General features: G+C 40.4%; 1 protein-coding gene across 1 annotated transcript; it reads right to left on the reverse strand.

The window, feature by feature from the left end:
* Positions 1–16,542: 16,542 nt before the first annotated feature.
* LOC149190055 (kinesin-like protein KIN-13A) lies at positions 16,543–35,921 on the reverse strand. The gene is made up of 4 exons (XM_089410422.1): positions 35,472–35,921; positions 34,732–34,935; positions 17,129–17,320; positions 16,543–16,548 (listed from the first exon to the last, which is right to left on the reverse strand). Exons 1-4 carry the CDS (start codon positions 35,652–35,654, stop codon positions 16,543–16,545), a joined length of 585 nt encoding a protein of 194 aa, XP_089266548.1. The 5' UTR covers positions 35,655–35,921.
* Between the last annotated feature and the right edge of the window lie 26,748 nt (positions 35,922–62,669).

The following is a 62,669-nucleotide window of genomic DNA, read 5'->3' on the forward strand; positions in this document are numbered from 1 at the left end:
AGGGATGAGGAAGAACCTCATATCCGTCTCAGCTTTGGAGAACAGAGGATATGAGGTACTGTTCAGGGAAGGACAGGTGTTGATGTATCCCAGGGGCACTCCAGCTGATTCAACTAGAGTGATAGGTGTACGCCATGCAAAGGTGTACAAGTTTGCATTCCAACCCCTTTTGGCATTGAGAAGTAGTACCGACAGCAGAGCTAGCAGTTCTGAGCTGTGTGAGATTTGGCACCGCAGGATGGGACATATGTATCATGGAGCCTTGAGGACATTGCGGGAGATCACTACAGGTGTGCCAGATTTCAGTACTGATCACTTTGATACTTGCAGAGGTTGTGCGATGGGCAAGTTTGCCAAATCCTCTTTTCCCACCAGTGACAGCAGAGCGACGGGGATACTTGATTTGATTCATTCCGATGTGAGCGGTCGGACGTCTCATGTTTCCTTGAGTGGATATGAGTACTATGGGTTATTCATTGATGATCACTCCAGGAGGACCTGGATTTATTTTTTGAAGACCAAGAGTGAGGTCTTCAAGCGGTTTCAGGAGTTCAGAGCTCTTGTGGAGACTCAGACAGGTCGAAAGATCAAGTCCTTGAGGTCGGACAATGGAGGAGAGTACACCCTTGGAGAGTTTGTTGACTATTGTGCGGAGGCAGGCATTAGGAGGGAGTTCACTGTTCCTTACAACCCCCAGCAGAACGGAGTTGCAGAGAGGAAGAACAGATCCATCATAGGGGCTGCCAAAGCCATGTTACATGATCAGGGGTTGCCATTGTTCTTGTGGGCAGAAGCCTGCAACACAGCTGTTTACTTGCAAAACAGGAGTCCGCATCGTGCCTTGGGGCACATGACTCCGGAGGAGGCTTTCTCTGAGAAGAATCCTGATATTGGTCATCTTCATATCTTTGGATGCATAACATACTCCTATATACCCAAGGAGAAGAGGACCAAACTAGAGCCCACCGCAGAGAAGGGTATCTTTGTGGGCTATAGTGAGACCTCAAAGGCCTTTCGGATTTACATTCCTGCTCAGAGGAGAGTTGTTGTCAGACGGGATGTGAAGTTCGAGGAGGACAGAGCCTTTAGGAGGTCACGGGAGTTAGAGTATCTGGATCAGCCAGACCCTCAGCAGCAGTTGAGTCAGTCGCAGGGATCCAATGGGCAGGGATCAGAAGGATCAGGAGGTACATCTATGAGGATGTCAGGTCCGTCAGTGAGCAGTGGCTCATCGAGCCAGAGGGGTGGTGCTCCGGGCAGCATGCAGAGTAGTTCACAGAGCAGTTCACTAGGGAGTCCACTGATGGACAGTTCACACGGTACCTCAGCTTCTACAGGTTCAGGTGCAGGCAGGAGGACGGCAGACAGACAGTCAAGAGTTCAGGCTACTGATGATGATGAGGAGGAGTTTCATTCTCCGGTGGGAGAAGTGCGCTCAGGGAAGAGGAAGCCCAAGTGGCTTCAGGACACCTTGAGAGATGCCACATCTGTTGCTGAGCCGAAGAGGCCGGTCAGAGAGAGTAGACCACCTGAGAGGTTTTGTAGCTATATGGCGATGGTTACCAGCATCCTTGACTCTGAGCCTTCTAGCTATGAGGAGGCAGCTAGCCAGCAGGTCTGGAGAGAGGCCATGCAGGAGGAGTATTCTTCTATCATGAAGAATGATGTTTGGGAGGTGGTGCCGAGGCCTGAGGGCAAATCCGTGGTTACTTCCAGATGGCTTTACAAGGTAAAGCATGTTGCAGATGGCAACATTGAGAAATTCAAAGCGAGGTTTGTGGCTAGAGGGTTCTTCCAGGTAGAGGGAGTTGATTATGAGGAGACCTTCGCTCCCGTGGCTCGATATACTTCGATCCGCTCCATTATATCGATAGCAGCAGAGATGGGTTGGAAGATCCACCAGATGGATGTGAAGACCGCATTTCTCAATGGCTTCATACAGGATGAGGTGTACATTGAGCAGCCACAGGGCTTTGAGGTGCATGGGAAGGAGTCCCATGTGTGCAGATTGAAGAAGGCCCTTTATGGCCTGAAGCAAGCTCCCAGAGCTTGGTACTCCAGGATAGATGCATACTTGCAGGGGATGGGTTTCACAAAGAGTGAGGCAGATCTGAACCTTTACTTTATTGTGATTGGTGAGGAGCCTCTCATTCTGATGCTGTATGTGGATGACTTGATCATTACAGGTGCAGAGAGACTCATAGAGCACTGCAAGAGAGATCTTGCGGCGGAGTTTGAGATGAAGGACATCGGCTTGATGCATTACTTTTTGGGTTTGGAGGTGTGGCAGGAGGAGGGGCATTTCTTCCTGGGGCAGGGGAAGTATATTGTGGACATCCTTAGCGGATTCCACATAGAGGATTGTAGACCCATGTCGACACCGATGATCACCAACTGGAAGAAGCTTCATGCTTCGAATTCCGAGTTGGTGGATCCCACATTGTACAGGCAGCTGATTGGTTCCTTGATGTATTTGGTCAACACTAAACCAGATATCTGTTTTGCAGTCAACACGATGAGTCAGTTTATGTGTGAGCCTAGGAAGGTTCACTGGGTGGCTGCAAAACACATTTTGCGGTACTTGCAGGGGACAGTGGATTATGGTTTGGACTACAGGCAGGGAGATGGAGTGAGATTGGCAGGATACACTGATTCTGATTGGGCAGGTTGTGCTTCTGATAGGAAGAGCACTTCAGGGTGCTGTTTTGGGTTGGGTTCAGCAGTAGTGTCATGGTTCAGCCGGAAGCAGCAGTCAGTAGCACTGAGTTCAACGGAAGCAGAGTATATGGCAGCCAGTCTAGCTAGTTGTGAGGCTATCTGGCTTCGCAAGATGTTGTTTGGCTTATTTGGTCAGCCGTTGAGACCTTCAGTGATTTACTGTGATAATCAGAGTTGCATTAAACTCACGGAGAACCCAGTATTTCATGACAGGTCAAAGCATATCGGGATCAGATATCATTTCATCAGAGACTATGTTCAGAAAGGAGTTGTGAAGCTTGAGTATATTTCCACTGATGAGCAGGTTGCAGATATTCTTACCAAAGCCTTACCACGGGGCAAGTATGTCTACTTCAGAGACAAGATGGGTGTGGTGAGGAACACCTTCCTCGGTAAGAGGGAGTGTTGAAATTTGGTACCGAAGGACAGGTGGTTCCCTTAGGCTTTGATCTTTGGCGTAGGGAAAAGTGTCCAAAAGAATTTAATTTTTCTCCTAAAGTGACTTTATAATTTTATAAAGTTAAATCTAATTTAAAAGTGACTTTAAGTGATAAAGTTACTAAGTCTAATTTTAAAGTAAATGAAAAATTAGAAAGGAAAAGTGACTTTGGAAATAAATGACTAAGTGAGTCTTTATTAAAGTGGGGTGAACTAAAAAATAGAAAGTGAGATTTAAATGAGCATTTAATCTCAACCATTGATCTAAATCTATTTCAGCCATTGGATTTAGAGATCACCCAAAAGTCACTTGGATCACCCAAAAGTCACTTGGAGTTATATTAAAAGAGGAAAAGGTCATTCATTCTTTCATTAGCAGATTGGGAGAAGGAGAGCAAGAGAGCAAGAGAGATTTCTGAGCAGGGAGGAGAAGGAGACAGCAGCTTGGCACACATTCCAAGGCAGCAGTTGAGCAGATTTGTACAGCTGATTCAGCACATAGTGAAAGGCAGATTTTTGCACAAAAATCGAGGAGCAGTTTGCTGATTTTTCTGCACACAAAACAAAGGCCGTACAGCATTTATTGCTGTCCTGTTTGCTGTAATTTCCAGATTGTTGTGAGGCACGGGAAAGGAGATAAGTTGTAAATTTGCTTGCTGATTTTTTGCTGAATAATTCTCACTGTAAAAAGGCAATTTTCAGAAATAAATAAGAGCTCTCAAACTGGTTTTCCCCAAGAGTTGTAGGGGGTTCTTCCAGGGTCAAGTTGACCAAAAATATCAGTGTTTTAATGTGTTTTAATGGCTGTTTTTTATTGCTGATTTTTAATTCTGCAATTTCCAGCATTCTGAAAAATTTCCAAAATTTGTGTTTTCAGCAATATTTATTTTTTTCAGTCTGTTAAATGTATGGTTATGGGAATGGGCATTTAACTACATGGGAGAAATAAGGAGAAACTGAAAACCGGGGTGGGAAAACAGAGATTTTTTACAGCTACAAGAGCAAGAGGAGCCATCGGAGGAGCTATCGGAGCCATACTTATAGACCATACATATATGCCAAAGAAGAGGAGCAATGGAGCAGACAGAGTTAGCGGAGCTACAGGAGCAAACAGAACATATATATATGCCATATCGAAGGAGTGTCAGAGCAGAGGAGCCATATCGAAGACAATACTTCATATATATATAGTTGTGTTTAAAGCCAAACTTTCATCAAAGCGGGAGAATACATAGGAGCCGTTTGATCTGCCAGATCAACGGTCCAGAAGAAATCGCAGAGGAGCAGAGAATCCTTATCGCATCGGCGAAAGTCCCTTGGAGTCATCGGAACTGTTCAAGGTGCAAGCTCCGAAATCCGGAGCCGAAACTCTTATCAAGCAAAATAGAAAGCATATCGGGTCTGTGCAGGACTTGTATCATTTCGGAGGTAGCAATCAGTGAAATCGCCGAAGGACCCGAAGCCGAAACTCTTATCAAGCAAAATAGAAAGCATATCGGGTCCGCGAAGGACTTGTATCATTTCGGAGGTAGCGATCAGCGAAATCGCCGAAGGACCCAGAGCCGAAACTCTTATCAAGCAAAATAGAAAGCATATCGGGTCCGCGGAGGACTTGTATCATTTCGGAGGAAGCGATATGTGACATCGCCGATAATTGGAGCCGAAATATTATAAAACAGAACCTAAAGGAGCGTCGGGTCCGCAGACCCTTTGTATTACAAAACTGCCGATGCGAACCTGCCGAAAAGCCGGACCCGAAATCATTAAGAAGCAGAGTATAGAGGGTCGTCGGGTCCGCAGAACTATCACATCGCAAGAGGCCGCGAAAACCCCGACATCCTGGACCCGAAGTCATTTTAGGAAGGGATGTAATCGGCATATCGGGTCCGCAAGGGCGTCGGAGGTCGGAGTTAAGGGATTAATTGGGATCGCCGAAATCCGGACCCGCCGATAATTATAAAGGTGGGCGGATAAGATTTGAAATCCGCGAATGTTCATATTGAGCAGAATTACATGGGTTCCCGTGTATTAAAATATATGTGACCGCGGGGTTTTATAGTGTTGGCCATATATTTGTATATGTGCATTTCCGTGGGGCTTTAAAGCTTAGCCCGATAATTAACACGCGGTTGGGCAGTGGCTTCCGATGGGTGATTAAAAGCGCCGATAAAAAGGTGGCTCTGATTCTAAGTAAGTCCAAGGTTTATAGAAGGCACATAGCCTAAGGAAAGCTTTCGATAGACATAAAAACGGTGATAAAAGGGTGGCTCCGATTCTTAAGTGTGGAGGCAAAAACACTGTGAGGAACAGTCCCGATAGTGCGGGAGACCAAATCATGGCGATTATGATTATGATAAGGACGTGGTTGTCCGTTAAAAAATGCCATCCCTATGTATGCCCACAATCATTGGCAAAGCAGCGCTGTTACAAGTTTTTGAACTTGTGTTCTCTACGGATGACTCGATCCTTGCTCATTGATTCAACGTGTCCTGTGAAAACGAATGGACAGAGGAAGCTACAGCGACAAACAAGCCAACAAGTGAGGAAGCTGAAGCAGGCGAGAAGGAAGCCGAAGAGCCAGCAAGAAAGAGGAAACGAATGGACAAAGACAGGTATGCATAAAACAGTAAACAGAGGACTACATGGTGTGATGGTTGTTGAAAACAAACCAGAATATGAGGTAGCAGAAGCAGCAGAGGTGGTGGAGCATTGTTTGAATTTGCTAGTGAACACTGTTGCGGCTGTTGAACACTGTTGGAGCTATTGTGGGGGTGAAGAACCAGAGTGTGAGGTAGTAAAAGCAGCGGAGGCTGTAGAGGCTGCAGAAGCAGCGGAGGTTATAGAGGCAGCAGCAGCAGAAAAGGCTATTGGAGACTATGCGTGGGCAGTGTGCAGAGCTGTGAAGACTCATCCATAAGAAGACATGGTTGTCATTGATACTATAGTTTGGAGACTACAGTGAAGCTGTAAATAGACAGAACTCAGCAGAGAAGAGTTCTGAGAGCAGAAGGATTGGAGTCCTTGGGGTTGGAGCCTTAAAAGTGAGAAGGATGGGAGTCCTTGAGGCTGGTGCCTCAGAAGTGAGATTGGATTGGAGTCCTTGGGGTTAGTGCCTCAAAAGCAGGAAGGATTGAAGTCCTTGGGAGTTGGTGCTCTTAAGTCCAAGATTGATGTCTTGGGAAAATAGAGTTGGTGCTCTGGAGGTTGGAGCCTCACCAAAGTCCAAGTTGGAGCTTGGCAACCGATTGTGACCATCTATATATTGTATTTATTTTACTGCACAGTTATATTAATAAAAGCATTTATTCTTGTTGTTCATATTGTGTTCTGAATATATATGTTTTAACTGGTAAAACAATAGTGGGAAAAAGAAATACTGATTCACCCCCCCTCTCAGTATTTCCAACAAGAACATAGTTAGAGGCATTATCTGTGATGACTTGAACAACATTAGCCACCCCCACCTCCTCAACAACCTAATCCAATAGCTGAACAACAATTGCCCATCTTTTAACTTATCAGATGCATCAACTGATTTTAAAAACATGGTTCCTCGTGGGTAGAAGATAAGAAAATTTATGATGGTACAGTTTCTTTGATCAGTTCATCCATCTGACATGATGGTATATCCTGTTCTTGCCCATGAGTCCTTGAAATCTTTCAAATACTCATTAATGGATGAAATCTCTTTCTGCAAACTATACCCCCTTAACTCATGCATGGTAGGGCCTTTGAAGCCTTTCCCAGCAGCATGTATGGCATCAAACATAGGTTCATAATATGGTGAACGAAAAGCATTGAAGGGGATATCAACATCATACCATCATCTAGCTATGTAATCACAAGCAGTCTCCCTCAATTCTTTCTTCCAATGGTCCTCTAAAGTGGGCTGCATTTGACTTTTACTAGCTTGAGGACCATGTGCACTTTTGGAGAGGAGGGAGTGAAATAACTTTTGATAGTCATATCACCCTTTTCATTCTACCCTTTCCATTTTCTTGAATAGAATCAAAAGAGGGAGGAACATATCGAAAAGGGCTGGAATCAGTACGAGGGATAGAGGAAGAACCCTCAAAATCATAATGGGGGTTGACAGCCATCATTTTTTGTATCTCCCTCTTCCTCCCAATTTCAGCCTCTAACTATTTTTGCCTAGCCTTATCTTCTTTAAACTTCTCAAAGTTGGCTAACAATTCCTTCCTAATCTCCCCAATTTTTGGTGAGGTACATGGAGTAATTTGGCCTCTAATCCCCGCCAAGTGTTGTTTCAGCCTATTAATGCCCCCATGACCTTCCTTAGTTTTCCTATGGCAAAATTTGTAATGCATTTGACTATCAACCATTTCAACATATGCCCAAGCAGCATCTTTCACTCTAGGTACCATTTTCTGACTTGGAAATGAAAGCAAACAATCTAAAAATGAAAAAAAAAAACATTGATTCAATGTTCATTTCTTTCACAAAAAACACTTTTTAAGATTTCTAGATATGCACCTAAAATTTAATAAGATAAAACAGATTTGTACAAGTGAAAAAAAATACCTCCAGGCACAAACTGTCTCCTCAAGCTTGCTCCAAGAAATCAACTCCTCAATGCTGCTCCAAATGGCTGCCCAAGAAGCTCCTCACTCCAGCTACAATGCTTGCCCAAGACTCCTCACTGCTGCTCCAAAAACAAACTCAACAACTCCTCACAAAATCTCACTGAAGTTCTCACTCAAATGCATGAGATGGCTGTGAGAGAATGAGAGGAGTTGAGTGGGTTAAATAGGGTTTGGGAGAGGGGAATGGACCCCAAAGACCAACTAACCAATTAATAAAACCATTTGGAGTCCCCCACACTCAGCAAAAACATAAAAAAATAAAAAAAAAGTGGTTTTATGGGTTTACTGGCCACTGTCCGTGACCCGGCCGGGTTGATACGGACTCGGCCGAGCCGGTCGAGTCATGTAATGACTCGGTCGGCTCAGTCTTAACCCGGCCAGCCGAACTGGTTCAGAGGTCGGGTTGCAAATTTTTTTTTCGGCTTGGACCAACTCAGACAAGTCGGTTTCGAGCCGTCCGGCTTTTAAAACAATGTTTGAGACACACTGATCTTGATGACCCTAGGCACTGATCTTATCAGCAATCCAAGGCTGTCTCTAGGGGGCTTTCTCTGTATTATGCTACATTTGTGCTACATATGCAAGTTTTAGCTACAACAGTGCGTATGCACTGTAATGGGTGAACCATAGACAAACCCATGGCTCGAGGGAGAGTGAGTAGCATTGAGGGAAAAATGACCTTCACCCACTTTGATGGCTCAGCTAGGAGTTCTGTCAGAAATTGGTTACAAGAACTGGACACATATTTCTAGCTAAACCCCATGAGGGAGGCAGATGTTATTAGACATGCCACCTTGCACTTGGATGGAGATGCTATGGAGTGGTGGTACCGAGGATTGATGCCTTTGGGCCATGCACATATCACATCTTACAAAAAGTTCACACAAAGGTTCGTGGAGAGTTTTGACCGAAAGGACGCTAGACCCCCTCAAAGTGAGTGGGCAGGACGAGAACCATTAGAGGGTGAGACCAGGGGGCGTTTCTACTAATGGAGACCAGAATTTGGATGTCAGGAGCTTGAGGAGGAAGTTGAGCAGGAGAACATGCAAGATGGTGAGGGGCACATCGATATACCTGATGTGGCACAGGAGTCACCATTGTTGGAGGCCTCTTTGGTAGCTCCAGCTGACACCTTGGTTGAGGGAGTAGAGCATACACTCAAAGGGCCATCTATTGATGAGATGCCAACAGTTGATGAATGTTAAGTTATGGTATGTTCTATGCTTATAACAGTTTACTTCTTTTACTTATTATATTCCACAGATTAGCAATCACATGTACATAAAGTAAAGTGCGGATAGAACATTAAACAATCGACAGAAAACAAGCCAAGACAAGAGACACAAGATGTGGCGGCTAGCCAGGGACAAACCCCACAATGTGTAGGGTTACCCTTCGATCAAATCTTCTTTTATCTTCAATAATTCAGCAGAGAGAAATAGTACAATAAATCTGATTTATATCAACAGTAGCAAACCCTAAATCAGCAACATCAGCATTAGCGGCTTCATCATCAAAACTAAGGCAGTTGATATCTCACAAACCGACCGTCGGATCGACTTGATTCCACCACCAAAAAATGCGGCCTTCAAAGGAGATCCAGATGGACCTATAGTGCAATTCTGAGGAGATCTGATGGTCAACGCCGGTCAAAATTTGGATCTGCAGTTGCAGCTTCAAGTTCAGCAACTTCCTTCCACATGTGTGAGAGAGAGACCCTTTTCTGCGCAGTAGAGAAGAGACTCTTTTCTGCGCAGTAGAGAGAGAGATGTGATGAGATGAGTGAGTGCAAATGAGGAAAAGTCCTCCTGTATTTATACACAACGTTGATGTTTGAATAGATGCGACTGTTGGGCTTCTGAGCCTACATGAGTTGTAGGTCAGCTTGATAATAATTCCATAATCAAAATAAATTCATATCTCCATAAATACTTATCGGAATCGGATGATCTTTAGATCAATCCTACACCTCTCGACGAGAGGAATCTAATAAAAATATTATTAGCCATGAATAAAATGACCCACATGAAGTTTGGCCCTAATTGCCAATTTAACACTCCCTCTCAACTAGGGAGAACTTCATCTGCAATCTGTCTGTCGATCGCTACTATTCATCCATCAAATGCACTACCCTGTACAGCCTAACCCTAGCCCTGCTCTGCTCTATTCTGCTTGTTCTGCTTGGACTTGTTCTGCCCTGTACTGATGTGTGTTGCTCTGCTCTGTTCTGCTCTTCTCTGTTCTGTTTTGTTTTGCTTTGCTTTTGTCTGAATTATGAAGAAGAAATGATCGAGGATGTGTCATACTGACTCAAAGTCAGTCTCAGAGTATGTACCATTGGTCCCAGACTAGTCTCAACCGACCCGAAGTCAGTGTCAGTATGTACAACTCCTACCACTAGTCCCAGACCAGTCTCAACCGACCCGAAGTTAGTGTCATAGTATGTACAACTCCTACCACTGGTCCCAGACCAGTAACATCCTCCACTAACTCAAAGTCAGCCTCAGAGTGTGTACCACTGGTCCCAGACCAATAAAAACTAACCTGAAGTCAATGTCATAGAATGTACCACTCCTACCACTAGTTCCAGACTAGTATCATTGATCTCAAAAATGGAGGTCATCCTAGCGTAGGGAGAACGGTAGATACAGCGATGCATCCATCGGCACTACTATGGTCCCTAACTTCATTTCCCTGCTCATTGATCAGATGAGAGGTACTTCCCATGAGTCCCAGACTGCATGGGTAGGATGCCTCGACAGGAGAACTAATCAATCTTGTCCTCACAAGAGAACACGTCAATCCTGCTACAATCGTAGAGAACACATCAATCCAGGCCTCACAAGAGCACACATCAATCCTGCTACATAGTCGCCACAGGGTGTACATATATACCACCAGGGGATAGTGAATCATCCTGTGGTCATATGTTGCTCCAAGAAGTACCCCGCACCCTCCCGGAGCTCCCAAAGCTCAATGCATCATACAGGACCCTCATCGGAGAGTCTTTGAACAACTCCAAGTTGTTCTCAGAAAGTCAGGAATTTTACTTTCCCAAGAGGCTTTGTCAGAATGTCGGCGACCTATTCATCTGTACCGATATGTTGGAGCCTTATAGCTCCCCGCTGCACCATATCTCGAATATAGTGGTACCTGATATCGATATGCTTGGAGTGATCATGAAATACGGGATTCTCTGACAAACGAATCCCTCTCTAGTTGTCACATAGGATCACGGTGGTATCCAATGTAAATCCAAACAGCTCACTGAAGAGCTTTCTCAACCAGACTGCTTCACAGGAGGTGATGTTAGCAGCAATATACTCTGCTTCGACGGTGCTCAAGGCCACCGATTTTTGCTTCCTGCTCATCCAGGATATCGAAGCAGATCCCAAGGAGAAACAACACCCGGACGTGTTGTTATGGTCCTCCACATTCCCTGCCCAATCAGCATCTGTGTATCCAAGTAGTCTCACAACTCCGGCAGTGTATCTTAACCCATAAGTGATTGTGCCTCAAAGATATCTTAATAGATTCTTGGCACCAATCCAATGTATGTGGTGGGGTTCAACCATATGTTGACTCAACGTGTTGATTGCGAAGCATATATCTGGACGGGAGTTCACTAAGAACATTAATGCTCCAACGAGTTGTCGATACTCGATAGCATTTCGTAAAACAGGTCCAGCAGCACTACCGCTTAACTTCTTGAAGTCAAGCTCCATCGGGGTAGTTACAGGCTTGCAGTCCACCATACCAAATCTTTCCAATATTTTCACCACATATTTCCCTTGAGATAGGAAAATTTCCCTTGGCTTCTGCCACACTTCAAGTCCTAGGAAATATTGCATCGGTCCTAGGTCCTTCATTTCAAATTCAGAAGCCATCTCCCTCTTACATTTGTGAATGAGAGGGTCTGCACCTGTTAGAAAGAGGTCATCCACATACAGCACCAGTATGAGAGGTTTGTCATTTTCAACCTTAAAATAAAGGTTAGGATTGGCTTCACTCCTAGTGAATCGTAGCTTCATCAAGTAGCTATCAATCCTCTCATACCATGCTCGGGGTGCTTGCTTCAGCCCATAGAGAGCCTTCTTCAACCTGCATACATGAGATTTTCGATCATAAATCTCAAATCCTTCAGGTTGCTCCACGTAGACCTCTTCTTTGATCGAACCATGCAAAAACGTGGTCTTGACATCCATCTGATGTAGGTTCCATCCTTGTGAAGCCGCAAGGGCTATGATCGAGCGGATGGTCGTATATCTAGCAACAGGTGCAAATATCTCATCATGGTCTATACCTTCCTTCTGGGAGAAACCACGAGCAACGAAACAAGCCTTATACTTTTCCGTACTTCCATCTGCTGCATGCTTTATCTTGTAAAGCCATTTTGACGTGACAATTGTCTTGTCCTAGGGTCTGGGAACTACTTCCCAGACATCATTCTTCATAATAGACTCATATTCTTCGGTCATAGCATCCTTCCATACTTGATGCTTGATGACATCTGAGAATGATGAAGGCTCATTTTGTATAATCGTGCTCACGATGGTCAGGTATCCCTGATACCTGTTAGGTTTCTTACTTTCACAGAAGGTTCCTCGGGGTGCAGCATGTCCTTCAGCATCATCAAGTATCCCCTAAGCCATGAAGACCTTTTCCTGAAATAGGAAGGCTCATGTGGAGGAGGATCAATCGGATCCACGGGTTCTTCCACATCAGGCATTGATTCATCATCCTTTTCTTTTGGTTCCCTGGTGTCAGCTTCTTGAGAGCTCCTCAAAGTCGGAAGATTGTCCACCTTGCTGAGAGCCATATCTTCATCAAAAGTGACATCATGACTAATCACGATTTCCCTTTGACCGGCTACATAGATTCTATATCCTTTAGTATTTTCACCATAGCCCACGAAAATTCCTTTCTTTCCAGATGCACCCAATTTATTTCTTTTCTCTTTCGGCACATGAAAATATGCAGGGCTTCCAAAAATTCTAAAATGAGAAACATCAAGTTTCTTACCGGTAAACATTTCTTCAGGAGTCTTGGAACCCAATGCTTGATGAGGGCATCGCTTTTGTACATATACGGCGGTATTTGCAGCTTCAGCCCATAGGAACTTCGAAAGTCTTTGATCATGTAGCATGGCCCGGACAACTTCCATAATCGTATGGTTTTTCCTTTCCGCCACACCATTCTGTTCAAGGGTATATGGTGTAGTAGTCTCCCTCTTGATGCCAGCCTCTTTATAAAAGTTATGAAACTCATTAAATTCATATTCAATCCCATTATCAGTTCTTAAGATCTTGATCTTCTTTTCGGTTTGATTCTCAATCAGGGCTTTGAAGTGTCGAAACCAAGAGAACACTTCATCCTTCTTTTTCAAGAAGTATATCCAGGTCTTTCAAGAATAGTCATCTGTAAAAGTAAGATAATATGAATATCCTCCCAAGGAGTTCACAAAAATCATACCAGATATGTCTGAGTGAACTAGTAATATATCGGACGTCTTGCTTTGACTTGAGGGGAATGGTCCCCTTTTGAGCTTTCCTTCGGCACATCCCGGACATACACCTTCTTTCTCTACTCGGAATTCGGGCATCCCTGTTACCATCTATCTTACATCGGGTAGAGCTTTGTAATGTAGGTGGGCAAAACTTCGATGCCAAAGTTCGGACTAAAGAGATGTGTCACAAGACATGACACCTAGCGGACTTCCACCGACCTGATATAAAGAATCAACTCGAATCCCAAGAGTGAAAGCATTTTTAGCATTATTTTTCCATATACGTACCTTGCCATCACTAAAGGTTACCTTGTAGCCTTTGTCTTCCGTTACCGAGATAGATACCAGGTTCCTTTTGAGATCAGGTACATATAATACATCTTGTAAGTGGATCGTATTACCTTGATTCAATTTGAGAGAAACATTGCCTACACCTTTCACAAGGTATTTCATGTCATCTCCAAGGACAATTTCCAAATAGTTTCTTTCTCTATCAGATTATGGAGAACTTCCTTGTAACCAGTGAAGTGCCTAGAATTTCTAGCCTTCTTGAATGGTTGTCCTCTTCCTTGATTTCCAGCACTCCTTTTACCTCTGCTATTAGATTTGCCATTTCTTTGATTGTCGTGGGAGGGATTTTGATAATCGTCTAGGTGAGAGTCCTTTCTATCAGGCATTCCCTTGCACAGTGACCTACTTTGTTGCAAATGTAGCATCATCCTTTTCTTCCACCCTTAGGTCCAGCCTTTCTTTTCGATTTAGACCCAGAATTATTTATTTTCTTAGCATGAGAAGAAAAGGCAGCAGGAGGACCTTTAGGCAAGGGCATTTCTTGCTCTTCTACCCTTGTTTCTTCTTGAATGCATCTAGCCATTAATTCCTCGAAACCAAGAATTACATTATTGTTCAGAAGAGTAGTCCTGAACACGTACTATTCGAATGGTAATCCTCCAAGAGTCGTGAGTGCCATTTCTCTGTTAGTAATAGTCTCCCCAATAGATAGGAGATCGTTCTTGATCTTGGTGATTCTTAAGAAGTATACTTGCATACTCTCATCTTTACTCTTCTTGATTTCCCTCAGCTTATTTCTAAGAAACAAAACTTGATTTGCATCATTAACTTTAAATAAACTCACCAATCTATCGTAGATTTCCTTGGAGGTGTCCAGTTCAGAGATGTAGGCCACCAAGTGCTTGTCGATAGAGTCCCGAATGATCTTCTTTGTTTTGACTTCTCCATTTTTCCATTTGTTCCAGGCAGCAGCGGATGCATTTGATGGAGGCTCAACAGTATTGCCTCTTACATGGTCCAGCACTCCTTGATCTTCTAGGGTCAGATCGATAGGGATCTTCCATCCATGATAGTCAGCTTTCTCACGGAGCTTGTCTTCGGCAAGAAAGAGTGTTGAGGACCCCATAGTTCTTTTAGGATGCCCTTGCCAATCTTCTCTTTGGTGATTGCTCTTGCTCTTGCTTGGGCTTTGTCTTCACCTCAGCTCTGATACCATGTTCAATTATGGTATGTTCTATGCTTATAACAGTTTACTTCTTTTACTTATTATATTCCACAGATTAACAATCACATGTAAAGTAAAGTGCAGATAGAACATTAAACGATCGACAGAAAACAAGCCAAGACAAGAGACATAAGATGTGGCGGCTAGCCAAGGACAAACCCCACAATGTGTGGGGAAACCCTTTGATCAAATCTTCTTTTATCTTCAATAATTCAGCAAAGAGAAATAGTACAATAAATCTGATTTATATCAACAATAGCAAACCCTAGATCAGCAGCATCAGCATTAGCAGCTTCATCATCAAAACTAGGGCAGTCAATATCTCACAAACCGACCGTCGGATCGGCTTGATTCCACCACCAAAAAATGTGGCCTTCAGAGGAGATCCAGATGGACCTACAGTGCAGTTCTGAGGAGGAGATCTGATGGTCAACGCTAGTCAAACTTTGGATCTGCAGTTGCAGCTTCAGGTTCAGCAGCTTCCTTCCACGTGTGCGAGAGAGACCCTTTTTTGCGCAGTAGAGAAGAGACTCTTTTCTGCGCAATAGAGAGAGAGATGTGATGAGATGAGTGAGTGCAAATGAGGAAAAGTCCTCCTGTATTTATACACAACGTTGATGTTTGAATAGATGCGACTGTTGGGCTTCTAAGCCTATATGAGATGTAGGTCGGCTTGATAATAATTCCATAATCAAAATAAATTCACATCTCCATAAATACTTATCGGAATCTGATGATCTTTAGATCAATCTATACCTCTCAACGAGAGGAATCTAATAAAAATATTAGTATCCATGAATAAGATGACCCACATGAAGTTTGGCCCTAGTTGCCAATTTAACAATGAGGTAACCAGTGCTATGACCCAGTTTCTAGGCGATGGCTGCCCACAACAGGTTGATGATGTGCCTGGAGGCATACTTGTCATTGAGGAGGTACCAGAAGAGACAGAGAAGTCCAAAGCGGTGACCGAGTTTACAGAGGGTAGCCACCCTCCACAGTTTCATCAATTCTGGGCTAGCCTTCTAGCATTGAGAAAGAAAGCCACGACATTGCGAGAGGCCATTCTGCAACAGAATGAGCAGTTGGAGGGCATGAGAGTGGTTTGTGCTGAGTCAGTGACAAAACTGACTCGCATTGGGGAACGGTTGGGTTCCCTAATTGTTTAGCTGGAGTGCACATTGGAGCGATGAGGCAACCCTCCTCAGAGATGCATAGATGAGGCCAGTAGCACTAGCAGGTTACCATTACACATTGGAGTGGGAGAGGCAGAGTCACCTCAACATATTTTATGTGTGGACCAAGATGGTGAGATGCGGCGACATGAGTTGCACAAGGTGCATCCTTGGCAAGATGGAGGGTTAGTTCCATGTACGAGAGTTTATGCTCTCGACCCTTCCATTGGGGTTGGATGACGAGAGATTCTGAATTGGTGCTCAATGGAGTGGGCTAACCATATGGGGTTGATCATAGGTCAGGGTGAGAGTCAGCAAGCACGTTTAGGCATCGGGGATACTGGAGGCCCAGGTTGGCATTGGGATCAAGGTGGGGTGTGTCTTATGCAAATCTCACAAGTAGATTGTACGCCATTCCTTGGTATTAAACCATACTACTAATTGATAAAAGATCAACTATGGAACACAACTTGTCCAGCACTTAATTTGAAACTAAAATATGTGAATTATTTGTAATATAGATTCTATTATCAGATCATTCAAGGAAAAGTCACTTATTTGTCCACTGTTTTGTAACTTGCATTATCACATCTGTACATCAACAATAACCGAATATACTTAACATTATCCAGACTACCCACCCCAACAAATCTCATATCCACACTAAATCACATTGCATGAAACATTAACCATAATCCCATGTAACTGAATAAGACGTTCACGTATACTCTAACTGAAAAAGGAGAAGCATACAAAGACTCAAGGATACAATATATATCCCCATGATAATCAAGAACAACCTTCCAACCAACTTAAGATATATGGATTAAATATGTAAAATGCATCACTTAGAAAAGTACATGACACCTATGAACACCAGATTACCCACCCCAACAAATCTCATATCCACACTAAATCACATTGCATGAAACATTAACCATAATCCCATGTAACAGAATAAGACGTTCACGTATACTCTAACTGAAAAAGGAAAAGCATACAAAGACTCAAGGATACAATATATATCCCCATAATAATCAAGGACAACCTTCCAACCAACTTAAGATATATGGATTTAATATGTAAAATGCATCACTTTGAAAAGGACATGACACCTATGAACACCAAGCTATTGCAACTCCGTATTTTCACGAAGATAAATGTGACATACCACAACTTTAATTTTTGCCAAGTTTCCTTCCCGTCCAGTGGTTTCTTTATCAGTTATAGATGACTTGAACAAGCTAATATCTGGTCCCATCTCCAGCTTGCCAGATCCAGCACCATGATCCAACTCATTTCCATATCCCCTTTCATTTACAGTCATGAATGGCGATGTTTCAAGAGCTTCTGCCACTGCATGCTGCCAGAAAAGGAAAGTAAACCCAAGTCAATTCTGGATTCTGCATAAATTGGTTAGGCATGTCAGGAACCATCAAAAATTAGTTGCACCACAAAAAGGAATTTTGTGAGAACAGGTAAACCAAATAAAGTCCAAACATTTTTCCCATTTTGTTTCTCTAATAAAACAATATCTCAATACCTGCAAAACGCAAAAGACAAGAAAAAAATCGCATCTAACATGATCTTTATCCGAACAAAAATTCAGTTAAGTCACATCTGTAACACCAACATTCGCTCTAGTGTTTATATATTAACAAACTCATTGACAAATTAAGTAATGAGAGTGGCCTACCTTTACACAATCTTGAGAAATTTTGAAATTCTGTTTTATATCATGATGAATCTTATTCTCCTCACGATGGGCCCAGCACAGGGCTTGAAAGTTGAAAGTTGAAACCTTGAGGTTACGAAGGATTTAATAATTTATAATGGCTAAACAAGTGGCTAAAAACCTAAGGCCAGCCGCCAGTGATCTTCCTCATAGCATTCCCCCTTTCAGAAAGTGCTCAAATTTTACCTAGTGACAATGTCACAATAGATGATGATATTCTTATTAAAACTTACCATCAATTCCCCATGTAACAAAGGATTTAGATTGAAAACAACTAAAAATTCTAAAAATGTAACCTAGTTTCCTAATGGAAAGGAGGAATCAAAAGGCTACCTACAAATATCTGTAACAGGCATCAGTATCAAACTCACTCCCATACTCACTCAGTTACGGAGATGAAAGATGTTTCAAAACCTTCCTTCACTGCATGCTGCCAGATGAGTAATAAAACTAAGTCAACTCTGGACACTCTATCAAAGTTTAGGAATGCCATTAACAATTCAACTTTAAGCTGTAAAACAGAAAGGTGCCATGTGTAAATGGCAAACCAAATAGATTCCAATTTCCAACTACTTTTATGATTTTGTTTCTTTCATACCCCAGTATCAAAATATATCTGAAAATAGGAAAGACAGTCAAATCTAGTGCCCCACAAATGCATGCACAAAATTAATATTTTATTGTCTGCCATTGAAGAGCAAGGGCTCAGACACATAAAACTACATGAGCAACATGTAGGGTTAAGAAATTGGATCACTTTTCTGAATTAACTTACTGATATAGATCCTTCAGAAAATCCGATAGTTTCCAGTGACTAATAAGAAATTTATTTACCAAAGACATCAGAGTCATCAAATAGGAACAAACCCCTTAAAGGTGACTGTTGATGCAATATAGGCTTGTGATTGTACCTCTGTAATCATGTTTATGGAATATAATATCACTGCCAATTATCTGATTGCTTGCATCAAAGATAACTGCCAGAAGCACAAGAGTATGAATCACATGTATCAGACCCATACTAGCAGGGAGATGTATCTCCTGGAGTCAGGAAAACATTTCAAAAACCAGAGATGTCTCATGTACTTGAAGACATCTCGAAAGATGCTAAAAATATCTCCCTGAAGGCTCCTGCTGTCTCCCGTGAGCATCCTGCTGTTTCCCTCAATTTCTCCATAAAAATAGTAAAATACGAAATTTAAAATAATTAACAATAAAATCCTACCTAAACGCTAGGACAGATGCCAGAACTTAGACAGACTTGGAGAAGGAAAACATAACTATTACTAACAAAGAACATTCTGTTGAATTTTGTAGCTATGGTCAGCCTTCATATTAATATATTTTTATCGTATATGTTAAATATTTATGTAATGCATGTCCATGCTCAAAAGAAAATCGTATTCTTCATGTATTTGTTAAAAGAAAAATACAAGCCATGTTCGAATGACCTTATCAAAAAGAAAAATTTAAATTTATGACTTTTAGTTTTTGGCTCCACAAGATGTCCAAGTCGGCCCTCAAGTCACCAAATCAGCCCAGCCCTCAATGGCACCCATTCGGCCTATTGGATCACTATATATGTGAGGCATTCAATCTCTTCTCAAGCACCATTTGATCTGATCATTAAAAATCTTGAAGAAAGTGTAACTAGGTTTGGTCTTCATAATGACATGATCTTTGTATTTGATGTAATAAAAGGAAATAATTTATTTTTGTAATCTTGCTACATGGGTTTCATGAGCAAGAAGTGTCTCTAGGTAAAAGACTTCTTCTTGATGTCTTTAGGATTTATTTAAATCAATGTTTTTACAACCGGAACCGGTGACCGGACCGGTCCACCTAATGAACCGGTTTACCGACCGGAACCGGTCTAACCGGGACTGGTTTGGTCTAAACGAACAGGTTTTAAAAAAATATATTAAATAATTAATTTTTAATGAAACAAAACTATTTTTAAGATGTAAAACCATGATTCCAAGCCAATAGAGACAAAATATGCAAAGTTTGCTCATTTATATACCATGTAAAGGCGAATATATCAAAATGGCACCGAGTGCAATACATATCATCGACAAAATAGCAAAATACATAAGAAATGAGGCTCTAAATGGCCTATAAAGTCCAAAAACAATGTTGCAAGCTATGAGGCCATTGGCCTACTACAAGTCTACAGTGTACACATGATCAATCATCAAGTTCATCACCACTACTAGACACAGGATCATCATCAAGAGCTACATAGACATCATCTGGTTCAGAGTCTGAGGATGCCTCAGCCTGATCTACAACCTCAGTATCAATGCCACCAATGACAATAGAAGTGGACCTAATGGAAGCACGAGTTTGTCGACCTGCATGACTAGTGCCTTCCATTGGTTCTTTGCCTTTCCTTGATGCCGCTACTGATCCTGGTTCTGATGCCACCACATAATCTGCTTCATCCCCCGCTAAAGCCATGTCGATATCAAAATCAACGTCAAACACAGGTTCTTCAGTCTCCTCCACCCATTCTGATGTTGGATCAATATCGTCCAACACAATGGGATCTAGATCGGGAGTTTTGCTCATCATTTGGAGCTCCGATTGCATTTATTGTTTACCCCCAAATCATGAAATCCTAAAAACCATTAAGTCTGTTGAATTTTGAGTGAAATCTAAAATTCTAGTTTCTCCATATGAAATCCAATGAGGTCGAAACCACTCTCAAACATCCTGAGTCATTTCATGGTAATGTTAAAAATTTAAGTAAAAGAATGAAAATTAAAATTAAAGGAAATGTCACTTTTACATTAAGAATTTAACATTACCATTTATTGCCAACATTGTTAGGGTTGAAACACCCTTAGTTTCCCCCCAAAACCCTAAAACACAGTCAGAAATATGCTTTTTTAACTTTATGGTGGGCGTGCCTAAAACCGACCGGTTTAAGACAAAACCGGCCGGTTTGATACAAAACCGGCCGGTTTGATACAAACCGGCCGGTTCCATCCTAAACCGGCCGGTTTTCACCGGTTAGGGCAAAAAAATGGAGAAATGGGCATTCAAACCGGGTTTTTTGGCCGGTTTAGACCGGTTGGCTTGCTAACCGGCCAGTTAGACCGGTAACCGGTTTTTAAAAACGGTTTTTAAAACATTGATTTAAATGTCAAAGAGTCATGTGTAGAAACTCTTTATGAGTTCATGTAAATATGTACAAGTCTTCAAAGTTGTGTAACAGCCCTCCAAGACCAAGATCAATGCCTCAGAAGCAAGCTCACCGAAATCTGCAAGCAAAACAACAAAGAAATCTTATGTCGGCTCCAAAATGAATTAAATATATAAATGGATGTCACATCGGCTTGAAAAAGGACATGTCGGTTCATAAGTACACGTCGGCTCCAATGTATGGACATAACCACTATAAATACCCATCTAGGGTCAGCGAAAAACATCAAGGAAAAATTTTGGATTGCTCTGAAATTTCGTATGGAGGAGCAGAGCCGCAGTTAGGGCTTGACTGCACCTCGGTTGGGGTTTAGGTGCAGTCAAGACCTCGCATATATGGAGCAATAATGACGCAGCTGTGAGGCAAGTATTGGGGCTAAATATATCCTCAAGTGCAGGTGCAAAAACTCGGATAGAAGAAGCAGAGAAGATCTCAGATGAGGTGGCATGAAGTCTGGACATTCTCGACATGGCAATCTCGACATAACAAGGAGCAGTCTTGGCATCAAGATCTCGGTGGCACTCCTATAACAGACTAGTCGTTGAACAACAGTGATAGATCTACTCTCTCAGCTCAATGAAGAGTATGTCAAATGTTGTCTCTTCTATATATATATATATATATATATATTACAATCTTGCCATGATAATGAAATAAGGGTTCAGTGAAGAGATCCTCGGCATACATAGAGAAGGAGACTAAGTCATCAGTATTCAGATCTTGTATAAGGCAGTCTCAACATGCTTCGAAGAACAGTGACAAGGATCATAGTCTTGATCCTGACTTAATTGAAATCATAGTAATTATAGATCATGATCATATATATATATATATATATATATCAGTGATCTCATTGTCTCAGAGGATCTCAGTACAGCAAGAGATGTATTAGCAAATGATCCTGGTGATACTATTGTGAAGGCCTTTATGTTACAACAATGAGGTTGTAGCAGTGACTACAGCTCGATGTCACCCCACCTCTTCTCTCTAGAGACGTATGAGCACTCATGGCACAGTGGTCATCAGTCTCCACTTCCTTCTCCGCCTTAGCCGACGCTACCTTGGAGTCAGAAGGCTCTCCCTCATTCTTCTTCCTGGTGCATTGGGTTGCATAATGGCCCAGCTCCCCACAATGGAAGCACTTTATCTTGGAGATGTCCTTCTTCTTCCTCTACCCTTGCTGTCCCGCAGATGGTAGGGCTGCATCCTCTTCCTCCTCTTTCTTGATTCGACCTCCTTTGCTGCTACTTCCCACCTTGGTCAGCCATCTGCTCTCTTCTTGGTGAAGAGATGCCCACAACTCTTCCCATCCTGGAAGAGTCGCTCTGCCCAAAATGCTTTGGAAGAATGTCTCCCACTCCTCAGAGACTGCGTTCAGGGCAATCCTCACCATGAACTCCTGATCTGGCGTGGCCCCTATGGAAGTAAGTTGGTCCTGAATCTCCCGCAAACTATTGAGGAATAGATCTATCTGCTCCCCCTTCTGCATCTAATACGACCACAGTTGATTCTCCAGCAACATCTTCCTCTGCACGGAAGTGCCTTGATACAATGTCGTAAAGGTATCCCACATCTCCTTTGTCGTATTCTTCTCAGCAATATGCTAAACTACATGATCCTTGACCCCATCAAGGATTATGCACTTTACCTTGGCCATTGCATCCTCATACCTTTCGTTATCAGCTGGGTCGACTGGGATAGCCATGGTTCTCAAGGCAAAGGCCTTGATGTGATGTCTATCAGGAACAGACAAGATCCTGGTCTTCCAGATGACAAAGTTGGATGCTTCGTCCAACCTGTCCTGATCCCCTAGTCCGCTCATTGCCATCTCTGCTCTTCTCTTCGACTCCCTCTGAGCCTCTACTTCCCTCCTGGAAGTTCTCTTCTAGACTCCCTTTGAGTCTTGATTTCCCTCCTGGAAATCTTCTCCTAGACTCCTTCTGAGTCTCAACTTCCCTCCTAGATATCCTTCTGCCAACAGTCGAATTGCTCCTCTCCGATCCCCTTTGCTCCTGCAACACTGTTATGGACTTCTTGGCTAGAAATCCACCTAGGTATCGAATCCCTCTACCTTCATTTTGTCCCGTTATGTACTGCTTTGTTGCGACAGCACCAACACCCCACCAGCTTCACAATCCACAATTTGCCCACAGCTCCTAGGCCCTAGCAATTGAAGAAATTGAGCCACTTAGCTCTGCGCAATCCCAACAAGGTTGAATCGCTCGTCTGGCCAACTACGTCACTCCTTCCTGGATGAGCAGGATGACGTGGTTCTTCGTGAGCCTCTTCTGCCTCTCACTATTTCTGCACTGACCCTTTCTCTAGCTCGAAATGATGACGCAGGCCCTCTGCGTCACTCCTTCTCTGTTGCTTTCTGCTTAGGAACAAATTTTGTTTATGCTGCAAATTTTTTTATTTCAGTTGGTGCCTTCAGCTTTCCTGTGATCTGCAACACTCTAATACAATGTTGAAATTTCTAAGTCTAACCGATTAGAAATTCTTCTTGCACTATCTGGTTTATTTCACCTCCTTGTTTAATTTCTTAACAAGTTATTTAACCATACAAATATTGAAAATAAACACAAATGCAGTCTCAACCATCTACAGATCATCAACTGAAAGAATAGACAAACACACAAGGGACACCGTTATTTTTGGACAATCATCCCCAGAAAAACCCAACTTGGGAAAACCGGTGCAGCAGTTATGAGGGTTTTATTATTAAGAAGCTTTCTTGAGTACAACTAGGTGCCAAACTGGCTCACCCGACAGAGAAATCAACCTATCAGTAATACCTCTCTTCGGAAGCAGATATTCGGCAAGTCTGCTCCACGAAAATCTCTCCAACGCTTCTCTGAGGCTTTGCGTCAACCAGTGAAGACAATATAATCGATATTCGCAAATATCGCAATATTTTCAGGGAGACGAGATATCGCTAAGGAAATATCGTGATATTTTGTCTCCCCGAAAATATTGCAAAATTTCCGAAATAACGTCGATATTTCGGGAAAATATCGCACTACGACCTAAAAAATCGTTGGGCAGGTGAAAAAATGTGATGTCGCAGCTAGAAAAGGCCAAAATCGTTTTTTTACCTCATTCTTGTTTTCTGATTGCTGGAGAAGGAAGGGGAGAGCATTGTGCTTGCTATCAAGGAGGATTCGAGGGTTGAATAGCCATTATCGCCACCAACAACGAATATTTTGTTGATCAAAGATTGAAGAACAATGAGACAATCTTCATTTCTTCCATTAACAGGTATGTTCTAATAAACCCCTATGTTAATGATTTTTTTGATAGATTTAGGGTTATTGTTGCTTGCCTATTTGCCTACAAACATTTTGCTTGTTTTTTTTTTCCATTTGCTATGATTTTCATGCCCATGAGCAAATGCAAGTGTTTTCTACATATTTGGACAGCAAACTCCATTTTTTTTTTAACTTTCAAATGCACCCTCTTATTGTCATTTATGATTTTTCATTAAATTCACATTGCAAATAATGTAGCAAAAAAATTATTTTGTAAAATGTGGTGGTTATTACCTATTAATTCTAATATTTTTTTTGGTTCCCTACATTTGAGTTAGCTCACTACAAAATGCAAATATGCCAAAAGCCTTGGACCCATTTTGGGAGTATGGGGAGCCTGATGGTGGGACAAATCGGGCATATCTATCATGCAAATTGTGTGGGACTAGGATGACAAAAGGGGTTACACGATTGTAATACCATCTGGCTAGACTCACTGGACATAGCGTTAGGATTTGTACAGTTTCTAGTCCAGAGCTTATACAAAAAACTCTTGAAGCAATTGATGAAAAGGACAAAAAGAAGGAACAGGCAGAAAGAAACAAGGTTGAACATGCAAGTAGATCTTTTGGGATATCTTCTTTTGATTTTGATGTTGAGGGTAGTGGGAGGAGCTCCACAACATCACCTGCTACTGCTAGTGTGAAGTCATCATTTTTTGTTCCACGAACAGGACATGGAGCACAACCTGGCATAAAATCAATTGTTAAAAAAAAAGAGAAGCAAAAAGCATATAGAGTCATGGGGAGGTGTCTTTTCTGGAGCAACTTACCTCTCAACATCACCAAAACCAATCCATTTTGGCAGCCAATGTGTGATGCTATTGTTGTTGTGGGCCCAAGGTACAAAAGTGCTACATATGAGGAGTTGCAAGGGCCAATTCTTCAAGCAAAAAAGCAGTACATCAACTCTAGATTAGCGAAGTTGAAAAAAACATTGGAAGTTTCTGGATGCACAGTGACGTCTGATGGTTGGACAGATAGGAAGGGTAGGACCCTTCTAAATTTCTTGGTTCATTGTCCTAAAGGTACCATGTTTATTAAATCAATGGATGCATCAGCACATATCAAAGATGCAGCAACGATATGTAAATTGTTAGATGGGTTCATTTGGGAGATTGGTGTGCAGAATGTGGTGCAGGCCATAACAGACAATGCAGCTAATTATGTATCTGTCGGCAAGATGCTTATGGAGAGGCATCGCACATTGTTCTGGACTTCGTGTGCAACACATTGTATTGATTTGCTGCTTGAGGATATGGGGAAACTCTCCTTCATCAAGGAGGTGGTTGATATGGCTAGGAGCGTCCCCAAGTTTATTTATAACCATGTTTTTGTTCTTAGCCTCATGAGGAGGTTCACTAGAAACAAGGAGTTGCAGCGTCTTGCAATCACACATTTTGTCACAAACTATATTACCCTTCAGTCTTTGCTTCAACTCGAACTTGCTTCAATGTCAGTTCGAGTTGAAGCAAATGTTTGTTTCTGATCAGTGGCGTGATTGTCGATTCAGCAGGAGACAGGACAGGAGAGCCATTGCAAAAATGGTGTACTCTGACACATTTTGGCAGGGAGTAGAAGAAGCATGCTCAGTTAGTGAACCTATAGTATGGGGCAATGGGGCAAGGTTCTGAGATTGGTAGATGGGGAGAAGCTTGCAATGGCTTATTTGTATGGGGCAATGGATAGGGCCAAGGAGACCATTCGTTCTTATTATGCAGACAAGGGTTTTGCTGGCCTTGATAGGCATATGATGTTATGGGATGTGATTGATAGTCGGTGGACATGGATGCTTCATCGACCCATTCATGCAACAGCACTCTTTCTCAACCCCGCATTTTCATACAAATGCAGCTTTGATTTTGATGGCGAGGTGATGGAAGGGCTCCATTCCTGTATTCATAGGATGGTATATGATCCTCAGCTTCGTAGTGAAATCAATCGTGAGATACAGTTTTATCAGGATTATGTTGGCCTATTTGGCTTTAATGATGCTCTTAGGGAAAGGACCCTCTTCATGCCACGTAAGTGACAAGTCATCACTCATTAGAAATTAGAATTTTCAATTTAGAATTTCCTTAGTTATAATTCTAGATTTTTAAAATTCAATTATGTAACTTTTATTTGAAAGTTTAATTATGTTTTAAGTTTTTGAATTTTTTATTTCTTTATTTTGTTGTAGATATTTGGTGGTGAAGCTATGGTGCAAGGGCACCAAATTTGCAGAAATTGGCCATAAAAATCTTGAGTCAAACATGTAGCTCTTCAGGGTGTGAGCGCAATTGGAGTGTATTTGAAAAAATACACGCAAAAAGAGAAACGGGTATAACTTTGAGCTCCAACCTTCAGTTGAGCAATTACACTTTTTGTAATTTTTAATTTTTAATTTATGACCTTCAAGTGTCAAGAGTCAACACTCAAAACTCATTAGTCTTTTTTACACTCTTACAAGTTGGAGTTCGCACGCCTCAATGATTTAGTGTATGTGCATTACAATATCCGACTTCGAGTGAAGAAAATAGAAGCACCAATGGATCCAGATGCCATTTCATTACACAATATTGATGTATAGTCTCAGTGGAGGGTGGAGTCTGAGGAGCCCATCTTGGAGGAGTCACCTTCATGGTTAGAGCCAGATGATCCATTAGAACAGGGGCAGCGAGAGGAGGAGGACTCAGAGGAGAAGCAGCACGAGGAGGAGGAGCATGAGTCAGAGGAGGAGGAGGCCATTGTGGGAGCATCAGCATCAACACCATCTACTATAGATATAGGAGAGCACAGCTCCATACCTAGCACTCATTATTTGACATTAGGTGCAGGGCCAAGGCCTTCTACTACTAGGGGCAGGCTTGGCAAACAGCCCATCATATTTCCCCGTAAAATGGGGAGAGGGCAGTGATTTCAGATAGACAGCTGCTAGTTTTATTTGTTTTGCTACATATAACTCACGATGATGAGATACTTTTATATATGTGATGTTATTTTGTATTGGTTCTCCACATTTGAGTCCTTGATTGGACAATTATCAGGGATCAGCAGGATTTGGTATCGCCTTTGATGTATCATTTCTATTTTACATCATATATATCAGTGCTTTCTTCGTATTTATGTGCCAATGTGTTTATTTCATGTTGTTATTGCTTTATATGTTTAAAAATCTGAAGAAAAAATGAATATATTATGCATTTTTTATGCTTGTTGATATTTGTCGATATTTTCGCCGATATTGCCGATAAGATGTTTTCTGGACCCTCATCGATATTTTGTCGATACGATATTATCAACACTGGCTTCTGCGTTAGCCTTTTGATGCTATGTGCTAGCTCTCTGGCCCTCTGCGTCACTCATGCAGGCCCTGGTAGCCTCTGCGCAATCCCTCTGGCCCTTTGCGTGGCTCCTGTTGGCTCTGTGTATCCTTCTCTGCATCAACGTTGATCCTTCAGCACTATCTTTGCCTCTCTGCTATGCACTCAATGCCCCTTCCTTGCAACTCTGATCACTGATTCGATTTCTCTCAGCAAACCCCGCTCCAGAAAATCGAACTGACTAATCAACTTGGTGTCTCCAACTAACCGTCAAGCCTCCTCTTATACTTTTTTGTTGAGTCTTCAACGGTCGAGATTAAATCTCTAATCAACGGCTAAGATTAAATTTGGCTTGATCCATGTTATTAAGAACCTTCTCACCCAATTTTATATTAATACCCATTAATATTTTTATTTTCCTAAATTTAGACTTAGGAACCCATTAAAAATATTAATTATTTTAATATCTCTCTAACCGGGTGGAATTTTCCCAAACCATTTTTGGGTCTTGGAGACCTCATGTGCTTTAGCCTCTCCACCAATTTTCATGGCTAGAGCACATCCAATGCTACCCCAAATCAAGACTCCCTCTTAACAAGGAATGTGCTCTAGTAATGCTCCACCACTGAACATCACTCTGATCATTCGGCACCGGTACCTGTGTTGATGCTTGGCCTACTGCCCAACATCCTCTGCACTGCTACCTCCTATAATGTTACCCATGGCTCTGTCACTGCCAATGCTACATCTGTATTGTAGCTCCCTTTGCATCCATGTTGTTGCTGGTCCTTTCTCCCAACAATGCATCTGCACTGCAACCCTCTCTCATCATGTTGCATCATGCTGCCCATAGCACTACCACTGCTACTATTGCACTGCAACTCAATTACTGAGACAGTAACTGATATACCCAACTACTGACATCCTCATCAGGCTAGAAGCCCTCCTGACGCTGAAGCTCCCTCTGATGCCTTTGCGTTGTTGCAACAACTTTGTGCCTCTCGCACTACTGTAAACACCTTTGTGCCTTCCTGCACTACTACAACCTCCTTTGTGCCTCTCGCACTGTTGCAACCCCCACAGCGCTGCTATAGAGCCCTGCACTCTAGCATTGTTCTGCTGCTCCATCCGCATCTTGTTTCTACCGACATCCGTCATCCTGCTACTGTCTCTCGGGGCTCCCGTAGCCGGATATGATCCAAGAGTTTGGGTACCTCAAGGATCCTGCCCCACATCTCCTGTAGTCCTCCTGACTACAGCTCGATGTTACCCCACCTCTTCTCTGGAGGTGTATGAGCACTCATGGCACAGTCGTCATCAGTCTCCACTTCCTTCTCTGCCTTAGTCGGCGTTGCCTGGGAGTCAGTAGCCTCTCCCTTATTCTTCTTCCTGGGACACTGGCCCAGCTCCCCACAATGGAAGCACTTTATCTTGAAGATGTCCTTCTTCTTCTTCTTCCCTTGTTGTCGCGCAAATGCTAGGGACGCATCCTCTTCCTCCTCTTTCTTGACTCGACCTCCTTTGTTTCTACTTCCCGCCTTGGTCAGTCGTCTGTTCTCTTCTTGACAAAGAGCTAGCCACAACTATTCCCATCCTGGAAAAGTTGCTCTGCCCAAAAGGCTTTGGATGAATGTCTCCCACTCCTTGGAGACTGTGTTCAAGGCGGTCCTCACCATTAACTCATGATCTGGCATGGCCCCTATGGAAGTAAATTGGTCCCGAATCTCCTGCAACCTGCTGAGGAATAGATCCATCTGCTCCCCCTTCTGCATCTGATACGACCACAGTTGATTCTCCAGCAGCATCTTCCTCTGCACGAAAGTGCCTGGATACAATGTTGTCAAGGTATCCCACATCTCCTTTGTCGTATTCTTCTCAGCAATATGCTGAACTACATGATCCTTGACCCATCAAGGATTATGCACTTTGCCTTGGCCATTGCATCCTCATACCTTTCGTTATCAGTTAGGTCGACTAGGATAGCCATGGTTCTCAAGGTGAAGGCCTTGATGCAATGTCTATCTAGAACAAACAAGATCCTGGCCTTCTAGATGACAAAGTTGGATGCTCCGTCCAACCTTTCATGATCCCTCAGTCCATTCATTGCCATCTCTGCTCTTCTCTTCGGCTCCCTCTGAGTCTCTACTTCCCTCCTAGAAGTTCTCTTCTAGACTCCCTCTGAGTCTCGATTTCCCTCTTGGAAATCTCCTAGACTCCTAAGTCTCGATTTCCCTCCTGGAAATCTCCTAGACTCCTAAGTCTCGATTTCCCTCCTGGAAATCCTTCTACCAACAATCGAATCGCTCCTCTCCGATCCCCTTTGCTCCTGCAACACTGATATGGATTTCTTGGCCAGAAATCCGCCTAGGTAGCGACTCCCTCTACCTTGGTTCTATCCCGTTAGGTACTGTTTTGTTGGGACAACAACAGCACCCCACCAGCTTCACAATCCACAACTCCTAGGCCCTAGCAGCTGAAGAAATTGAGCCACTTAGCTTTGCGCAATCCCGGCAAGGTTGAATCCCTCCTCTGACCAACTGCGTCACTCCTTCTTGGCTGAGCAAGATGACGTGGCTCTTTGTGAGCCTCTTCTGCCTGTCATTGTTTCTCGCTAACCCTTTCTCTGGCTCGGAATGATGACACAGGCTCTCTGCGTCACTCCTTCTCTGTTGCTTTCTGCTTAGTAACAACTTTTGTCTCTCGGGACAGCTGTTTCTGCTACAAATTTTCTGATTTCAACTGGTACCTTCAGCTTTCCTGTGATCTGCAACGCTCTAATACCATGTTGAAATTTCTAATTCTAACCCATTAGAAATTCTTCCTGCACTATCTAGTTTATTTCACCTACTTGTTTAATTTCTTAACAAGTTATTTAACCATATAAATACTGAAAATAAACACAATGCAATCTCAACCATCTACAGATCATCAACTGAAAAAAATAGACAAACACACATGGGACACCATTATTTTTGGACAATCATCCCCAGAAAAACCCAACTTGGAAAAACCGATGTAGCAACTCTGAGGGTTTTATTATTAAGCAGTTTTCTTGAGTACAATTGGGTGCCAAACGGTCTCACCCGACAGAGAAATCACTCTGGCAGTAATACCTCTCTTCAGAAGCAGATATTCAGCAAGTCTGCTCCACGAAAATCTCTCCAACAACTCTCTGAGGCTTTACATCAGCCCTCCTGGCCTCTGCGTCAGCGTTCTGATGCTCTGCGTTGGCTCTCTGGCCCTCTGCGTCACTCACGCAGACCTTGGTATCCTCTGCGCAATCCCTCTGGCCCTCTGCATCACTCACGCAGACCTTGGTATCCTCTGCGCAATCCCTTTGGCCCTCTACGTGGCTCCTGCTGACTCTGCGTAGCCTTCTCTACCTCAGTGCTGATCCTCCGGCACTATCTGGGCCCCTCTGCTATGCCCTCATTGCCCCCTCCCTGCAACTCTAATCATTGGTTCGATTTCTCTCAGCAAACCCCGCTCCAGAAAATCGAACTTACTGATCAACTTGGTGTATCTCCCACTAACCCTCAAGCCTCCTCTTATACTTTTTCTGTTGAGTTTTCAACGGTCGAGATTAAATCTCTAATCAACGGTTAAGATTAGATTTGGCTTGATCCATGTTATTTAGAACCTTCTCACCCAATTTTATATTAATACCCATTAATATTTTTATTTTCCTAAGTTTAGACTTAGGAACCCATTAAAAATATTAATTATTTTAATATCTCTCTAACCAGGTGGACTTTCCCCAAACCATTTATGGGTCATGGAGATCTCATATGCTCTATCCTCTTTCACCAATTTTCATGGCTAGAGCACATCCAATGCTATCCCAAATCAATAGTATTCAGAAAAAACTTATGCTTAATAATAAAAACCCTCATATATGTTGCACTGGTTTTCCCGCATTGGGTTTTTCCAGGGATGTTTGTCCAAAAATAACTGTCATTTGTGTTGTATCTTTCTCTTGTTCAGTTTCTTGTTTCGGCATATTATTTTAAATGGTGTAGGTTGCAGTGTATGTATTTCAATGTTTGTCGTAAAAAACTGCAAATAGCTTGTTCATGTAAATCTAACAAGTAGGAGAAATATCATGAGTTGTTGCAGTAGGGATTCCGGTTTAGGAATTTTCACACAAAAAACTTGATTTCTATAATTAATGACAAGGAACTTGAGCTTCTCATTAGTGGGCTTCCAAATATTGATTTGGATGACCTTAGAGCAAATACGGAGTATGTTGGTTACAGTGTGGCATCTCCAATGGTTTTGGGCGGTGGTACGGAGTTTTAATACATGCTTTTTTCAACTTGTTACAAACACTTCAAAGGTGCCCCTAGAAGGTTTTAAAGCATTACAGTGGGATAAGAAGAGTTTTATTTATTCTTTTCTCCTACCTTTGATTCGTGTTCTTTCCACAAATGAAGATGAAATTGAGGTTGTAGAAATAAAAGCAGCAGACGTAAGAAGGAAATCACCTTATTTATCCATTATATAAGGAATTAATAATCAACAAAAAGTCGTCAAATTGGAGAAGTCAAAATACCAGTATATGGAAGATGTCAGAAAATGCCTCCATTATATCGAGGATGGGGAATAAAGTGGGCAGCAGCAAAATTGTCATTGCTTAAGGAAAAGCAACGTCGAGAAGGATGGATTGTTATGCTCCTGAGAAATTAATTGTCCAAGAGGCGAAGTAGCCTATCAATCCCCATAGGCTATAGTCATCAAGAAAGGGGAAACCCCCAAAATCTAAGAGAGTTTTGGGGCAACTGGTCAAAGAAACCCAAAATTGGGGTTCGGAGTAAAGTTCACTCAATCATTTAAGAAGAAGAGGCCCCTCTAGGAAATCTATAAATATAAGAGGGTTGAATTCATTTTCAATCATCATTGGATTGGATCAATTATCTCTGATTTTCTTTGAGCTTGAGGCTCTGAGGGTTTTGAGACCTCTTTTTATACTAATTTCGGCGATGAAAGATTCCACCCTAGTTAGTTTATTTTTCTCTTTCTTCTTCTTGTTCTAGCACAAGGAAATTTATTATCCAAGAACAAAAAGGTTTGCTCAAGGCAAATTTGTAGGGTTGGACAAATTCCTCAAAAACTAATTTATGGCCATATTATAAGAAACTTTGTTGAGAGCTTTGTCCGAGGTAGGTTGTAGCCTCTGGCCTTAGAACAACGAAGAACTGGGCAAAGGCACACTACCATAGTGCTAGACCGAGGCCGAACCCATTGCAAATTCAGCCCATTTTTCAGAAAGTCAACATTCTCCTTAGAACCTGGAGCACTAAATGAGGCAAGATTCGGACATCTAAACTGATAATCCGAATTTATTTTGGGATAAAGCGTGGTCATAGGAAGTGTTACGTGGGTCCCTGTGGTAGATCGGTCTTTATTTGAGGGAGAAATAAGCATTGAACGATGCAAGATCTGTGATACCAAAATTGACGATCCAAATAAAGTGTGGCCATGGGAAGTGTTACATGGGTCCCTGTAGCAAATCAAATTCTGAAGGCCACGACATGGAATAGAGTGCGAATCTTGTAATTGAAGAGGTCAGACCCAAGATCATATCTTGGACGAGTTTTTGGAGGAGTACTGAAGCAGAGAACACAGATCTCCTGTAGTCAAAGATCACCACCTAAGGAAGATCCCTGAAGTTCATCATTTAGCCTAAGGTTGGCCGGAATCAATAAGCACCAAGCAAGTGGTCCACTGGTCCTTGGAACGAGGCATAGCATCATGTAGTAAAACTTGTGGAAGTACGAAGATCCTAATTGAAATAGCTCCGAGACTTCTAAGGCATTTGATCAATAGAACTCGTAGAATGTTTTAGTAGTTGCACATAAATTCAGACCTATGTTTTACTATTGAATTTGCTAAGGCTGGTTGGAACTGAATATATTACGCTGGGTGATTGCATCGCTAGCTTATTTCATAATTGAAGTTGATTTTGTTTATTGAAATTTATGTTACATGTGTTGAGTTAAATTGTTTAAGCAAGGAAGAAATTTTATTTATAACCATAGCTATTGAAGAAGTTCTAGGGCAAAATTCCCTTTTTACATTACATGGTTTTTGTGGATTTATGCCATATCAATGATATTAATTTGTGAATGTATCGTATGCTTGAGTGGAAAATTTGATAGGCATTATGCTCTTGGGCAGATTTGACAGCCATTGAGGCATTTGCCTAATCTTCTTTCACTTGTGGTGACTGCATAGCAGCCCACTTTTTTGTAAGTAAAATTGATGCGTACTAACTAGATTTTTAAAATGGTAATATTAAGTATTGCTTTGTAAGATCTTTTGGACCCTGCATTTGACCATAAAGATCATGGTTTATAGAGGCTCCAAATAAGGTTTTGCATAATACCAGTAAATGATATTGAAATTTGTCCATAATCTGCACATCCCACAAACAGGACATAGTGTTGTTCCTACACTGAAAAGGTGAGATGCTGCATCACGGATGCCTAACAAGCCTTTTAAAAAAATTGCAATTTTTTTTCCATCTCCTTTCCAGATTGGCAGACCATTAAGTGCAAGGTGCTCAACTGTCATCCCTTCCTTTGTGAAGGTGTAATTACCAGCATGCTGTGCTTGTCCTTTGACCAACGGATTGATAACATCTTATTTGAGATATGTTGATTTCTTCTAAGGAGATCATAAGCCAACTTTAGACTCGAGCAAACTATCTCCAGTCAGCTCAGAAACGAAAAGAAGTATAGCACTCTTGAGTCTCCACAGTTGGATTTGAAACGGATGAGATTCAGACGCCAATTTATAGTTCAGCTACACTGAACGCTGACATGGGCTAATCTACAGTGCCTTTATACACAAATTGAAATGCCCAAAATTAAAATACGACCCACAGAAAATTAGTAGGTGCTGAAGAATGACCTGCCATTACAGGTCCCCTCCTTTAATTTTGATAGCAACATTAATTTTCTCTCTTATTTGAAATAAGGATATGCAAGACTCTATACAATAGCCGATAGAAGAAAAAAAAAAATTGCAGACCTTTCTGGATGGGACAACCGGCAAGAACTTGGTAACAAACAGCAGTTTTCTAGCTTATAGCTGCAATCTTGGGATTTTCAGAAAAATTGCTATGCGTACTATTTAATACAAGATCAAGCAGAGAAAGAAAAATTTAGGCTAGATTCCAATGTCCAAATCTGAGAAACACATATATGCCTTTACTAACCTCAGTAAGCAGTTCATTGTCATCCATGGCATGTAAATCCAAAAGCCCAGCACCAAACTCGCCTCTGATTTCGGGGGTCGTGAACACGTCGATGGCAGCCCCAGGGGGAGTAAAAGGCTCCAGTCCAGACTCGCCACCGAGGTTCATGCTTCTTAACATCTTAAACAACTTCTGCTTCTCCTCCATCGACTGCGAGCCATATCCCTACCAGCATTGCATTTTACCCCAAATTAAAAATCCTAATGATATAGTATTCAAAATATTGCATCCCAAATCCCCAAAAAATAATTTAGCTGAGTCAAACGCCAAACTACTACCGAGATTTATGCCAAAAAATTGTGTTCTGTAGGAAATAACATCAATGTCAAAGTTTGCTGCTAAAATTTATATTGATGATGCAGAAAAGGATTTTGATACTGCTAGAATTTTATCAATGATGCTGAAAAGGATCGTGATACTGTCGAAGTTTAAATAAATAATGTCGAAAATGATCTTTGATAATGCTGAAATTTGTATAAATAATGCCAAACATGATCTTGATAATGCCGAATTCATATGAACAACGCTGAAAATGATCATGATACGGCTGAAATTTAAATTTGCTCTACATTTAGCTTTGGTACAAGGGTTTGGTGCTGAAATTTTCTTAATATCGCTCAAATTTATGAAAATCACCTCAACGTAAACGGCAACTCTGAAATGAATAAAATGCGGGTGAATGAAGGCTAGATAAAACAAACCGGCACAGGCGAATTGGAAAGAAAGCGGTGATCTAGGCCTGGGGAAGCCAAATGCCTCAAGCCGGCCGACTGCAGCCAGCGGGACATGGTGGCATCGCTGGCGTCACCCGTGTGCTGGCCCCCCATAGTTCCCGTCTGGTCATATAGAGCTGCACTGCTCTGCTGCAAATGACTGCCTCTCATCTGACGAGGACCTGTGAGATAATGGAGCGGGCGGGCAGGCGTGGATATTTAAAATAACCTCCTCATGCAGAAGGATAGCCAATCCTGGGCGACTTCTGTGAACGAGGGTTTAATCGGTGTCGTTCATAAAGTACGCCTTCCGAAAAAACGATCAAAGATGTATATATAGACACAAATATGTACATATTCCGTGTCTATGTGCTTAGCTTCGCGTTGTCTCTGCCTGGCCTGGACCGGCAAGCAGAAATCGTGCCGTTCGTGCGTATATACGATGTGTATATATATTTCGAAAACGGATATATCTATTAATATATACAGGACATTCCTTTGACTTTTCGTAGCATTTTCTTTGGTAGGGCTTCTAATGACATGCACACACGAAGTAAAACAATCCTCGGAATTTGGAAGGTGCGTAAGCGGCGGTGGGATCTCCCCTTAGATAGTAAAGGTGTACCGTTCAAATATCTTTTTGCTGATTAAAAGCAACTCTCTTCGCATATTAATCAAACGGGACATTGCATTGTTAATGAGATAATTTTTTGGTTTTTTCATGGAGGAAAGTGGGAACGTAACACTCGCTCGCAGTTATTTTCATTAATATAAAAAGTATCCTATTAGATTTCCTATGTTGCTGCTTACTATATTTTAAATTATTCTATAATTATTTTTTAATAGAAAGATATTATATTATTCGCTTTTATGGTCAAAGACTCTTTTGTATTTGTCAATGAGTTAAAAGCATAAAGTTTGACCGTGAGAATATTTTTGTTAATTTTGATGTAGTCTTTTTTTATACTTGCATCTCTATTAAGGATGTTATTGCGGTCATCAATCGCCTCACTTATCTTGATACCGCTCGTTTAGTAGAGTTTTGTTTTACTTCTAGTTTTTTTTGCTTTGATGGAGAATTCTATGAGCAGGCATGCGGGGTTGCCATGGGCTCCCACCTGTCCCAAGTTGTTACTAATCTTTTTATGGAAGACTTTGAATCCAGGGCTTTGGCCTCAACTCGGCTCCTGCCCAAGCTTTGGAAAAGGTTTGTGGATGACACTTGTGTCATCTGGTCTCATGGTCAAGAAGAGTTATATCAATTTTTCCAGCATCTCAACGACCAATCTTCCTCCATAAAGTTTACTATGAATCAGGAGGTTGATTGGTGCCTGCCTTTCCTTGATGTTCTTATTTCGAAAAAGTATGACGGTTCTTTCTCCCACTAAGTGTTTCAATACTAAGCAGTATCTCATGCAACTCTCATCATTTCCCTACTCAAAAGTTGGGTGTTCTCAACACGCTTGCTACTCGAGCGTTGAGAATCTCTGATGAAAAGAACCTTGATAAGGAGAAAGCCCATCTCCTTAATGTTTTTGTTAATAATGGATATAGTAGGCACCAAGGTCTGAAAGCTTTCCTTAAAGCTAGCAGAGGTCCCAAGGTTAAGAAAGACCCTAAAGATTGAATCTCAGGGGTGCATATCCCTTTCATTTAGGGGACCACTGACAAGATCGTGAGGTTCCTCAAGAAGCATAATGTTCCCTCAACCTTTAGACCCCTTAACACAACTCGTAACTCCCTTAGGTCTGTAAAAGACCTTGTTGACCCCAAGGACATGAAAGGTGTTTATGTTATTCCATGTTCTTGTGGGACCCCCTATGTTGGTGAAACTGGGCGATCTATTAATCAGAGGATTCATGAGCACAGCGTCGACATCAAGCATAGGAGGACCCAATCTTTAGCCTTGGCTGAACACGCAAAGAAGTCTAAGAATCATATATGTATTGAGGAGGCTCGGGTTATTGCTAAGATTGCTCCTTTTCATCACCATAAGTTTAGGGAAGTCATAGAAATCGAAAGGAGGTCGAGCAATCTTAATAGGGATGACAGTTGGAAGATTAGCAATTGTTGGATTCTTGCCCTTTCCTCTTAGCCCTACACCCCCGGCACCCCACTGCCTCCCCCCTCTTTCTTTTTCACCCTCCTTCGTTATTTTCATTGTTTTATTCCCTGCACTACTGGTTTGTTTTGTTCCCTTTTCTATTGATTTATAGTTTTTTCTTCTTCTTTTTTGTACTCTTTACTTTATTTTTATTAATATTTTCGATTTAATCCTAGAATAATATTCTTATAAGTTTATTTCTAAACTATAAATAAGAAGATAATATAGCTTAGCATAATATTTATTTATTAGGTTTAATTTCCATGTATAGGTTCTTGTAAAATTCTTTCTATTTAGTTTTTTAATAAGTTACATTCTTAATAAAGATTTTTAACAATTAACTAAATGATTGATTAGTTAATAAACATTTATATTTTACCCTAATTTATTCCAAATTATAATACATATATTCAAATAAAAATAAATAAATTTAATAAACATATTAATATTTAATTAATTAATATAAAACATTTATATTTGTATCTTAGTTTGTCCCATAATACTTCATATATATATATATATATATATATATATATATATATATATATATTATTTTTAAATTAAAATTTGAGGATAATATATTTTTACATATATATTTAAATAAATAAACTTAATAAACAAATTAACTAGTTGATTATTTAATTAATAAACCTTCATATTTTTGTTCATATAGTAGTATTAGTTAATTAAAAAAGAAGATCTTATATTGTCCCTTAACAATTATTTAGGATATATACTTAAATAAAATAATTAAATCTAACAGTTAGCTAGTTAATTAATTAATTAACAAACTTTCTCCCAATTCTTGGCCCAGTCTAGTCCAATCCATTGTAGCCGTTTTCTTTGGTCAAAAGTAGTAGTTTTTTTTCTAGCCGTTTGAATGATCTGTCTCTCTATTTAACATTGTTGTCATGATCTGGTTCTTCATCTTGTCTTGATAATGAAACACACTTGCTGGTTCGAAACGCATCGACAAATGAATTTTGATGTGATTATTGCTGAAAAAACATGTCTCAAAAACTTGATATGGATCACAAAAGCCTTAATTCAATAAATAAATAAGTAATAAGAATTTTTTAATAAATATATAAAAATAAAAATTGTGATATAAATTAATTATAAAAATATATATATATATTCTTAATAATAAATATTTAAAGAGTGAATACAAGGACCATAAATATTTAAAGAGTGATTACAAGGATATGGTTTTTTCGCAAATGCTTGTTAATTCAATTATTAAAAAAGTTGTCATTTTGAAAAAGAAAGAATAATAAACATTTTTAGTAATTGAATTAAAGATTTATATCTATGTATAAGAGATTACTTATTTATTTATTGAATTAAGGCTTCCCAAGAATCTCTAACTGCCTCCTACTATCTCCACTACTTACCTTCTCACCTAGGATCTACAATGTTGTTTCTATATAACCTTTGTTATCCAACCTCGCCTCCTCCAATTACCCTTCTCCTCCTTATTGACAGTGACGCCTCACTAGAGGGCACAAGTTTAAAGAGGATTCGATACTCATTGAGCACAAGAGAGCTCGTAAGCCCAATCCTGAGTTGCTAGCGCTACCAAGCAATATAAAGAGCATACCCCACTTCCAGTTATGGTCGAAAATTGAGCAAGCCAAATGAGAAATAGTTGGAGAGTGTCAATTTCTTTCAAATATGGAAGTTCTAACATATGTGGTAAATTGGGTACCTAATACAAGCCATACCCATGGCAAGTATAGCTAGTATATGTATTGTGGATATCTGTTGGCACCTTAAGCTTCTTCATGGAAAAGTGCTTCTAAACAAAAATGAGTTGAAAGGAGATATTCTCCTAGTGTTGGATGACATATGGCTCACTTTGCATTCCTTAAATAGAAGACTCAACCGTGTGGAAGCTCACCTTGACATATCCCCTAACGTTGGGTGCTCTCTTTGCGACAACAAAGAACCTAGCAACAGGGAACCTATTGCAATTAAAGCTACAAACTCTAATAATTCCAAATGATAATTTCCTATTTGTTTCTATTATGAATCTTTGGGTTTAGTCTCCTATTTGGCACTCTATTTTTTACCTTGATGGCCTTGACTTCATTGTTAGTTCATAGTTAGTTTGCTTACTATTAGTAACTGGTTTATATGGATGATTTCCAAACTTCTATTTTGCATTTGGTCTTGTTTCCCTAGCAGCATACCAAATTGAACATTCCCATGCGATCTAATTTTTTTTAATATCTAAATACAAATTTAACCTTTACAAAAAAATAAGTAAATAATTAATTAAATCCATGACTTACACAAAAACAAAACTTGGATGTTGTTTTAATATGTGGCCAATACAGGAATAGGAGGTTGAAGGTTGCAGGTCTGCGAAGGTCGGCGATGGACTAAGATTTGGAGAAAATCAGATGGGAAGCCCCCCTTCCCCTCGATAAAAACTTATAACTCTATCTGCTTTCACCTGGCAGTCAGTGCGCTCACTGTTTAATGGTGCAGGAGAGTCAATGGGGTTTCAGAGCAAACATTTTTGGTTTCTAAGCAGGGAGGAAAATAGGGTGAAGCTTCTCTAAGGCGGCCATGTCCTGGTGGATTTAACACTTTCCAATCTAGCATTCTAGAGCATGTTCTAGCTTAGAAATTGAGGAATTCGTGGATTATAAAATGAAGAATAATGATGGAAGCCACATTTTTAAAAATTCCAAGGAGCTTATAGCCACCTAGCATGCTAGGAGACGGGTCATAGAAGGATCTAACCTCAAACCATCTTTCCTTATGGTTTCAGCTATGGTGGAGGCTCGGGGAGAGGGCATGCGGTTAGTAGGGATTTCTTCTCACCCAATTGTTAGCAATGGGATGCAAGCAGTCACCACGCTCAGTCATTCAAAGGTGGGGTCATTGTTGGAGGGTTTTTGGGGAAAAATTGTGGTTACCACAACTTTTTTCTAGACCTTTGATTTCTCATGCAAGGTTGGTTACGAAGGTTCCTTCTATGACAAATGTGGCTAGCTCATCTTTCAACATTGTAACACAAGGGGAGGAAAACCAGTTATCTGCGGGATTTGTTCCAGCTATTACGAAATCTACCTTAGTAATCTCTCATAGGGCTATTTGCGACTGAGGTTTAAATATTATTTCGAGCAACGCTCAAAACCCCCTCCTGAATCCTTATGCTCTAGCCTATGCTAGAGGGAGCGATGAAACACGAGGAGGCAAGTAAGAAGGCCATAAAAGTGAGGGCCTCCAATCTCATTCAAGGGCATCTAGTCAAGTCGCAAGGGGAGAACAAGACGGGGTCATCAAAAGGAACAAACCCGACACAAAATTCAACTTGAGCCTGGTGGTGGATGTCCACATGTAGGAGGTGGTGGTGATGGCGGACAAAACTTTAGTTGGCAGAACACGATCAAAAGTTTAATATTAAAATGTTGGAGGAATGGGTAGCAGTAGAGGTAAGTCCAACCATTGCAAACCTTCTTGAGGTATTAATTCTTACTAAAGGATGGGTACAACTTGATTGCAAATCTCATTGAGAAGCCTTAGCTATATCTCAGGGGATCTGGAGTACAGACTCAACCCCTATAATGTTCAGATTTTGGACACCTCTCTTTGATACGAGTCGAGAACAGTTAGATGTAGCACTAGTTTGGGTGCGGCTCCCTAGTTGGCCGTCAGAACGATGGAAGGAGGAGATTTTCAAGGATGTCAGTAATAGTTTGGGAACCTTCCTAGAAGCAAACTACTCTTTCCTCCAGACCAAAGACAAATTGATGGCTAGGATTTTAGTAAACATTGACTTAGGGGAGGGCTTATCAAAAGCTTTGGACATAGGGGACGGTTGAGGTAGCCTGCAACCTCTAGATTATGAAAGGGTGTTGTTTAAATGTCGCAGATGCCATCAGTATGGACACACTCTCAAGTTTTGCAAGTTGTCATTTAATAAAATAAAATAAAAAAGGTTCAGAGTAAACATTTGCAGAAGGAGACTGCTAAGACATCCTCATATAGTGAAGATCCTAATCTGCACAAAAATGATATCTTTTAGGGTCCTCCAGATATTTCCATGTTCGATCCTTCAATCCCTTCTTAGGTCGTCGAGGAACTACCAGAGGAAATCACTCAAACACTTGTAGGAGGTGATCCAAATCAATCAGCACCTACTAGAGTTCTGGAAGCCTCCTCTCCCGGCATGTTAGCTTTTGAACCTCTTGTTTCCTCTCTTATTGATTCTTTTTCTGCTCTGGGTCATGAGTGGGTGTTAGGATATGTGAATTTTCTTTCGGAGCCACCTTGATCTTCGGACACGTCCCTATCCTTTCCCTATGTAGCATGCTCCCTCCCTAGGGGTTCTCTTGGGCCTTCATCTCCCTCGATTCATAAATCATGTGCATTCTTAGAACCTAAGTCATCAGACGACCTAATTCTCCACAATCTGTGTAATAGGTCTATTTTTACTCTTCTTGTGGAACAATTGGGAGGCCTGGGAAGGATTGAGCCTTTTTTGAGAGGCAAAAGGGGTAGGGGAAGCAAGTCAAATATGTCAAAAGCCAAAGAACGTGCACAATTCAACATGGTTGCTAGTAGACAACATTCCATAGATGGGGTGCTTAGAGTTGTGGCCACCCAAGGTGGGGTGGACTAATGAATTCCCTCTCCTTCAACAGCAGAGGAATGGCAAGTTCCTCCAAGAAACTTGCCTTAAAGAGCTTGGTTTCAATCCAAAATCCTGACATCATTTTGTTCCAGTAAACATTGTGGGTCGGTAATGATGTAGTTAGACTCCTTGAATCTCTACTTGGCAGTTGGCATTTTGTAGTTATTGATGCACATGGGCGTTCGGGTAGACTAGCAATAAGCTAACACTCTTAGAGCATTAAACTCATGTCTTTCTAGAGTATCAAATCTAGACTTGATCTAGAATTCTCTTCATTGGAATTGGATCTTTCCCTTACCATCGTGAATTTATATGGCCCCACTAGGGATAAAAGATAGTTTTGGGATGCTCTTTTCACAAACTCTTTTCTCCTTAAAAAAATTGATCATAGGGGGTATTTAAACCTTTCTCTAGGTGATTTAGAGTCTTGGGGACCCAGAGCAACCTCAGACCCTCTCTCGGTCTACTTCATACATCATCTAGCAAAAAAAAAAGCTAATTGACATTGAGCCTTTGAAGATCAAGTTAACCTGGAGAAATTGATTCAGACTTATGCAGGAACACAACGAAATATAGATATAAACATAAATACAAAGATGTAGTAGAAATAAATCTTCATTTCATTAATATCAAAGAACTGAAAGATGCTTACAAGCAGAATGGAAATAAGCCAGCACAGGCAATGTTAGCTTATCTCTAAGAAGAGATGTGGTGGCTACATGCCTCTAAACTATGTTACAATGAGGCTCAGTGGCCTTTTTATCATTGAGAAACAATGGGAAACCCTAAACATCCAAAAACCTAACCCTAGGAGATGAAGCACCAAAAGCTTGTGGGCCCCGTTGGGGTTAGTTGGAATGTCAACTTCCCGGGGTCGTAACTTTGGCATACAATCTCTATTTGACTATCATAATACCTCATTTCTAAGATATCCAAAAGGAGGCTACAAACAATCCAATACACTAGTTTGGCACTTTTTCAGTCTCTTTGTTTCCCCAAAATACGCCTTTTAGGCCTTCAAAACGACTCCAGAAGTTTAAGACCCAAAAAACTGCAAAAAATAGTAAGTTGTACTACAATCAAGGAAACTGAAAAGTACAATTAAGGAAATTGAAAAGAAACGGTGCAGTCTAAGTGGAATAGGTGGGTGGCCACCAATATCCACTTGGATCAATCCTCCCCCCTTAGGAAGCAATGGTCCCCATTGTGTTGAGTGCCTCCATGAGATGGGGAAACTTCTGTTGAACTTGGTCCTTGGTGAGCCACTTTCATTGGTGAAGGAGTTGGCTTGCTTTAACAACTCGATATAGTTGGATCCTCTATTGGCGAGTGTTCTTGATCTGTGTGTCCATGATCTTGTCACTTATGGCTTGCTTGATGCAACTTGGGTTGAGCTATGTTGGCGGCAGTTGCTCAACAATGTTGAATGTGTCAAACAATGGGGGAAAGTATGGTCATAGCTAGTCCACATTGAATATTGGGTGCAAGCCAAGGAACAGTGGAACGTTGATCTCGAAGGCATTTTCCCCTACAACCTTGGTGATGGTGTTTGGCCCATATCAGAGTGAGTGAAGCTTGTGGTGGGGCCCAGTGAGGCATTCCCTCTGCAAATGTAACCAAACTATGTCACCCACCTGAAACTTGTGTGGTGCTCAATGTTGATTATGACTTTCCTTGTACTTAGCATTGGTTCTGTCCAATATGCCATGGACCTGCTGGTAGATGTACCTAATGCGCTCAATGAAGTTGTTAGTCCAACCAACTTCGGACTGGACATGAGTTGAGTCTACTTGAGTAGCTGCAAATGGTATGGCCACATCAATGGGACATAATGGCTGAATCTCAACCCCACCTGAAAGGGACTGTGACCAGTTGAGCTATGGAGAGCTCTGTTGTAGTTGTGTTGGACATACATAAGGCTTTCATCCCATGTGCATGTATTCTTCGAGTTGTACATGTGTAAAATGTGCACGATCGTCCTATTAACAACCTATGTTTGGCCATCAGTTTGGGGGTGGAAGGGTGTGGACTTAGTGAGCTTGGTATCTAGCATCGACCAAATGTTTGACCAAAATGTACTCAGGAACCTGTTGTCCCAATCTGAGATAATGGATTGTGGGATCCCAAAATGTACCCACACTCGTTCAAATAAGAGCTTAGTTGTGGCTTTTGTTGTGATACTCTTATTGCAGGGTGCCAGAATGGGCATCTTAGAGAATCAGTTGACAACCGCGAACATGTAGTCGTTGCCATGCTTAGTAGAAGGAAGGCCTGATATGTAATCCATGGAGATGGATTCCCAAGGCTGACTAGGAGTAGGTAGAGGAGTATATAGGCCTTGCTTATTGATTATTAGTTTGGAAATGGCATAGGTAGTGCAGGATCTAATGTACTTCCCAACATTTTGTTGAAGGTTCGGCCAATAAAAATACTTCTGTAGCACTGCCACTGTTTTCTCTTGTTATGAAACCAGCTCAAGAAAAGATAGAAAAGATAGATCAACGCCTTAGAATTCAACCTCTTCGAGGGGGCAACCTCCTTTACATTACATAAATGAACAATTCTTGGATGATTCAAATGACAAATCCTCCTTTCTATATATAGGAGTCTAAGGAGTCACAATATAATCCAGCCGACCTAACAATAATAATATAAAGCCACAAAAATAACAATAGAGGGATTCTATGGGGCACATAAATAACAATATGGGGGTAATAGGGGCACAACAATATAAATAAGGGGTATAACTACAATAGTAATGGGGTAATCACTAGTATTATAGGGACCCAGCATGCCCCTCTCCTTCAAAAAAGTGTTGTCCTCAACGCTTGAGTAATTCTGGATACTTCTGCATAAAATTCTCATCCTCCCATGTGGAATCTTCAGCGGATAAGTTCTTCCACTTGATAAGATACTCTGAAATTGATCGATTTCGTAGCTGTCGAGTTCTTGTTTCTGTGACTGCTTCCGGTTCCAATATAATTTTTCCTTCCTCGTCAAGTTCTGGCAATATTGTTTGAATTGGGAGCTTGTCGCCTATAACCTTCTTTAAACATGAAACATGGAAAACTGGGTGCAATCGAGAAGCTGCAGGAAGCTCCAATTTGTATGCCATAGTACCAATCTTTTGCAACACCTTGTACGGACCATAATACTTTGGTGATAATTTATTATCCTTCTTAGCTTGCTTTAGGGACATTTGCTTATATGGTTGTAGCCGTAGGAATACCCAATCACCTACATCAAAACTTCTTTCACTGCGATGTTGATCTGCCTGTTGTTTCATTCTATTTTGTGCCAACACGAGGTTATCCTTTAAGAGTTGGAGGACTTGTTGTTGATGTTCGATGTGATGTTCCACTGCCTGAACCTTAGAATTTTCTCTTAAATATGATGTGATGGATGGTGGTTGATACCCATAAAGTGCCATAAATGGGGTCATTTTTGTTGCTGTATGGAAGGAAGTGTTATACCACCATTCAGCCAGAGGCAACCATTTGACCCATTGTGTCTGTTTATCAGATACAAAGCAACGAAGATATCCTTCCAAACATTTGTTTACTATCTCAGTTTGCCCATCAGATTGAGGATGATAAGATGAGCTATGAGCTAACTGAGTACCAAGACAAGAAAATAATTCTGTCCAAAAATTTCCAGTGAAAATGGGATCTCTGTCACTTACAATAATCTTTGGGTTTCCATGTAGCTTTTGAACTGTTTCCATAAATGCAGTAGAAACTGTACTGGCTTTAAATGGATGTGATAATGCACAAAAGTGTGCATACTTGGTAAGTCTGTCAACTACCACCATGATGACACTCTTTCCCTCAGACTTGGGTAAACCTGTGATAAAATCCATTGAAACCTCCTCCCAACGTTGGCTTGGAATGGATAAAGGTTGTAATAGACCCGGTGTCTTAATTGTTTCAACTTTATTTTGTTGGCAAACCAAACATTCCGCCACAAACTTTTGAATATCTGATTTAAGGCCATCCCAAAAAAATTCCTTCTTAACCCTGTGGTAAGTTTTTAAAAATCCTGAGTGCCCTCCTAAGGGAGAAGTGTGCAATTCCATAAGAATCTTTTGTTTTAGCTGGGAATTCTTACAGAGGTATAAGCGATCTTTGTACCATAACGAATCATTTTGCCAGCTAAATGTATCAGAAGTACTGGAATCTTGTTGTAGCTTTCGAATAAGTGCCCACACTTCTTCGTCATTCTTCCATTCCTCCCTTGCTTCGTTTATCCAATCTGGTTGGATAATAGAAATGGCACACAACAATGCTTCCACATCCTCATCCTTTCTTGAGAGTGCATCTGCCACCACATTTTGCTTCCCTTTTTTGTAGATGATTTCAAAGTCATAACCCAACATCTTTGTGACCCACTTTTGTTGCTCTTCAGAGGATAATCTTTGTTCTAAAAAGTATTTAAGGCTATCATGATCCGTTTTTACCTTGAAGTGTCTTCCCATTAGGTAGGGTCGCCATTTCTTAAGTGCATGGAGTATTGCCAACATTTCCTTCTCATAAATAGCTTTGCTTAAAAACTTTCCCTTGATTGGACGACTTTCAAAAGCAATGGGTCTTTCATCTTGCATTAGAACAGCACCAATTCCATTTCCTGAAGCATCACATTCCACAATAAAGGTTTTTGTGAAGTCCGGTGTAGCTAAGACCGGTGCTTGGCACATTGCCTCTTTAAGATGTTCAAAGGCCTTTGTTGCTTCCGGAGTCCATGAAAATGAATCTTTCTTCAATAATGTTGTTAGAGGTGCTGCTATTCTCCCATAATTCTTAACAAACTTGCGATAATACCCTGTCAACCCAAGAAATCCTCGCAGATGCTTTATGGATGTGGGGATTTTCCATTCCTTAATGGCTTTAATTTTGCTAGGGTCTACCTTAACTCCTTCATGAGATACAATATGACCCAAATATTCCACCTCCTGGACTCCAAAGAAACATTTGGATCTTTTTGCATATAATTGTTTCTCCTCCAATAGTTGTAGCACCCTGTCAACATGTTCAACATGATCCTTCCAAGACTTGCTGTAGATTAGTATATCATCAAAAAATACTAACACAAATTTTCTAAGGAATGGTTTGAAAATTGAATTCATCAAACCTTGAAATGTTGAAGGTGCATTGGTAAGGCCAAAAGGCATGACCAAAAATTCATAATGACCCTCATGAGTTCTAAATGCCGTTTTCGGAATGTCTTCAATCTTCATTCTGATTTGATGATATCCCGAACGAAGATCCAACTTGGTGAAGTAAATTGATCCATGCAATTCATCCAGTAATTCATCAATGACAGGAATGGGGAACTTATCTTTAATAGTGAGCTTGTTGAGCTCCCTATAATCCGGACACATGCGCCATGATCCATCCTTCTTGTGCACCAATACTACTGGAGCTGAGAAAGAACTTTGACTCGGTTGAATTATACCAGCCTCTAGCATTTCTGCAACCATACGTTCAATTTCACTTTTTTGGACATAGGGATATCTGTACGGCCTGATGTTTGGAGGAACACTTCCTGGAATCAGATGAATAGCATGATCATGATCACGCATAGGTGGGAGACCTTTGGGAGTCTCAAATACCTTGGAATGATTGTCCAGGACTTTTTGGAGATCTGGAGAAATAGATGATTCCAATGTGGAAACATCTAGCGAACATAATTGTGCAATTACACCTCTTTGCTCCTTTTTTAGAAGCTTTGTCATGCCATTAGAGCTGATTATCTTTCCTGGTTTCCCTGCAATACCCCTTAATTCAACTTCCTTTCCTTCCGTAGAAAATTTGATGAAAAGTTCTTGAAAATTAAAAGCTATTGTACCCAAGGATTGTAGCCATTGGACTCCTAGTACAACATCGCACCTCCCATTGGAATGGAAAGCATTGGGCTAGTCAATACATATTCTCCCATGGATAGCTTGATATTATGGCACTTTCCAGAGCAATTTATTGTTCCTCCATTTGCAATCATCACTTGACACTCTGGTGCTGGATATAGGAAGCAATTCAATTCTTTTGCTACCCTACAATGAATAAAATTGTGGGTGCTTCCTGAATCAATCAACACTATTACCTTTTTCTTCTTGATTTGTCCTTCTATCTTGATGGTTTGAGGAGTGGTAATTCCCGCCAATGCATTACAAGATATGGTCGGATTTATTTGTTCTTCATCTAGGCTTTGTTCCTGGAATATATCCTCTTCTTTTGACCTTTCTTGCTCCTTTTCTTCTTCCTCTTCACAATCTATGTAGAATAATTTCTTCTCAGCACACTTATGACCTTTTGTGTATTTGCTATCACAATTGTAACAAAGCCCTTTTGCTCTTTTTTCTTCCAATTGTTGTGGTGTCAACCTTGTAGGTTGTGGAAGACTAGGGGCAACAACACTTCCGTCTTTATAGTTGTGAGTGGTATGCTTCCTAGTTGCCATAATTTTGCTTTCCATTTTTCTTGCTAACCTGAATGCCTTCTCTAATGAATCAGGTTCCCAAAGGCGAACATCATGTTGGATATTATCCTTTAAAGACCCTATGAACACATCAATCCTATGCTCCTCTGGAATATCTTTTACCCTTATGTTCAATTTTTGGAACTCCTCAATGTGCTCCATTATTGAACCCTTTTGTTTGAGACTTATCAATTGGCTAAAAAAAGTGTTGCTTTTTGTATCCTCATAATGTGCTATCAATTCTTCCGTAAAAATTGCCCAAGTGATAAATTGTTTACGAGAACAAAGCCATTGATACCATACAAACTGATTTGGTTCCAAATATACAGTTGCCATACGTACCTTTTGTGTGTTTTGCACATTATTGAGATCGAAGAATTGCTCCATCTGTAATATCCATGTGGCGGGATCCTTGCCATCAAACTTCCTCATATCGATTTTTGGAATATGGTGATTCTTCGATCCAACATTAGCGTCTATGGAATCATGATTAACATTTCTTTTGTTCTCATCATGAGTTTCCTTTACTACCTTTTCACCATTAGTAAGTATTTCTTGTAGAAAATTTGTCAAATCTATCTTCAAATCTGCCATGCCTGTCTTCAAATTTGTGTTCAAATCTATCTTCAAATTGTCCATCTTAGCTTCCATGCCATTCATCTTAGCTTCCACGCCATTTATCTTAGCATCTGTTAACTTTTGTGAGCGTGACATTTGTTGCACTTGTTCTTGTAATTTTGATATATCATGTAGCATTTCTTCCTCTTCTTCATGAGTCATGCTAGAGCTTTCAGGTTCCTTACTAGGTGTTTGCATTTTCTTTCCTCGGGGCATCAGTTACCGATAATAATGCTCTACTATGCCCTTTGAATTCCTTCAAAATAAATTTTCAAACCAAGCTTAAGCAAAAATTTAAAAAAAATCTACACACCTTTTTTCACTTTGTAGGAGCTCGATATTGCCTCTGATGTATCTCTGTACTTTCCAATCATCTAGTTCTGAATTTGTGACCTGTAGTAGCTCTCTGTGTCCTCTTTCCAATGCCACCAGTCTGATCCAAATTGGATTCTCCAAGAAAGAGTTATGCACAATCTCCCAAGATGACCTGATTATAGACCTTTCCAGAAGAGCGAAGTTGTATGAAGTGCCACATGTACAATTTTTGATATTTGGTTCTGAAAAAGATATACAAGAAACTACAGTCCGTCCTCTTTCTGTACCTTCTTACGAAATTTCAATCTGATTCCCAGAGAGAAAGTTATGACAATTTTCCCCAGGTCACCTGTTTTGAATGTAATTCAGGAGTCTGCAAAAAGACCAACTTCCTCAGATCATATCTCCGAAAATATCGCGCGAAAAGATCTGAAATTCGGACCCAAGGTTCAGCACGATTTCTTCTCAAATGGGTTTTTTTTTGCGACTTCTGAAACGTCACAAAAAAAAGTTATAGCGAAAATGCCACGATGACCTGTTTGGAGCAGCGAAACCCTAGAATCCAAAGCTCTGATACCAAATGTTATGAAACCAGCTCAAGAAAAGATAGAAAAGATAGATCAACGCCTTAGAATTCAGCCTCTTCGAGGGGGCAACCTCCTTTACATTACATAAATGAACAATTCTTGGATGATTCAAATGACAAAACCTCCTTTCTATATATAGGAGTCTAAGGAGTCACAATATAATCCAGCCGACCTAACAATAATAATATAAAGCCACAAAAATAACAATAGAGGGATTCTATGGGGCACAGAAATAACAATATGGGGGTAATAGGGGCACAACAATATAAATAAGGGGTATAACTATAATAGTAATGGGGTAATCACTAGTATTATAGGGACCCAACATATCTACTTTGAAATCTCCAACGAATTGATTGTAGTGCGCCTCCCAAATCGTCATAGCACGCTCACCTGCAAGAATACAGAGGTGTCCCATGTGGCATAACAGTGCGTCCTAGAGGTGAAAATATGAAACTTGCTAGCCTTCTAGGAGCATTTGGTATTTGTTGCTGAATTCTGGATCGCTCTTGTAAAGATGCACCCACCTCGAAGTCTCATATCTAGAAGAGTCAAGCACAGTGGTCGGCGCCATAACTAGTGGTCAATTGAGACAATCTGCAACATTATTGGTGCTATCCTTCTTATACTTGATGTTCAAATGGAACTGTTGCGGATATGTGGACCATTTATGATGGTGATCGTTTTGAAACTTCCTTTGTGTTTGTATGAAATACAGTGGTTGGTGGCCTGTGTGGATGACCCTTTCCTTCCCCATAATGTAATGCTTCCATTGTCGAATGTAATGCTTCCATTATCGGCAGGCTTGCACAATAGAATATATCTATTTGTCATAAGTGGGATACTTTTGGACTATATCTGAAAGTGTCTCACTATGATATGCCACAGATGCCCTTGCTGGGTAAGGACTGCACTAATAGCATAGTCAGAGGCATCTGTCTCAATTTCAAATGGTTTTTACAAGTCTGGTAATGTGAGCATTAGTGCAAAGTAGAGGTGATGCTTTGACTATACAAACGCCTTCTGTTGAGATTCAAACCAAAAGAACTTTGCTTTCGCTTCGCCCTTGGTGGCTTCACTTAAATGCCAAGTGATATGAGAGAATCCCAATACGAACCTGCGATAGAAATTGGCAAGGCCCATAAAGTTGTGGAGATTTGTTAGAGTGATTAGGGTTGGCCAATCCTTAACAACTTGTATCTTGGTTGGGTCCACATGCACACCCCACTCATCAATGATGTACCCCAAATATTGAACCTAGATCATACCAAAAGTGCATTTTTCCAAATTCGCACACAATTTGTGTTGTCACAGAGTTTGCAGGAACTGTTGGATATGGTGTATGTTCTCTTCCCAACTCTTGTTGAAGATTAGGATGTCGTCCTGGTACACTACCACGAACGAGTTGGTGAAGGGCTACAAGATGTCGTCCATCAACTGCATGAGAGTTGTTAGGGCATTTGTCAACCCGAAAGACATGACCAATCATTCGAAAAGGCCCTCCTTGGATTTGAAGGTGGTCTTCCACACATCAGAGGGTTCAATTGGTACCTGGTGATAACCAAACTTCAAGTCAATTTTGTTGAAATATTTGGCCCCCTTGAGCTGTTCTAGAAGGTCATCAATATGTGGGATTGGATACCTATTCCGAACAGTGATCTTATTCAGCGGTCGATAGTCAATACAGAGTCTCCAAGTGTCCAATTATTTTGTACCAACACAACTAGGCTCCCACAAGGTGATGAACTTGTCCTAATGTGCCCTTTATTCAACAACTCCTAAATCTGCCTCTTAATTTCATCATTCTTTATAACATAGCTTCGATTGATCGGTTCATTGGGTAGTGGCGCGCCCGAAGTTATATCAATGGATTGCTTGACTTGACAGTGTAGGGGTACCCCTGTGGGTGAGGTGAAGATGTCCTTGTACTTTTCCACGACCTTGTCTATTTTTTGTTGTCATGCGGAGGAGCCCTGTCTGGAGGTTGTGGATGTGGCCAGAGTCTTCTACAAATTTCTCGGTCTGGGAAATGATCTTAGTACATTGCTTCACAGAGATTAAAGAAATGGTAGTAGGCAGTGTTACCTCCGGTATATTGTATAATTTATTGCCTAAATAAATAATAATAGTGTGAGGCCTAGACTCATGCACAACATGACACCTCCATAAGTATGGTTGGCCTAATAATACATCATAAACTTCAAGATGAGAAACATCACATAATACCTCATCTGTGAAGGGCTTGATGTTGTAGGGAAGACGACACTGTTGGATGACACAGAGATCTCGTCCTTGCTGAAGCCACCCGATGGTGTACGACTTTGGGTGTGGTGTGGTCAATAGGCCCAACTTCTTCATGACCTTTGTTGAAATGAAGTTCTTTTGCCTTTCGTTGTCGACAATGAACTGCTACAGAGGACCTTTCACCCACATCTGTGAGTGGAAGAGTCGTTCCCCCCTCCTTTGGATCTTCAGGTTCAACCTTCTTGATCTTGGTGGTGGAAATGGTGGCACCGAGCTCCCTTTGTCATTCCCCTTGTTGGTTTCCGACTTAGAGTCAGAACATGCATCTGATTCGGAAGCCTTCACCTCAGCCACCAATGACTGCTTGGCTCAACACTCACTTGTGTTGTGAGTGGGGCTCTTACGGAACTCACACTATTTCCTTGTGTCCTTCTTTGTCTTCATGGTGTTGTTCTTTGCTTGCAGCTTCAATGGGTTGTCTTCAGTCGCCCCACCTTGGCTTTTTCCTTTGTTCTGCATTTTGGGGATGCCTTTCCGTTGATTTGGATTCGTAGATCCAAAGTCTCGCTTCTTCGGTTTAAATTTATGCTCAATCTTGACAACGTATCGATAGGCGGTGCCAAGCAAGGAGATGTCCAGGAACTCCATCTCGTCTTGGAATGTACTTATGTAGATAGTTGTGGTACTCGAGTACCAAATGCTACTCAGAATTCTTGATACCCAAATTCATGCTAAGGGTATGAAAAATATTTGTGAAATCCGACACATCTTAGTCCCTTCCTTGCCGCAATGTGGTCCACTTTATATATTTATCTTCACAACTCCCGACAGAGTAAAATTGTTCCTTGATGGCATCTTAGAAAGAATTCCAAGTGGGTGCGGCTGAACACAGTGAGGGTTCCCTCTCGTCCTTTTGTTCGCAATAGGTTTCCCATAAGTCCTTGACATGGAGGGCGGATTTAAGGAGTGAAAAAGTAATATTTTCTCGATTGGAAAATCCATGAATTGAAAAATATCCTTCCAACAGATTTAACCATCTATCTACGATGTTTGCATCTATCTGGCCTTCAAATATGGGAATGTAAAAGCTGACTTGTACCTTAAAAGGAGTGGCACCTCCAAAGTGGTTGTTGGATGAAGATGTGTCATCTGTGGGTAGCCACCGAAGGATCTGGGCAAAATTATCCATCAACACGTTCCTCTGTCGCTCGAGGGCTTCCTCGAGCGATATTTTGAAAGGGTCTCTTACTCCGTCGTCTTTCTTTTCTTTCGCCATGGGAGGCCATTAGGGTTTGCAAGGATGGTCTTGCAAAGGTTCAACCAGTCCTAGCCCTATGTCTTTATACCCTGACCTCGTTGGGGACATTCAAAGAAAAACAGAGAAAGAACAAACCACTCTGATACCACTGATCCAGACTTATGCAGGAACGCAATAAAATACATATATAAACATAAAATAGAGATGTGACAAAAATAAATCTTCATTTCATTAATATCAAATAACTGAAAGATGCTTACAAGTAGAATGGAAATAAATGAGCACAAGCGATGGTAGCTTATCTCTGAGAAGAGATGTGGCGGCTACATGCCTCTGAACTGTGTTACAATGAGGCTCGGTGGCCTTTTTATCATTGAGAAACAATGGGAAACCCTAAACATCCAAAAACCTAACCCTAGGAGATGAAGCGCCAAAAGCTTGTGGGCCTCGTTGGGGTTAGTTGGAATGTCAACTTCCTGGGGTCGTAACTTTGGCATACGATCTTCATTTGACTATCATGATACCTCATTTCAATGTTCTCTAAGAAGAGGCCAAATGCAAATCAGAGAATTAATTTGGTACTTTTATGGTCTCTCTATTTTCCCAAAAAATGTCTTTTATGCCCTCAAAAGGGCTCTAGAAGTTTAGGACCCGAAAAATTGATAAAATTAGTAAGTTGCACTATAATCAAGGAAACTGAAAAGTACAATTAAGGAAACTAAAAAGAAAAGCTGGGGGTCTAAGTGGAATAGGCGGGTCGCAACGAATATCCACCTAGATCAGAAATCATTGGGTCGGGCCTGACAAAGTGGCGAAAAGATTAGATGCTTCTTGTTATCCGATCATTTGTTGGACACCCTGACCTTGTTTATACAATGGATTGATGTAGGGGTAGAATCAAATCATTCCCTTGTCCTATTAGAAATCAAAGGAGGAATAAAAAAACAACCAAGTCCTTTGAAAATGAACTCATCCCAACTTTTAGAGGACGAATTTACAAATTTGATGAAGACAAATTGGAAAAAAATTGACCAAAGGGTCGGTAGCTCCACTGTGGAGCAGTTTGAATTGAACCTTGGGAACTTAAGAAGATCATATAAAGGAATGGGCAAAGCAAAAACAAGCAAAAGAGGAAGTTGATCTACTGAAGATAGAGCAGGAGTTGAAGGTTATATTTGAGACGAGAGAGGAAATTTTTTCCAATGTAGTCTCAAAGGAAGCTCTACAATCCCCGGAAAAAGGAATAAGAAAGGAAATATGGGCCTTGAAAGAAACAACATGGTGTTTCAAGCACAAAGCAGTTTGGCTTGAATGTGGGGATGAAAATACAAAGTTTTCCTAGGTGAATGTAAAAGGGCAGAAGGTGCAAAACACCATCTAGTGTATGGAGGACCAAGAAATAAGAGAAGTATCCTCATTTGAGGGCTGACAAAGATGGTTAAATTACACTTTCAATCATTCTTCAAGGAAGATCCTCAAAATTCCATACTAGATATATTACAAGTGGTTAAATTTTTCCAAGCTATGTAAGGGAGGAAGACATAAAAGACCTACAAGGTGAAGTAACCCTAGAAGAGTTAAAGGCAATACTGGAAAGCTTTTAGAAGGACAAAATCCCAGGCCTAGATGGGTGGGCAATTGAAGCCTTTTCGACAATTTTTGAGGTGATATGCCAAGATTTGTTGAAAGTAGTAAATGAGTTGAAAGAACAAGGTAGGGTTCTGACTCATTTCAATTCCACTTTTATAGCTCTTATTTTGAATAGGGATAACCCATAGCCCATTGAAGAATTTCGAACAATTTCCTTGTGCAATAAGATTTATAAAGTCATAGCCAAAACTATAACTCGAAGGATAAAATCAATTTTGTCCAAGTCTATTTACAAAAAGCAATTCAACTTCTTAGAGGGAAGACAAATACATGAAGCAAAAGGGGTAGCTCAAGAAGGCTTGCATAGCATGAAGATCCATCAGTTAAAAGGGGAAGTACTCAAAATCGACCTCTTGAAAGCTTATGACAGAGTAAGTTGGGTCTATCTTAGGCTCATCCTCACACAGATAGGTTTCCCTCCTCCTTTTGTCAATTGGATCATGGGTTGCGACCAATATGTCTCTTTCGCAATCCTAATCAATGGATCAACTTCCCAATTATTTCATGCACCTACAGACATCAAACAAGGTTGCCCTTTATCCCCCCTACTTTTTCTTTTGGCAGCCGAAGGTCTCAGCCTCCTGCTATCTGAGGCAAAAAGATGAGGTGACTTTCATGGTATGAACATTGCACAATGTACGCTAATCTCACATCTACTTTTAATAGGTGACATATTAATTTTTTTCAATGGTTTTATGTGTGAAGGTGACAAATTGTTTGAAGTTTTGACACTTTTTGGGAAAGCAACTGGCATGCAAAGCAATGCCAGGAAGTCATCCATTTCCTGTGTTAATTTGGAAAGTAGAGAAAGCAGGTATCTTTTAAGGAAGTATGCATTCAAATTGTGGGAGTTTAAAGATGACTTAAAATACCTGAGGTTTTAGTTGAAACCAAACAATGATTCAAAAGAAGATTAGGCCTTATTGTTAGAAAAGCTCGAAAAGAGACTCAAAGGTTGGAGCTTTAGATGGTTATTGAGGGTAGGTAGACTAGTCCCAGTTAAATCAGTCTTGTAGGCCATCCCATTCTAATGGATGTCCCTTGCCTGTATTCCTAATGGAGTACTTGAAAAGGCTAGAAGAATTTGTTTCTCATTCCTGTAGACTAGACAAAAAGACCATTATGTTGCATCCTAGGTAAGATGGTTGAAGATAGCATTGTCGAAAGCCTTAGGAGGATGGGGGCTAAAAAACATATTTCATTCCTCGAAGGCATTAACAACAAAATCTAGGTGGAGATTAATTTCATATGACAATTTGCGGACTCAAGTGGTCGCGGGAAAATATATAAATCCCTTAAGTCTGGAAGACTGGCTATGTACTCCAGTTAAGTCAAAGGTGAACATTTCTATTATATGAAGAGCGATCTTGAACTCCTCTGACATTGTCAGAAATGGCCTGGTGTAGAGAGTTGGGGATGGGAGGTGCATCATAATAGGTATCGATCCTTGGTCCATCAACAAGGACAGATTCAAACTTTCAGATCAAGCAGTAAATTTGCTCAGGAACAGAGGAATTACAAGATTAACATAGGTTTCAAGTCCTCGCCACATAACTTTATGGTAACAGAATTGGAGGTGTCAAGATCCCTCGGGCTAATCGATCATCATCAAGAAGAATGGAGGGGATATGTGGTTGTGTTGCAAGATTCAAATGTAAGACTAGCATAATAGGAGGATGTATTAATTTGGTCATTTTCACGCTTGGGGCAATACACCCCAAAGCTTGGTTATCTTCATATCAAAGCAGGGGTCTAAACAATCGAACAAAAATGGTGGTGGAAAATCTTATGGAAAATGAAGAGTCCTATGAAGTGTTGGACCTTCATGTGGTGTCTTCTAATAGGGAAAGCGTTCACGTAGGATGTGATGTAAAAACGCTCAAAAATTAGGCATAGGTGGTGTTGTTTATGTAGAGTAGTAGAAGAATATATAAGTCACTTGTTCACTAATTGTCACTTCTCGAAGGCAGTATGAGTTGTTTTCTATTCCTCTTTTGGTACAACATGCGTATGGGAGGGACAAAGCGTAGCTGAATGTTGGAGGGCTTGGTTCCGTAACCCGACCACTGCAAATTTCAAAGCTTTGCCTCTAATAGCCACATGGGGCATTTGGTTGGCCTGTAAAAAATATATTTTTCGAGACTCTCGTTCACTGCCAAAGAAGACAATGGTTGAGGGAATGCCGATTCTATCTCATTTCCCTCAACCCTCATCCAATCCCAAAATGAGCCATATCAAAATGGAGAACACTAATAGGATAATTCCTTGTGAATTTTTTGATGGAGTTTCTTGACATGCTAACTAGAGAAGCGAGGGGGTTTTGTCCTTTTTCTCACTGAGGATCATAGTTTCCATGTCAAGCTGGGTTTTGGGAGGGGGACAAACAATTTAGCCGAGCTTCTTGCCCTCAAGGCCCTCTTAGTCTTTCCAATGGATAAGGGATGTGACTAGATTCAAGTATATGGTGATTCTTTGCTTGTTGTTAACTGGGTCAACAATCGTCATCAATGTCAATTTTTTTTGCTTATGCCTATGCTTCAAGATATTCTGAGGATGAAAAGATCTTTCACTTTTTTTCATGTGCTCACATCTATAGGGAAAGGAACCAGACAATAGATTACCTTTCTAAATAGGGTTTGGTCATGGATCGGGGCCCTTGACACATCACAAAATACATAGGACTTGATCATTATGAGTTTTTTCATAGGCCTTTCATGGACAAGGCGGAACAAGATCCCACGGCTGAAGGATAAGACTACATCACATAATATGCTCTCCATTTATTTTTTGCTTTATATATGTCCACTCAGGAAATTTTATATATTTGATGTTATATCTGTTGGTACTAAGGAATATTCAATATTCTTGAACTATTTTATGGACCTTTGTCAATTTTTTTTGTTTGACTTAGAGATCTAGAATCTTACTTTGGTTCAAAATCATGTTTTTTGTTTTGTTTTTTTTTTATTTTGTTTTTTTTAGGCATATACTAGAGATTTTCTGATGTAAAATATTTGCAGGCTTTTGTGAGGCTTTACATAAGTCTCAAAGAATACGCTCTTGAAGTGTATAAACACAATGTAATTTTGATATGAAGGAATGAAATTACGACTTTATTTTTGTAGGAAAAAAAATCCAAGACTTACACATAGGCTCATTCATGCACCAAAAAGAAACGATACATTGACGTGTTGATTGTTATAAAAAATGATTCGGTCAAATCCACCCATAAGGCATAAGGATCACCATTAATATTACCTTAACATTATCAGAAAATCAACGTTGTCACATTAACATGATTTAATTTTAAAGAGTAAGTTAATAAGTGGGCAAACTCAACCTTTCCAATAAGGAAACATTTCACTTTGAATTACTTCCTTTTTTGAAATTCAATGATTTTAGGTCATCTTAACATGTGCCAAAACCCTGGGGACCAAATTCATGGTCAAAGTTCTCATCAATTAAGTAGTACTATAACTTTCGACAAAAAATACTATTAAAATTGAAAGATAATTAAAAAAAAGAAGTAAATTTGCCTACCTTTGCATCATCATTAAGAGTGTGAATATTAGGTTTTGAATTACATTATCATTTTAAATAAGGAGCAAAGGTAAAGGAATGTATTTTTATATTAAAAATTATTTCAAGATGCCATAACCAAAGTTACATAAGATTTATACATGCCCTCAATCATTGTTACATGTGAAGCTACACACCCATAAAAAACATAAATGCAAACATGTTATTTAGGTAGAATCTTGAATATATGTTATATTAACAATCTATTGTTAGATAAATATTATTTTTTTAATTTTTCTTTTCATAGGTCTAATGCTATATGATTTATAAGAATATACATGTACTATCAATATTGTCAATATCCATCATGTTATTTGTGGGAATTAAATCCGGGTGGGGAAGATTCTATTCCTTCCTCCCAACCACTTAAGATAACCCTAATGGACAAGATAAACATATTTAATTGTTATAAGTGTAATTTTTATTTTTGCTATTAATTACACACAAATAGATAAACCATAAGAAAATAAAAAGAAAAAGTCACATCAATAAATATAATTTTTTATTATTATAAGAAACTAACTATTATATTAATATTATCATTTTCATTAACATCTTTGTTAAGAAACCACAAGATATAAAACAATTGATGACAAAATGTTCTATTAAAGCGTTGTGGTGTGGCCTAAACCAAGTGTGATTCTTGGAAATCTTAAAGACTTGGATATTTTTGAATTGTGATATTTTTTACAAATACTAATCTTACTAATCACAAATACCAACCAGACAAAAAAATATCTTTATTAACATAAAATAATGACATTTTTAAATTAATACATAATCATATTCATAAATAAATTATTACAAATAAAATTTTAAAAATTGTTAATTTCTTTTTTCCTCATTTTTTTAAAATTAAATAAACAAGTTGTACGTTGTTTTCTCCGTTTTCTTAGCTCTATGTATAATCATATTTGGAATTGGAGGGTGACAATGATATAAGAAAAACCCAACCGACACAAGGCCCACCGACACAACTTTCAACATCGAGGAGTTGTTGCCCATAACTTTTATGTGATTCCATAAGGTACACTTTATTGATGTTAAAGTGAGCACACAAAAGACACTCTTTATTGGCATCTTTATGTTGGTTGGTTGTTTTCTACTTGTCTGTTTCATATTCATTTCGATGAAAAAGGAGAAGAATATTAAAATAGAATGAAATGTAAGTTACCAGGAGGGAAATTATATTTAAAATATATAAAGAATAAAATAACAATATAAAGAGAGTAATTGTAAAATAATGTAACATTATAAAATGATGTTGAGCAATCTACGGATTTCGTTCATGGGAATATGACTTTCCAAGGGTTGTTTGCTCTCAGTAATCCCTTGTGCGTCTTTTCGTGTTAGACACATTTGTCTTGTCTTTTGTTTTGATTTGAAGTTAAATCTTACTTCAATTAAAGGGAAATACTTCACACTCAACAAGTTGACTTGCAAATTCGAAGGCATGTGCTTTTTAGGTATATATATATATATGATTTAAGTAATTTGTTTGTGTATTTATGAATTGAATTTTTCATATTTATATATTTTTTTTTATTAGTTTTTGTTATCTGGCAATGACATGGGACTATAGTAATCGAAATTTTGGAATTAGTATTAGTTCAATTATTTTTAGGCAAAGTTTTTAGGTCGACACTGCATATTTTACACTGCGTTCTATTTCACAGTCTTATTTGGCCTCTTCCTTAGGCAGGGAGGCAAAACCATATCATATATTTATCTGTTTGCTTCACATTTTAAACCATGTTGCTTGGCATTTTGAAACCAGTGAGCTAATGCTTATATTAGTTGATAACAATAAATGCTAGCTCATAAACAACCGCTCTATTGGGTATTAGTATAAGTTTTGAGATAGGTCATCCATGCCGTGTCAAACATGCCATGTCAAAATTGCCCTGCGTGTCAAAATTGTAATTTTCATGAGAGCAAACGACTTTACTTGCCTGCTTTAGGCTTAAAATGAAAGCAAAAGCATACAGTAAGATGAAAAAAATGATGAAAGAACCCGTGCCTCTGCAAGTGGAACATGAGCAAGAACTTGTCTGCCCTCTGCCTCTGTGAGTTCTAGAACAATGAAAGAACTTGTGCCTCTGCGAGTGGAACAGGAGCAAGAACCTGTCCGACCTCTGCCTCTGCAAGTTCCTTTACCTTTGCCTCTACGACTTCTGGAACGCCTCTCTTGTCGTTCCTCTCTATAGCGGTGTATGACGGTTCTTTTGTCCGAGTGGTGTACGATGGTTCTTTTTTCCGAACTGTGCCTCTGCGAAAACTATTTTGTTCGCTCTGTGAACATGACCCCTGATCTTTTGTTCATTTTGTTCCTTCTTTCAAGAATACTCAGGTTTGGAACAATTTATGTTTATGTTCAACTTAATTAGAATAAGCTATACGTTGACAGACACTATATGCTGACAAGCAACACACAGGCACACCACTATTTTGTTCATTTTGTTCATTCTATTCGTTTGGTGACTATTCTGTCCGCTCTGTGAACATGACACATGGATCACAATATGCTATAGCTATTAGATATAGCACAAACTTCAACCAACACAAATGTTTTGTTCAAAGCGTTAATTCAAAGGGAAGCTTAGGGTTTGAATTTCATTTATGCTTTCAAGCAAGAAAGCTTCTATTTCTGCAATTTTGAAAAAAATGCTTCTATTTCTTCTTGCAAAGATTGTTGTGTTACAAGAAATTACAATGCATGAAAACATACAGGATCACAATGAAAACATACAACATACAAGATAACATTTGAGTACCTTTGAGTACACTATATTCATTGCCTAGAAGATAACTAATGTGAAAGTGAGTAGACTATATTCATTGCCTAGAAGTTAATGAATGTGAATTTTGAATTTTGTACATTTTCAGTCTACGTTATGCCATGATTCCTCCAGTGCTCTTGAGGTGAGATCCTTATGAGCTTCCAAATGGTGAAAAACGGTAATTTGCAGACTCGCGTATGAAAGCCCCAAGGTTCAGGTAATGCCAGTGTTAGGCCTGAATTAGCAACTGAATAAGAGGAGAGACAACCCTAAAACAAAACTAATTCAAGTTTAAAAGAAATTGTTCTAATTGAGCGAGTAAGTATTGGCGCTACCTTTTCTTGGATGTCTTCGAAACAGTACAGTTCCTCATGGAGCTATGGATACGCATACACTGCCAGCATAGTTCCTTATTTCGTACAATGGAGCTCCTCCCATTTAGTGAAAGACCAAAAACCTCCACCAGGTCCTGGCAGCACCTTACCTTCTTATCACTGGCTCTACTGTGTTCCCTAATATGAAGTAAGCGTTCGCCCCAACACACTTTGAAGAGGGAGAGCCCGCCCTTGAAGTCAATCGCTGAGACACCACAACCCTGCATTCAGTTACAGCCGCAACATCATACATATTGCGGAAGGGAGGGGAGAAAAACCCTTCATTTCAAACCCCAGAGAATCATAAATAAGTTAATTCTCTTCAGTTGAGACCTACGAGCAACTTGAAGGCAAAGTTGTGCCCTCGACCTGCATATTCCATGATAAGCTGAGACCTGTGAGCAACCTGAAGGCAGAGTTGTGGCCCTCGACCTCCATATTCGATGATAATGACGTTGATTGAACTCAGAGCACCACAATAAGCTTTGTTCCGGCTCTCCTTAGTTCATAAGGAGATAAGCAGATTGGGTTGCTTACAACGAAGGCGATAATGGCAAT

The sequence above is a fragment of the Pinus tabuliformis genome, chromosome 3_1 (genome assembly GCF_031772625.1).
Source record: "Pinus tabuliformis cultivar Carrire ecotype Pingquan chromosome 3_1, CPIR1, whole genome shotgun sequence".
NCBI classification, from domain to species: domain Eukaryota; kingdom Viridiplantae; phylum Streptophyta; class Pinopsida; order Pinales; family Pinaceae; genus Pinus; species Pinus tabuliformis.

Bases quoted from the DNA above. Each gene is read 5' to 3' on its own strand.
- LOC149190055 (XM_089410422.1), bottom strand. From the start codon at position 35,654: ATGAGAGGCAGTCATTTGCAGCAGAGCAGTGCAGCTCTATATGACCAG. The intron at 34,936-35,471 runs GTTTGTTTTATC...CAATGCTGGTAG, and splicing joins TTTCCAATTCGCCTGTGCCG to GGATATGGCTCGCAGTCGAT. The intron at 17,321-34,731 runs GTTAGTAAAGGC...CTTTTCTGGCAG, and splicing joins ACAATGAACTGCTTACTGAG to CATGCAGTGGCAGAAGCTCT.